The 71,553-nt window shown below is 45.0% G+C and overlaps 16 non-coding genes across 16 annotated transcripts; 14 read left to right on the forward strand and 2 right to left on the reverse strand.

Moving 5' to 3' along the window:
* Positions 1 to 188: 188 nt before the first annotated feature.
* On the forward strand, positions 189 to 260 carry trnap-agg (transfer RNA proline (anticodon AGG)). The gene has a single exon. It is a non-coding gene; the product is annotated as a tRNA-Pro (tRNA).
* Positions 261 to 348: 88 nt separating this feature from the next.
* trnai-aau (transfer RNA isoleucine (anticodon AAU)) lies at positions 349 to 422 on the forward strand. Its single transcript has one exon. It is a non-coding gene; the product is annotated as a tRNA-Ile (tRNA).
* A 93-nt stretch (positions 423 to 515) lies between these two features.
* trnaf-gaa (transfer RNA phenylalanine (anticodon GAA)) lies at positions 516 to 588 on the forward strand. Its single transcript has one exon. It is a non-coding gene; the product is annotated as a tRNA-Phe (tRNA).
* Positions 589 to 678: 90 nt separating this feature from the next.
* On the forward strand, positions 679 to 750 carry trnaq-uug (transfer RNA glutamine (anticodon UUG)). The gene has a single exon. It is a non-coding gene; the product is annotated as a tRNA-Gln (tRNA).
* A 205-nt stretch (positions 751 to 955) lies between these two features.
* Positions 956 to 1,027, forward strand: trnaq-cug (transfer RNA glutamine (anticodon CUG)). Its single transcript has one exon. It is a non-coding gene; the product is annotated as a tRNA-Gln (tRNA).
* Positions 1,028 to 3,424: 2,397 nt separating this feature from the next.
* On the forward strand, positions 3,425 to 3,496 carry trnaq-cug (transfer RNA glutamine (anticodon CUG)). The gene has a single exon. It is a non-coding gene; the product is annotated as a tRNA-Gln (tRNA).
* A 5,852-nt stretch (positions 3,497 to 9,348) lies between these two features.
* Positions 9,349 to 9,420, forward strand: trnaq-cug (transfer RNA glutamine (anticodon CUG)). The gene has a single exon. It is a non-coding gene; the product is annotated as a tRNA-Gln (tRNA).
* Positions 9,421 to 18,265: 8,845 nt separating this feature from the next.
* Positions 18,266 to 18,337, forward strand: trnap-agg (transfer RNA proline (anticodon AGG)). The gene has a single exon. It is a non-coding gene; the product is annotated as a tRNA-Pro (tRNA).
* An 88-nt stretch (positions 18,338 to 18,425) lies between these two features.
* Positions 18,426 to 18,499, forward strand: trnai-aau (transfer RNA isoleucine (anticodon AAU)). Its single transcript has one exon. It is a non-coding gene; the product is annotated as a tRNA-Ile (tRNA).
* Positions 18,500 to 30,819: 12,320 nt separating this feature from the next.
* Positions 30,820 to 30,891, forward strand: trnaq-uug (transfer RNA glutamine (anticodon UUG)). The gene has a single exon. It is a non-coding gene; the product is annotated as a tRNA-Gln (tRNA).
* A 16,374-nt stretch (positions 30,892 to 47,265) lies between these two features.
* On the forward strand, positions 47,266 to 47,337 carry trnap-agg (transfer RNA proline (anticodon AGG)). Its single transcript has one exon. It is a non-coding gene; the product is annotated as a tRNA-Pro (tRNA).
* Positions 47,338 to 47,425: 88 nt separating this feature from the next.
* trnai-aau (transfer RNA isoleucine (anticodon AAU)) lies at positions 47,426 to 47,499 on the forward strand. The gene has a single exon. It is a non-coding gene; the product is annotated as a tRNA-Ile (tRNA).
* Positions 47,500 to 48,115: 616 nt separating this feature from the next.
* trnaf-gaa (transfer RNA phenylalanine (anticodon GAA)) lies at positions 48,116 to 48,188 on the forward strand. Its single transcript has one exon. It is a non-coding gene; the product is annotated as a tRNA-Phe (tRNA).
* A 5,362-nt stretch (positions 48,189 to 53,550) lies between these two features.
* On the forward strand, positions 53,551 to 53,622 carry trnaq-cug (transfer RNA glutamine (anticodon CUG)). The gene has a single exon. It is a non-coding gene; the product is annotated as a tRNA-Gln (tRNA).
* Positions 53,623 to 62,919: 9,297 nt separating this feature from the next.
* On the reverse strand, positions 62,920 to 62,991 carry trnaq-cug (transfer RNA glutamine (anticodon CUG)). The gene has a single exon. It is a non-coding gene; the product is annotated as a tRNA-Gln (tRNA).
* Positions 62,992 to 63,196: 205 nt separating this feature from the next.
* trnaq-uug (transfer RNA glutamine (anticodon UUG)) lies at positions 63,197 to 63,268 on the reverse strand. Its single transcript has one exon. It is a non-coding gene; the product is annotated as a tRNA-Gln (tRNA).
* Positions 63,269 to 71,553: the final 8,285 nt, after the last annotated feature.

A 71,553-nucleotide genomic window follows, 5' to 3' on the forward strand; every position in this document is an offset into this window, starting at 1 on the left:
CTCATTATTTGTGTGCAGGTGCTGCAGCGTGATTTCCAATGACCACTAAAAAAGAGGCCGCATTTCCTCTGTGCTGGAAACTTTGCACTGGCTACCTTTTAATTGTAGATTTAATCAAAAAATTGCGCTTTAAGCCATGCAAGCTGAAATGTTGGCGGCCCGGCAGCAGCAGGGAGGATGTATGTTTCGGCTCGTTGGTCTAGGGGTATGATTCTCGCTTAGGGTGCGAGAGGTCCCGGGTTCAAATCCCAGACGAGCCCATTATTAGGCTTTGCTTTTAATCTCTTCAGCCTGATTAGGGCAACCAGGATATTTCTGAGAAATTGGGGATAAAATGTGCAAGAGAGAGGCCGGTTAGCTCAGTTGGTTAGAGCGTGGTGCTAATAACGCCAAGGTCGCGGGTTCGATCCCCGTACGGGCCACTCATTTTCTCTCTGGGGCCTTCGCTCTGCTCTTCTCGAAAATGACGGGCGGTCTCCCAGACATGCCTGCTGGCTAAACCACACTAGTACCTGGCCGAAATAGCTCAGTTGGGAGAGTGTTAGACTGAAGATCTAAAGGTCTCTGGTTCAATCCCGGGTTTCGGCAGAGGAACTACGTCCGCCTCTTTAAGTCTACCTGATTCCACCTAGCCTCATCGCTATCTTCATCTCAGATAGCCAGCTATCAGAGTGTGTTGGTTCCATGGTGTAATGGTTAGCACACTGGGCTTTGAATCCAGCGATCCGAGTTCAAATCTCGGTGGAACCTATTTAGGTTCTTTGCGGAAGGGAGGAAAAAAACAGAGGTGATGCGCAACTGCTGACATGGCAGTGAAATTGACACTCTCAAACCGAGTCGGAATTGGGGAAACATGGGCTTAAAAAGCAAAGGCTTCATTTGCTCCTTGCTATTGTGCTTCTGGACTCAATGACTTAAATCTCTGCTGCTCATGGGAAAAGTTGACACACGCCAAGGTTCCATGGTGTAATGGTTAGCACTCTGGGCTCTGAATCCAGCGATCCGAGTTCAAATCTCGGTGGGACCTGCTTTTGCCAGGAATGTGTGCAGTACCTCGTTCGAAAAAACTTTTTCGGCAGCACTGAGCCGCAAGAGCTCATCTAGGTAGTGCCCCTTGAAGGGGGGCGTAAAAAGGATGGACAGCACTGGAGAATGCAGGCATCGATCCAACTACCTCTCGCTTGCGCCTACTGCTTCCTACCGATTGAGCCAAAGTAAGCCCAAAGTAAGCCCACGTGAGCCAATCGTGTTTCTCTGCTGTGGCTTACTTTTGACCAATCGCGTTGTCTCCTGTGGCTTACTTTTGACCAATTTTGTTTCTCTCCTGTGGCTTACTTTTGACCAATCGCCTTTCTCTCCTGTGGCTTACTTTTGACCAATCGCGTTTCTCTCCTGGCTCTGCTAGTGTGGCTTACTTTTGACCAATCGGCGACCGCTATTATTATCGTCATCTTTGCAATCTTTGCAACAGGTAAGTCTATTCTTCACGACTGTATAATCGATCATTATTTATTCATAAACAGTGTTTGTTTTTAGACAATTAAACATGCCAATAAAGCTAGCTAGCGTGTAATAGCACACGTTTTCTTCTGTACATGTGAACCTGCAACTTTACCATGATATACAGTAAAAAACATGCCACTACTGTCAAGATTATTAGCCGACCGCTAATTAAGCTATATCCTCCTTAAACCATTTTTTTGTTGTTGTTAATTTAGTATTTTTTTGTGTCATTCATTACATTATTTTGAGCAAAAGAAGATTTTTACTAAAACCTTTAAAAAAAAAGTTTAATTCATATATGTTATACTATACTATGTTATACACCAGTATACATATTTATGTTATCTTTTTAAATACTATGTTATACATATTTAAAAAGACATGAATAGGCAAAAACAAGTGTTTTTTTGTTTCAACAAATGATTCTCAACTATGTTATAAAAGATATACCAAAACGATTTGATATACCATTTTAAGTTTTAGATCTGTTTGATGATCATATTATTATGAATTGTCATAAACGCCTTTATGTGATATTTGGTGTTTCTTAGTAATCTGTGCCACAAAAGCTAAACAAAACAAAACGATTTAAGCATGGCATGATACCAACAAGATTGTACCAAGAAGTGTTATTTATTTTCTTATTAATAAGATCATCACACTATTTACAATTTGTACACAAGGCAATTCAAAGTGATTCACAGTTGTATAAAAAACAATAATGCTTATGCTCATAATAATAATAATCATTAATTATTATAATATTATAATAATTAATTACATAAAAAACAAATGCTGTAGTAAAATACTTTCAGTTGGAATATGACAGCTATGTAACGTTCTGTTTATGCCTGTGTCCTTTCAGATTATGTATGCATACCCGGTTTTACGGAGAACCTCTGAGGGTCGACTCCTTATGGGGCCAACTGAGGAGGCCAATAGGAGGAAGATCGTGTTGGCAGGGAGGGCCAGGTGTAAGGAGAAGGTCCTGGCTGAGGCCACTGCCTTTGTGAGGCAGAATGGAGGCCATCCTGGAGACCAGTTCCTGGTTCTGGCTCACTGCAAGATCCAGTTTGGGAAACACCAGGGTCAGAGGTTCCTGTGGCTGCTGGAGAACTCACTGGGGTATGCCTGCTATCTGGTCAGCAGCATTTTGGGGGAGGAGGAGAGGGACAACCCGCTGTCGGACAACAAACACCTGTTCCTCAGATACACCTCGCAGATCAGGGAGGTAGGCGAGGCTGTAGAGGTGTATCAGAAAAAAACAGGCCATGCTGCAGGAGGCCCAGAGGACAGGAGACTCTGGATGTCTGATGGTGGAGTTTCGGGATTCTAAGGGTAGGTCAATGAAGGAAGTGTATGAGGACCCAAGCAAGGAGGCCCAGGCTCTCATCACCTACCTGAAGAAGGCAAAGGCCAGGCCTAACACCAATATGGCCCTTTTCAAAGCATACGTGCTGAAGAGGCAGGCTCTAGGCCACGTGCCCACAACCACTGTGCCCACTGCATCTGTCCTCACTGCTGCTGTGCCCACTGCCACTGTGTCTGTTCCTCCTCCACCTACTGCCACTAAGAACAGGCAACTGCTGGCGACCAATGTGAAGGCCCTGTTGGCGTGGGGGAAGCATTTATTTGCTTCACAGCTGGCACAAAAGATTTTGTCTCCAGCCAAACCCTCTAAGTGGGTAAGTTTTTTTCTTTTTTCTCCAGCCACTGCAGGCTCGAGAGGCCCTGCTCCTGCCCCGGCTCGTGCTACTGCCCCTGCTCCTATGAATTGGGGAAACATGGGCTTAAAAAGCAAAGGCTTCATTTGCCCTTGCTATCGTGCTTCTGGACTCAATGACTTAAATCCTTGCTATCGTGCTTATGGACTCAATGAGTTAAATCTCTGCTGCTCATGGGAAAAGTTGACACACGCCAAGGTTCCATGGTGTAATGGTTAGCACTCTGGGCTCTGAATCCAGCGATCTGAGTTCAAATCTCGGTGGGACCTGCTTTTGCCAGGAATGTGTGCAGTACCTCGTTCGAAAAAACTTTTTCGGCAGCACTGAGCCGCAAGAGCTCATCTAGGTAGTGCCCCTTGAAGGGGGGCGTAAAAAGATGGGCAGCACTGGAGAATGCAGGCATCGATCCCACTACCTCTCTCTTGCGCCTACTGCTTCCTACCGATTGAGCCAAAGTAAGCCCAAAGTAAGCCCACGTGAGCCAATCGTGTTTCTCTGCTGTGGCTTACTTTTGACCAATCGCGTTCTCTCCTGTGGCTTACTTTTGACCAATCGTGTTTCTCTCCTGTGGCTTACTTTTGACCAATCGCCTTTCTCTCCTGTGGCTTACTTTTGACCAATCGCGTTTCTCTCCTGGCTCTGCTCCTGTGGCTTACTTTTGACCAATCGGCGACCGCTATTATTAGGCAAGGCAAGGCAAGTTTATTTATATAGCACATTTCATACACAATGGTAATTCAAAGTACTTTACATAGAAGAAATTAAAATAATCAAAAGAAATCAGAATAATTAAAACAGTTTGGAATAAAAGATAAAATACAGAAATAATCAAATGAAATCAGAATAATTAAAACATAAAATAAAATACAGTGCAAACAGTCGGACGAACAGTGGCACAGTGCTCATTCAGTAAATGCACAGTTAAACAGATGTGTTTTGAGTCTGGATTTGAATGTGACTACTGTAGGAGCACATCTGATCTCTTCTGGAAGCTGGTTCCAGCTGTGGCTGGCATAGTAGCTAAAAGCAGACTCGCCATGCTTAGAGTGAACCCTTGGTATTTCTAGCCGATGTGATCCTAATGATCTGAGTGATCTGTTGGGTTTATATTCACTGAGCATATCTGCAATGTATTGAGGTCCTAGGCCATTGAATGATTTATATACCAGTAATAATACTTTAAAATCAATCCTAAATGTAACTGGCAGCCAGTGTAAAGACCTGAGGACTGGTGTGATGTGTTCATATTTTCTGGTTCTGCTCAGAATCCTAGCAGCAGCGTTCTGTATGAGCTGCAACTGTCTTATGGTCTTTTTGGGAAGGCCAGTGAGAAGTCCATTACAATAATCCACCCTACTGGTGATGAAAGCATGCACAAGTTTTTCTAAGTCTTGACTGGAAACAAAGCATCTAAATCTTGCAATATTTTTCAGGTGATAATATGCTGATTTAGTTATTGCTTTGACATGACTACTGAAACTAAGGTCTGACTCTAGAGACACACCCAGATTCCTGACTTGATTTTTAGTTGTTTGACCCCTATACTGAAGGTATGCGTTCACCTTGAGAACTTCATCTTTGTTTCCAAACGCAATGACTTCAGTTTTGTCTTTGTTTAACTGAAGAAAGTTTTGGCACATCCAATTGTTTACTTCATCAATGCATTGGCAAAGGGAGTCAATGGGGCTATAATCGTTAGGCGATAGGGATAAGTAGAGCTGTGTGTCGTCTGCATAGCTATGGTAAGCGATTTGGTTCTTTCTCATTATTTGGCTCATTGGGAGCATGTACAGGTTGAATAGGAGTGGCGCAAGAATTCAGCCTTGAGGGACTCCGCATGTCATGGATGTCCACTCAGACTTATGGTCTCCTATACTCACATAATAACCTCTGCCTCCTAAGTATGACCTGAACCATTTTAGGACTATCCCAGAAAGCCCGACCCAGTTTTCCAGCCTGTCAAGAAGTATTTTGTGATCGACAGTGTCAAATGCAGCACTGAGTTTGAGAAGTACCAGCACTGATAATTTGCCTGTATCAGTATTTAAGCGAATATCATTTATTATCTTTATGAGCGCGGTCTCTGTACTGTGGTGCGGTCGGAAACCAGATTGAAAATGGTCAAAGTATCCATTCGAGCTTAAGAATTTGTTCAGCTGATTGAAGACAACTTTTTCAATGATCTTGCCTATGAAAGGAAGATTTGATATCGGTCTATAGTTGTTTAATATGGTCTTATCCAGATTGCTCTTTTTCAGGAGGGGCTTGACGACAGCAGTTTTCAGGGAGGTCGGAAAACTCCCAGAGAGAAGTGAGGCATTTACCACTTCCAGGAGATCTGCTTCTAAGCTGTGTAACACATTTTTGAAAAAAGATGTGGGAAGTGCGTCAAGGGCGCAGGTTGATGTTTTTAGTTGCTGTACGGTTTCTTCCAAAATTTTGCCATCAATTTCTTCGAAATCAGACATAGTGGCTACTTTCTCGTGCTGTTGTCTGATCTGCCTGACCCCAGCGCAACTCAAGGATGAGCTGATCACCTTTCTGATATTATTGATTTTCTCAGAGAAGAAAGAAGTAAACTCACTGCACTTTCTCACTGAGAGCATTTCACTGGGAATCTGGCTTGGGGGGGTTGTCAGTCTCTCTACAGTAGCAAAAAGAGTGCGCGTGTTGTTTATATTGCTGTTTATAATATTCGAGAAAAAAGTCTGTCTAGCTTTGCTTAGTTCCTTATTGAAAGCATGGATGCTGTCTTTGTAGATGTTATAATGGACTACAAGTTTTGTCTTCCGCCACATGCGCTCTGCTTTTCTGCATTGTCTTTTCATATTTTGCACTGCTGTTGAGTTTCTCCAAGGTGCTTTTTGTCTGCCACTCTTCTTCCTGACTTTCACAGGAGCAATATCATCAATTACACTCTTAACTTTTGAGTTAAAAGAATCAAGGAGAAAATCAACAGAGTCAGCAGATATGCTTGGTGTTAAAGATATAGCCTTCATAAATAGTACACTAGTGTTCTCATTTAAGCATCTATTCTTGACAGACACAGATCTAGCTTCAATGGCAGGAGAGATCAATATATCAAAGAAAACACAAAAATGATCAGACAGTGCTACATCCTTAATAACAATTGATGAAATGTTTAGACCCTTACTGATAAGTAAATCTAGAGTGTGTCCACGATTATGTGTGGGTCCATGTACATGCTGAGTCAGATCAAAAGTTTTTAAAACAGTTTTGATTTCTTTTGCCATATTGTTTTCTGCATTATCTATGTGAATGTTAAAATCTCCAGCAATGGCAAAGCAGTCAAACTCTGAGGAAATTGTTGATAACAGTTCTGTTAAGTTCTCAGCAAAAGCTGGAGAGTATTTTGGAGGCCTGTAAACAATGATAAGTAAAATGCGTGGAGCACCTTTTAACACAATACCGAGATACTCGAAAGACGGGTAATTCCCAAATGATATTTGCTTACATTGATAGACATCTTTATAAAGAGCAGCTAAACCTCCGCCTCTTCTGACAGCTCTGCAGACACTCATAAAAGTAAAGTTAGGAGGGGCTGTTTCATTGAGGACTGTTGCACTGCAACTTTCTTCTAGCCAAGTTTCATTTAGCAACATAAAATCCAGGTTGTATGTGGTTATTAAGTCGTTGACTAAAAGTGATTTATTTTTAAGTGAGCGGATGTTTAAAAGTGCTAACTTTACAGTCTTACTTTTTGTCCCCACAGCAATCTTGGTATGTCGTGTAATAAGCACCATATTAGATGGGTTTGCTGTACGGCTTTTGAAGGCCTTAGACTTTCTATCATGTAATCGAACACCAATAGAAAAAGATACAGGCACACTGGGTTCCCGCTTGTTCTGTAAACATTTGAGAAAGTTATTGTTATCATAGCGGGGACCCGACACATATCACTGAGAGCTGGTATCAGTTGTTTTTGGTTCACCTCGAGCCGCTGGAGGAGGGTGTGGGCCCTGGCGCTGTGGCAGAGGCCGAAGAGCTCTCACAGGAGGAGGGGGAGGGCGAGCTGGGCCCGCAGGCTTTGGTTGTTGTGGGGCCTGGCGTTTTTTGGTTGGTATCTGGGGGCTCGCAGCAAAAGAGTGGGATAGTCTAGTTCCAGCATGCACCAGTTGTTCCATTTTCTCTGAGAACCACAGAAGTGGAGATGCTGGAGAGAGTGATAATGTTTCCGGTGAGAGGGATTTTTGCTCTGGTGTTATTGGAGGCTGTAATATGCTGTCCTGGTTTCCCTGGCTGTTTTCCAGAAAGTCGTCTATGGGTGCTGTATCTTGGAGCAGTGCTGGTATGTCACAGTCTGTCTGTGTTGAGCTCTGTGGGCAGGGCTCAGCTGAGATTGTGTCCGTGAGTAGAGGTTGTTGTGGCTGAGTGGTGTTATCACTGTCCTTGTGTGATGTGTCAACCGCATGTCCATTCAGGTGCTGAAGTGAAATCCTGTGGTCATTCATACTGTATCCAGGTGTGTGTGTGCCATTCAGGTTGAGTGGATTGGCACACATTGCAGAAGGATGACGGAGGGAGAAGTAGATATTGTCCTTTAGCACTCTTGAACCAAGTTTGTTTGGGTGGTGGCCATCCTGTTGAAACAGTTGCCTCTGACTCCAGAAAAGATTGAAGTTGTCAGTAAAGTTCACTCCTTTTATATTGCAGGTTTTTGCAGCCATGTATTAAGCCCAAGCAACCGTGAAAACCTGTTTGTTCCTCTTGCTGGGAGTGGTCCACTGATGAATGTTTGAACTTTCAGTCTTTTAAGTGTTTCAAAAAGTTCATTGAAATCCTTTTTAAGAAGTTCCGACTGCTCTTTATGAATATCATTCTTCCCCACACGAATGATGAGTCGATTTGCAGTCTTATGTTTCATCAGAATGTTCTGAAATTCCCTGTTTACATCAGAAGTTGTTGCTTGTGGAAGGCAGCACGTTGTTGTATCCCTGCTATTAATGTTTCTGATTACGGAGTCGCCCACTATCAGAGTCCTGGGCTCGGCTGCACTGTGAGCTGAGTGCCGCTGTCTGCTCGACCTTGAGCCCCAGTTAGCATCAGTGTTAGCTACTGGCTGATTCTGTCTGTGTGCGATCACATTCATCAAATTTGGGGATTCCTCATTCATTAATACTTCAAATCTGTTCTCAAGATGTATAGGCGGTGGTAGGAGACCAGTGTTTGCAGTCCTTGTCAGAGCCGTATCTGGGGTAGAGGATGCTACTGCAGTAATATGTGATGCTCGTGACAATCTGATGTCTCGAGTGCCTCTGGGTCTCGCACCCTGTTTGTGCCATCGATTAGTAAAACGATCGGCTTGTTTCTCTACACTCAGTATGGCCTGTCGAGAAGCACTAGATTCATGGGGCTCACCGGCTGTATGCTGAGGACGTCCATGACGGAGCTCTGTTGTGTGTTCCGTCTGGTTTGGTGGTCCCGCAATTAACTTTGTTTCAAGAGTTGCAATCCTTTGTAAAAGTCTGTGGCAGTTGGAGCAGCAAGTAGATTCCAGAGGAGGCATTTTCGTATCCTTATGAATGTAGGCAGTTGTGTTTTCTCTTCCCCGGAATGTAAGCTTTCAGTGGGAGGCTGGTCGAATAAAATAATTCTGCTTTTTTTTGTAGTAATCCAAGCGTTTGAGCACTGTGCTGAAGTTAAAATTAGGTGATAAAAGGAGATAAAATATAGAAATATAAAAGCGATAGAGCAAAGGGCGGAGCAGTAAGCGAGAGCGTCCGAACAGTAGCTGAGCAGGAAGTAGTCGTCATCAGTAGTAATTATCGTCATCTTTGCAACAGGTAAGTCTATTCTTCACGACTGTATAATCGATCATTATTTATTCATAAACAGTGTTTGTTTTTAGACAATTAAACATGCCAATAAAGCTAGCTAGCGTGTAATAGCACACGTTTTCTTCTGTACATGTGAACCTGCAACTTTACCATGATATACAGTAAAAAACATGCCACTACTGTCAAGATAATTAGCCGACCGCTAATTAAGCTATATCCTCCTTAAACCATTTTTTTGTTGTTGTTAATTTAGTATTTTTTGTGTCATTCATTACATTATTTTGACCACAAGAAGATTTTTACTAAAAGTTGACACACGCCAAGGTTCCATGGTGTAATGGTTAGCACTCTGGGCTCTGAATCCAGCGATCCGAGTTCAAATCTCGGTGGGACCTGCTTTTGCCAGGAATGTGTGCAGTACCTCGTTCGAAAAAACATTTTCGGCAGCACTGAGTCGCAAGAGCTCATCTAGGTAGTGCCCCTTGAAGGGGGGCGTAAAAAGGATGGACAGCACTGGAGAATGCAGGCATCGATCCCACTACCTCTCGCTTGAGCCTACTGCTTCCTACCGATTGAGCCAAAGTAAGCCCAAAGTAAGCCCACGTGAGCCAATCGTGTTTCTCTCCTGTGGCTTACTTTGACCAATTTTGTTTCTCTCCTGTGGCTTACTTTTGACCAATCGCCTTTCTCTCCTGTGGCTTACTTTTGACCAATCGCGTTTCTCTCCTGTCTCTGCTCCTGTGGCTTACTTTTGACCAATCGGCGACCGCTATTATTATCGTCATCTTTGCAATCTTTGCAATCTTTGCAACAGGTAAGTCTATTCTTCACGACTGTATAATCGATCATTATTTATTCATAAACAGTGTTTGTTTTTAGACAATTAAACATGCCAATAAAGCTAGCTAGCGTGTAAAAGCACACGTTTTCTTCTGTACATGTGAACCTGCAACTTTACCATGATATACAGTAAAAAACATGCCACTACTGTCAAGATTATTAGCCGACCGCTAATTAAGCTATATCCTCCTTAAACCATTTTTTTGTTGTTGTTAATTTAGTATTTTTTTGTGTCATTCATTACATTATTTTGAGCAAAAGAAGATTTTGTCACGGTTTATAAATTCACTGTTTCCTTTTTGTCTCGTGTTTCTGTTGTTATATGTGTGGGTGTGTGGGAATGGGCGTTGCCACTCCATTCACTGATCAGCGATCCAGCTGAGCGTACTCAACTCACCAGCTGCAGCCCATTCACTCGCCTACTTAATCTCACCACATTCTCCTCTCATTGTCAGATCGTTGTGTGATGTCTCTCGTGCGTGTTGGTCCTGGTCTTGTCGGAGTTTCAGTTCGTGTCCTGTTCCTGTCTTCGTGTTCCTTGGATTACTTCACCACTCGGCACTCATCACCTCACCACTCAACAACCGGACCCCTGATCATCACCACTCAACAACCGGACGCCTGATCCTCTAGTCCCTGCGTCACCAGTGTTCTTGTGTTTTCTGACCTTTCATTAAATATATATAGAGTTACTTGCATCCTTGCTTCCTCATTTTTGATCGTGATAGAACGATCTGACCAACTATGGAAGCAGCAGGTGAATCTACACCACCTGAGGAGTTCGTGCATTCCAGCATTCAACGGATGGATCATCAAGAGAAGAACTTGAATGAGACGGCTCGCGCCGTTCAAGCGCTGGTGACGCAGGTGTCCGAGCTCACCCAGCAAGTACAACTGCTACGAGTTCCCACTGCGCCACCCACACCAGCCATTCCTCACATCCCACCTGAAGATGCACCCCAGTCAGAGCCCCGCCTACCAGTTCCTCAGACATATGATGGTGAGCCTAACTTTTGTAGAGCATTTCTCACTCGTTGCTCAATGCACTTTTCTCTACAGCCCCGGACTTTTCTTCAGGAGAGAACCAAAGTGGCTTTTGTGCTAACGCTTCTGACTGGGAGAGCGGCACTCTGGGGAACGGCGGTGTGGGAGAACCAAGATCCATGCTGCGCCTCGTTCCAAACACTCGCCGCCGAAATGAGAAGAGTGTTCGATAGAGCGGTCGCCGGGAGAGAAGCGGCTCGGATGCTTGCGGAACTCAAACAAGGCGAGAAGTCGGTATCGGATTACTCTATTGAGTTCAGAACCCTGGCGGCAGAGTGTCACTGGAACGAGGAGGCGCAGTGGGACATGTTCCTGCATGGGCTGGCTGACCGCGTTCAAAGGGAGATCTACGCCCTGGACCTACCCACCTCTCTAAATGAGCTGATAGATCTAGCCCTTCGAGTGGATGCGAGACTGACCAGGGTGGAACGCAGAACACTGTCTAGCCGGAGCTTGGGAGGGACCGAGAGTCAGCGGTCCAGCAGCGGGGACGCGGTCAGCCCCGTCTACGATCACGAGCCCATGCAGGTCGGGCGAGCTCGGCTTTCCCGGGAGGAGAAGGAAAGGCGGAGATCCCAAGGACTCTGCCTTTACTGCGGGGCAGCAGGACATTTCGCCTACAACTGCCCAGTAAAAGGCCAAGCCCGACAGTAAGTATGAGGCTACTGTCGGGTGGGATCTCCGCTGAAAAGACCTCATCTACATCTACGCTCCTCCCGGTAAGACTAAGATGGTCAGGCCACAATCACGACTGTCATGCACTGGTGGACTCTGGGGCAGAAGGTAACTTCATGGACCATTCATTTTCTCAAAGATTTCATATCCCCCTTTTACCCCTCACCAGTAGGATAGCTGTGCACGCACTCAACGGCCAAGATCTTCCCACCATCGCTCTCATCACCGAACCAGTCACACTCATCACGTCTGGCAACCACGCTGAGACTCTTTCATTTTACATACTGGACTCTCCACTCACATCCATTGTTCTTGGACACCCCTGGCTCATCACACACAACCCCAAAATTGACTGGCAGCAGAGATCAGTGGTGGAGTGGAGTAATAAATAAGTCTTGTCTTGTCTCTGCCTGTTCGTCTGTTGCTGTCTCTAAGTTTCAGGAGGAGGCAGTGGACTTATCTAACGTGCCAGCGGAGTACCTAGACCTGAAGGAAGTGTTCAGTAAGTCTCGTGCTGCTTCTCTTCCTCCGCATCGTCCCTATGACTGTGCCATAGATTTACTGTCAGGTAAGTCTCCGCCTAAAGGCAAGTTATATTCACTTTCTGTTCCAGAGAGGGAGGCTATGGAGAAATATATTTCTGATTCTCTAGCATCAGGGTTCATCCGCCATTCCTCTTCTCCAGCGGGGGCGGGGTTCTTTTTCGTGGGGAAGAAAGACGGGTCTCTGCGACCTTGTATTGACTACCGAGGGTTGAACAGCATCACGGTAAAGAATACTTATCCTTTGCCGTTGATGTCTTCAGCTTTCGAGAGGTTGCAGGGAGCGTCTATCTTCACTAAATTGGAATTGCGTAACGCTTATCATTTGGTTCGCATTAGGAAGGGGGATGAATGGAAGGCTGCGTTTAACACCCCCAGGGGGCACTTTGAATACTTGGTCATGCCTTTCGGGCTGTCCAACTCCCCAGCAGTCTTCCAGGCACTTGTCAACGACGTGCTGCGAGATATGGTTGACCAGTTCATATATGTTTACCTGGATGACATATTGATATTTTCATCTTCTCTCCAGGAACACGTTCAGCACGTCCGACGAGTGCTTCAAAGGTTGCTAGAGAATGGGCTTTTTGTCAAGGCGGAGAAATATGTTTTTCATGCACAGTCTGTTCCGTTCCTAGGATACATCGTGTCATCTGAGGGAATTCGCATGGATCCTGAGAAGGTTAAGGCTGTGGTGGATTGGCCAAGTCCAGATTCTCGTAAGGCCCTACAGAGGTTTCTGGGATTTGCCAATTTTTCCCGGCGTTTTATTCGCAATTTCAGCCAACTAGCCACACCTCTGACCGCCTTGACCTCCCCCAGAACTACGTTCAGGTGGTCAGACGCTGCTGAAGCAGCGTTTGCCAAACTGAAGGCCCGCTTTGTTTCGGCCCCCATCCTCATTACCCCTGATACATCACGTCAGTTCGTGGTGGAGGTCGACGCGTCAGAGGTGGGGGTAGGTGCAGTGATATCCCAGCGTTCTCCCACAGACGACAGGGTTCATCCGTGCGCGTTTTTGTCTCATCGATTATCCCCTGCCGAACGCAATTATGACATTGGTAACAGAGAGTTGTTGGCAGTCAAGTTAGCGTTGGAGGAATGGCGTCACTGGTTAGAAGGGTCGGGGGTACCTTTTATCGTCTGGACCGACCATAAGAATTTGGAATATATTAGAACCGCTAAAAGATTGAACTCCAGGCAGGCTCGATGGGCACTTTTTTTCGGACGTTTTGATTTTACTCTCTCGTACCGCCCGGGTTCTAAGAACATCAAACCCGATTCTTTGTCACGCATTTTTGACCGTTCCGAACGCCCGTCTACTCCCGAGTGTATTTTGCCTGAGACTCTAGTTGTCTCCACACTTGTATGGGAGGTCGAATCGAAGGTCATAACGGCCTTAGAAGGGGTAACGCCTCCGCCCGGGTGCCCACCGAATCGTTTATTTGTGCCGGAGGGATTACGGTCTGACGTTATTCAGTGGGGTCATTGTTCCAACGTGGCTTGTCATCCAGGAGTTAACCGCACTAGTTTTTTAGTCAAGCAACGGTTCTGGTGGCCTCTTATGGCTCGTGACATTCACAGTTTTGTTTTGGCTTGCTCGGTTTGTGCCACTGGTAAGACCTCCAATCGACCCCCAGATGGGTTACTTCAACCGCTGCCTGTCCCTTCGAGACCCTGGTCCCATATCGCTCTAGATTTTATTACCGCCCTCCCACCCTCCCAGGGTAACACGGTTGTTTTAACTGTGGTGGACCGGTTCTCGAAGGCGGCTCACTTTATTCCCTTACCCAAATTACCCTCAGCTAAGGAGACAGCGTTGACAGTCGTAGATCACGTCTTTCGTATACATGGCCTCCCGACAGACGTGGTCTCCGACAGGGGACCCCAGTTTGTGTCCAAATTTTGGCGAGAGTTTTGTAGGTTACTGGGAGCGACTGTTAGTCTGTCCTCAGGGTTCCATCCCCAGAGCAATGGTCAAACCGAGAGAGCCAACCAGGATTTGGAAAGGGTGTTGCGATGTTTGGTTCCCAAGAATCCTTCCTCATGGAGCCAACAACTGTCCATGGTGGAGTACGCCCACAACACGCTACCAGTGTCATCCACGGGTCTGTCTCCGTTTGAGTGTAGCGTAGGGTACCAGCCACCAATTTTTGCCAGTCTGGAATCCGAGGTCGCGGTTCCCTCCGCTCACGCTTTCGTCCAGAGGTGTCACCGCACTTGGACTAGAGCCCGGGAGACTCTACTCCAGGTGGGGGCGCGCACCAAGGCTAAGGCCGATCGCCACCGGTCAAAGCCTCCCGTATACGTCGTTGGCCAAAAGGTGTGGCTTTCTACCAGGAACATTCCTCTCCGCTCCGTTTCTAATAAACTAGCTCCCAAATTCATTGGCCCGTTTACTGTCGCCAAAATCATTAGTCCGGTGGCAGTCCGCCTCAACTTGCCTCCAGTGTACAGGAGGATTCATTCCGTCTTTCATGTATCCAAAATTAAGCCCGTATTTCATTCTCGCATTAACCCGCCAGTCCCGGTTCCTCCTCCGCCGCGACTCGTAGAAGGGGAACCAACTTATTCGGTAAATCGTATTCTGGACTCTAGGCGAAGGGGACGCGGATTCCAGTACTTGGTGGACTGGGAAGGTTACGGTCCAGAGTAGAGAAGTTGGGTACCTGCTAGAGACATCCTGGATCACTCCCTTATTGATGATTACAATCGACAGGTAAGGGAGTCTGGGAACGCCAAGAGGCGTTCCTAGGAGGAGGGGTACTGTCACTGTTTATAAATTCACTGTTTCCTTTTTGTCTCGTGTTTCTGTTGTTATGTGTGTGGGTGTGTGGGAATGGGCGTTGCCACTCCATTCACTGATCAGCGATCCAGCTGAGCGTACTCAACTCACCAGCTGCAGCCCATACACTCGCCTACTTAATCTCACCACATTCTCCTCTCATTGTCAGATCGTTGTGTGATGTCTCTCGTGCGTGTTGGTCCTGGTCTTGTCGGAGTTTCAGTTCGTGTCCTGTTCCTGTCTTCGTGTTCCTTGGATTACTTCACCACTTGGCACTCATCACCTCACCACTCAACAACCGGACACCTGATCATCACCACTCAACAACCGGACGCCTGATCATCTAGTCCCTGCGTCACCAGTGTTCTTGTGTTTTCTGACCTTTCATTAAATATATATAGAGTTACTTGCATCCTTGCTTCCTCGTTTTTGATCGTGATAGATTTTTACTAAAACCTTTAAAAAAAAAGTTTAATTCATATATGTTATACTATACTATGTTATACACCAGTATACATATTTATGTTATCTTTTTAAATACTGTGTTATACATATTTAAAAAGACATGAATAGGCAAAAACGAGTGTTTTTTTATTTCAACAAATGATTCTCAACTATGTTATAAAAGATATACCAAAACGATTTGATATACCATTTTAAGTTTTAGATCTGTTTGATGATCATATTATTATGAATTGTCATAAACGCCTTTATGTTATATTTGGTGTTTCTTAGTAATCTCTGCCACAAAAACTAAACAAAACAAAACGATTTAAGCATGGCATGATACCAGCAAGATTGTACCAAGAAGTGTTATTTATTTTCTTATTAATAAGATCATCACACTATTTACAATTTGTACACAAGGCAATTCAAAGTGATTCACAGTTGTATAAAAAACAATAATGCTTATGCTCATAATAATAATAACCATTAATTATTATAATATTATAATAATTAATTACATAAAAACAAATGCTGTAGTAAAATACTTTCAGTTGGAATATGACAGCTATGTAACGTTCTGTTTATGCCTGTGTCCTTTCAGATTATGTATGCATACCCGGTTTTACGGAGAACCTCTGAGGGTCGACTCCTTATGGGGCCAACTGAGGAGGCCAATAGGAGGAAGATCGTGTTGGCAGGGAGGGCCAGGTGTAAGGAGGAGGTCCTGGCTGAGGCCACTGCCTTTGTGAGGCAGAATGGAGGGAATCCTGAAAACCAGTTCCTGGTTCTGGCTCACTGCAAGATCCAGTTTGGGAAACACCAGGGTCAGAGGTTCCTGTGGCTGCTGGAGAACTCACTGGGGTATGCCTGCTATCTGGTCAGCAGCATTTTGGGGGAGGAGGAGAGGGACAACCCGCTGTCGGCCAACAAACACCTGTTCCTCAGATACACCTCGCAGATCAGGGAGGTAGGCGAGGCTGTGGAGGTGTATCAGAAAAAACAGACCATGCTGCAGGAGGCCCAGAGGACAGGAGACTCTGGATGTCTGATGGTGGAGTTTGGGGATTTTAAGGGTAGGTCAATGAAGGAGGTGTATGAGGACCCAAGCAAGGAGGCCCAGGCTCTCATCACCTACCTGAAGAAGGCAAAGGCCAGGCCTAACACCAATATGGCCTTTTCAAAGCCTACGTGCTGAAGAGGCAGGCTCCATTCCACGTGCCCACCACCACTGTGCCCACTGCATTTGTCCTCACTGCTGCTGTGCCCACTGCCACTGTGTCTGTTCCTCCTCCACCTACTGCCACTAAGAACAGGCCACTGCTGGCGACCAATGTGAAGGCCCTGTTGGCGCGGGGGAAGCATTTATTTGCTTCACAGCTGGCACAAAAGATTTTGGCTCCAGCCAAACCCTGTAAGTGATTTGCAAGCTTTAAAATCATTACAGTATATATTAGGCAGTATATATGTCTAACGAAAATACGTGTTCAACAGCTACAGGACCACGTGTACATCCTGCGTCTGAGTCCGCAGCCCGGAGACAGCTCTTTACATGTGGTGAGTATCACTTAACGCATACAAGTGTGTTGGTGACATGTGCTTAGTGTTTTATGTTATTTTACAGACTCTGCTGCTACGGATTTTATTGTGGAGGAAGATGACCTGGAGATGGCAACTGTAGCCTCGCAAGCTGAGGAACAACTTCCTCAAGGTATGTAAATCTTAAACAATATTTTACAAACAATTACAAATAAAACAAAACAGTATTTTTTAAATGACATATTATTTTATTTCACAACACAGAGGAATGGCACTTCTCAGGTGTCAATCTACATTCACTCTTTGAGTGAACATCCTCAAAGGAAAAAAGATTATTTAAAGGTGTATGTAAAAGGTTTTATTTCATTTTTTATCGTAATCACTGACTAAAGCTCATTCTTGTCATCTCACACTTCCCCACTCCCCTTGGAATAAGTGGCTGTTGTAGTGTTTGGTCTGCTTCGCTTCACACTTGGCTGATCCCATCTTTTTTTCTCTTGTATTTCTTCTAATGGTGCTTGGATGAAAAACAGGATGATTTTCACTGCTTCTTTCCATCTTTTCATCATCATCTCATCTCTCTACTAATCATACATGCTTTGCAGTAAGCCTTGTAATCGCAGTAGCTGTCCAGCAGAGCTGAGAAAGTCATGCAGCGAAAGTCTAAAACAATAAGATAATTTTGTTGTGTTTTTTTACGCTCCAGCCACTGCAGGCTCGAGAGGCCCTGCTCCGTGCTACTGCCCCTGCTCCTGCCCCTTATCCTGCTCCTCCAGCATTGTGGACCCCTGGCCAGGTGTCCCAGTCGCCTGCAGAGCTTCCTGTCCACTGGAAAGAGCAACTCCCATCTTTCCAGCAAGGCCTTCAACCCCTGTCCCTCTGCACCAGGACCATCCTCACTACAGCCACCCAGAGGATTGCAGCGCCCTGCCCAGCCTCCTCTGCAGTCTCCTCCTCTGCGCCCTGCCCAGCCTCCTCTGCAGTCTCCTCCTCTGCGCCCTGCCCAGCCTCCTCTGCAGTCTCCTCCTCTGCGCTCTGCCCAGCCTCCTCTGCAGTCTCCTCCTCTGCGCCCTGCTCAGCCTCCTCTGCAGTCTCCTCCACAGCCTTCTGTCCAGCCAAGTGCTGCCTCTGCTCCTGCAACATCAACTGGGTCCAGTGTTGCAGACCAGGCTCCTGTAAGTAAGCTTCTTATTATTCGTGTGCAGGCGCTGCAGCGTGATTTCCAATGACCACAAAAAAGAGGCCACATTTCCTCTGTGCTGGAAACTTTGCACTGGCTACCTTTTAAATGTAGATTTAATAAAAAAATTGCGCTTTAAGCCATGCAAGCTGAACTGTTTGCGGCCCGGCAGCAGCAGGGAGGATGTATGTTTCGGCTCGTTGGTCTAGCGGTATGATTCTCGCTTAGGGTGCGAGAGGTCTCGGGTTCAAATCCCGGACGAGCCCATTATTAGGCTTTGCTTTTAATCTCTTCAGCCTGATTAGGGCAACCAGGATATTTCTGAGAAATTGGGGATAAAATGTGCCAGAGAGAGGCCGGTAAGCTCAGTTGGTTAGAGCGTGGTGCTAATAACGCCAAGGTCGCGGGTTCGATCCCCGTACGGGCCACTCATTTTCTCTCTGGGACCTTCGCTCTGCTCTTCTCGAAAATGACGGGCGGTCTCCCAGACATCCCTGCTGGCTAAACCATACAAGTACCTGGCCGAAATGGCGGTACCTGACAGCCGTGCGTCTGTAAAATCTATCCAATACAATGTCGAGCTCCATCTTTTACAAAACCAATTACGTTACGAGCTCCATTTTTGGCCGTCCAATGAAATGTCAAGGTCATTTTTTCATAGACAAATCACCGCACATAGTCCATTTTTGTCCATCTTTGAGTTTGAGCAGATTCCATCCAATCTCCGCTCATATTCTCTTTTTTGGCCGTCCAATGAAATGTCCATTTTTCATACACCGATCACCACACATTGAGCATAAACACATCACCGCTGTAATTTATATTCCGCTCAGGTAACGTTATGTTATTTATAGTTATTGTATTTATTTTTAATAAACGTTTTCTGTATTTTAGGAATAGCAAGATTGCTCCGTAAAACGATCAGGTAAGTTAACGTTAGCTGTAATTGTAAGTAATAGGGTATAATTGTCGCAGCTCAATTTGTAATGTAAATAGTTTTATTCGATTTTGTCTGACTTTGTGTAACTTCAGTCAGCAAGCAAACCTTATTTTTTTTGTATAGGTAACGTTAGCTAACGTTACGTTAACTATAGCTAACGTTATCATCGAGCTTGGCAATTGTACATTTTTGTCAGTAACGAAACTTATTTTGTTTTCTGACAGGATTAACTAGTAAAATAGCATATCTGATAGTGATTGTTACTTTATAGGAAATGGATAAATCAATGTACAATAAATCTCATTGTACTAGTCTACTGTAACACTGGCATAAAATGTAACAAAATAAATTTGGATAATGTCTCTACCTGTTGGGTGTTATTTTAACTTTTATACACTTGTGGTAAAAAATGACCAGTCATAAGTGAATGGATGAGAATACAATAAGTATATAAAATAAAATTCAGGCACATGTTCATTTTAACACATGGGCACAGATGAAATAACACAATGTTTAATCTGAGTATTTGTTATAGTCAAAATAATCCATAACAGTTACATTATACGTTTTACTACAAAACAATTTGTATGAGCCCAGGTCAATGAGGCATACAGGACATAAATAGCAAATAGAAGTTCAAAATTTGTAATGTTTACAAAAACTCTATCACAAGATCTATCACAACATTAGGTGATGATATATACAGTATGCATTATTTTGGATTTATAAACTGCTATAATGTGGCGGTCATTTTGGACCAGGAAAAATGACCACGTAGTCAATTTTTGTCCATCTTTGAGCACAAACACCGCTTAATTATTTATATCCCGCTGTTATTTATATTCCGCTCAGGTATGTTATTTATAGTTATTGTATTTATTGTTAATGAAATGGCTTACGTTTTCTGTTTTTTAGGAATAGTAAGATTGCCTCCGTAAAACATCTCTGTAATCCCTCATTTTGGGCCCTTGCCATGATGACTTAATGTAATTACACTATAACATGAATAAAACTGCGTATCTGTCATTACAGAAAATGTCCAAACAACAATCCAAAAGCCACAAGGATATGGATGATACTGAGTGGGTCTAGCGCTTTAGGTCTTTTGCCTCCACTGGTGTCTGGCCATCAGATGCAGGTAACCGACCTGCTCCAAGGCAAAAGAAGTGGTACAGTCTGTATCAGAAGGTATGTAGAAAAAGTATCAAAAGGAATATATATATATATATATATATATATATATATATATATATATATATATATATATATATATATATATATATATATATATATATATATTAATTTTGAGTAGTAGACATATATTTTCAGTATGTACAGTATGAGCATAAAACAAGAACTTGTACAAATAAATATAAGTGCCATCTTTTGTTTTGTTTACAGATAGAGAAGTATCCTCTGCAGCTGAAAGGACAGCTAACGCTTTTCTCCCAGCCACAGATGTGTTTGTGTGGATTTCATCCTCATAAGGTAGGCTAATTTGGGCTCTTACAGTTTAACTACAGTTGATGCAGTGTGCACACAAAATAAAGATGTGGTATTTCTTAACATTAATGTATTCTTGGACAATTTCTGTTGTTTCTATCTGGGTTGGTTTGGCAACAGGTCTGTTCCACAGCAGAGGAAATTGAGTAGTAGGTAAAAGAAGGTCATAAGGTTGAAACTAACTACATCACTAATAACTGAATAAAAAACCCACATCTAAATTTGTCACGTCATTTGCATGAAAGGGTTTCTTATACATTATTGTTTATACTATTAACATGGAATAGAACAGTAGTGTTGTGCTTTCTTTAAATCACTGGTGATTTTGTCCATCATCTTTCTAAGTCTTTCATACTGTATTTCATACTGTATATATGCACTGTTTTATACATTTTTGTTATGCAGCAGCAAGTGCCTACAGCCTCATCTAGACCCACAAGCAGTGCAGACCAATCAACTAGTGGGCAATGTAGCTCCTTAATGGTAGGTAGATTTTATAGCTTTATGTGAGAGAGAATTCATAACGGAAATATTTTATATTCTTGTCATATTTCAGCTCCCAACCACTGCTCCAGTAGAACGTCCCACAGCTGACACTACACCCGCATGTTTGGTGAAAAGGCCCAAGCTCATTCTTTCCTCGGTACATATGATGGCATGTGTTTTAAAATGGTTCACAGTTGTCATATTAATACTTCTCTCTTTAAAGTTTAATAAGTCCAGATTTGGTGGAAAGCATGTGGAGAGTGCAAAGCCAAATTTACATGTTGGACGGAAAGCTCATGTAAGTAATGAATAATTATTATTTCTTTGCTACAAAAAAAATTCCAATGATACAATATTTTTATACCTTGTATTTTTAGAGTCATTCAACCACTGCTACAAATGCAGCTGCCCGTGTGTGTGAGGCTCCAGTGCTAGCAGGTGGTCCTCCTCAAACCATCTCTGTCACGACACGCACACACGGGGAATAGAGATCCAAAAGCAGTTTATTTAAAATGGTAATTCGTACTCACAACCAGTCCAAGCAAAGGTCAAATTCCAAAAAGGCAATCCAAAAACATAAAAGACAAACACTGGAAACAGGCTCGAAATGATCACGGAAGTGTGGGGACAATATACAAGGACTCCGTGACAAACACTGAAACAGACAGGGTATATATACACAAGTGCAAACAAGGTGACGAGAAACAGCTGTAATGCAATGAACAATCAGTGACAGACAGGATCATGGGAAGTGTAGTGAGAATGCATAGACACCGTGAAAACTGAGGACCTCTAGTGTTTAACCCAGGGAATAACCAGACACTGTGACATTACCCCCTCCCTACGGAGCGGCTACCAGACGCTCCATCCGACCCGGGTGGTACAGGAGGGACAGGCCAGGGGGGAAACAGGAGAGACAGACCAGGGCAAAACACACAACACGAGAGTTCAGGAGGGAGGTGGAATGGTGGAGGATCAGGGGGAGGGATGGGGGGCCAGGTCCATGAAAGGGAACAGAAACATGGGGTGATGGTTTAGCCGGGGGCCAGGGCGAAGCAGACAGTCCATCGGGCGGCCAGGGCGAAGCAGACAGTCCATCGGGCGGCCAGGGCGAAGCAGGCGACCCATCGGGCGGCCACGGTGAAGCAGGCGACCCATGGGGCGGCCAGGGCGAAGCAGGCGACCCATCGGGCGGCCAGGGTGAAGCAGACGTCCCATCGGGCGGCCAGGGCGAAGCAGACGTCCCATCGGGCGGCCAGTGCGAAGCAGACGTCCCATCGGGCGGCCAGGGCGGTGAAGACCCCTCGGGCGGCCAGGGCGGTGAAGACCCCTCGGGCGGCCAGGGCGGTGAAGACCCCTCGGGCGGCCAGGGCGGTGAAGACCCCTCGGGCGGCCAGGGCGGTGAAGACCCCTCGGGCGGCCAGGGCGGTGACGACCCCTCGGGCGGCCAGGGCGGTGACGACCCCTCGGGCGGCCAGGGCGGTGACGACCCCTCGGGCGGCCAGGGCGGTGACGACCCCTCGGGCGGCCAGGGCGGTGACGACCCCTCGGGCGGCCAGGGCGGTGACGACCCCTCGGGCGGCCAGGGCGGTGACGACCAGGGCGAGGGCGGCCATGGTACAGGAACAGCAACAGACACCGGCTCATGAACAGACCCCGGCTCATGCACTGGAACAGGCACTGGCTTTGGAACAGACATTGGCTCCGGCTCTGGAACAGACACCGGCTCAGGAACAGACACCGGCTCAGGAACAGACACCGGCTCAGGAACAGACACCGGCTCAGGAACAGACACCGGCTCAGGAACAGACACCAAAACTGTAACAGCCACAAGAACAGACACAAACATAGAAACAAACACTGGCACTGGCTCTGGAACAGACATTGGCTCCAGCTCTGGAACGGGCACTGGCTCTGCCTCCGGCTCTGGAACGGGCACTGGCTCTGCCTCCGGCTCTGGAACGGGCACTGGCTTTGGAACAGACATTGGCTCCAGCTCTGGAACAGGCACTGGCTCTGCCTCCGGCTCTGGAACAGCAGACACTGGCTCCGACTCTGGAACAGCAGACACCGGCTCCGGCTCAGGGACAGCAGACATGGGCATGTCCAGGATCCGAACCAGGCGCTCCAGATAGCCCAGGTCCAAAAAGGCGGACGGAACGTGAACAGTCTCTCGCTGGGCAGACGTGACGTGAACAGTCTCTCGCTGGGCAGACGGGACGTGAACAGTCTCTGACTGGGCAGACGGGACGTGAACAGTCTCTGACTGGGCAGACGGTACGTGAACAGTCTCTGACTGGGCAGACGGTACGTGAACAGTCTCTGACTGGGCAGACGGAACGTGAACAGTCTCTGACTGGGCAGACGGAACGTGAACAGTCTCTGACTGGGCAGACGGAACGTGAACAGTCTCTGACTGGGCAGACGGGACGTGAACAGTCTCTGACTGGGCAGACGTGACATGAACATTCTCTGACTGGGCAGATATGACATGAACATTCTCTGACTGGGCAGACGGGACGTGAACATTCTCTGACTGGGTAGACGGGACGTGAACATTCTCTGACTGGGCAGACGGAACGTGAACAGTCTCTGACTGGGCAGACGGAACGTGAACAGTCTCTGACTGGGCAGACGGAACGTGTCTCTTCCTCCTCCTCCGTCCATGAGAGCGGGAGGGTGCTGGGTTGGCCGGCGCCAGCGGTGAGAGCTCTGGGCTGGACGGAACCATCGATGAAGGCCTCATGCTGGACGAAACCGGTGGTGGATGGAAGTCTAGGCTGGATTGCACCACCTCAGGTTCCATGAAGGATAGAGGAGGAGAGTGATACCTGGACTCCCCTCTAGTACCTCCTCTCCTATGACCTCCGCGGTTCCCACAATATTTTGCCAGCCGGGTTCCCTCGAATGACTCTCTGGGATGATCTGAAGGGGGTGTGGAAGCTTCCTTCAAATCAGCTTCCTCAGTCAATCGGGCCCACAGTGCAAAACACTCAAAGATGTTCATGCGAGGAGGAATCTCTTTAGGTTATGAATTCCCCCTCTGCTGTTTCTTCCCCCTCTCAGTGGCTGGACACTTAGGAGACCCCATACCGCTGGATCTCTGCATGACGGAGTCCTTCTGTCACGACACGCACACACGGGGAATAGAGATCCAAAAGCAGTTTATTTAAAATGGTAATCCGTACTCACAACCAGTCCAAGCAAAGGTCAAATTCCAAAAAGGCAATCCAAAAACATAAAAGACAAACACTGGAAACAGGCTCGAAATGATCACGGAAATGTGGGGACAATATACAAGGACTCCGTGACAAACACTGAAACAGACAGGGTATATATACACAAGTGCAAACAAGGTGACGAGAAACAGCTGTAATGCAATGAACAATCAGTGACAGACAGGATCATGGGAAGTGTAGTGAGAATGCATAGACACCGTGAAAACTGAGGACCTCTAGTGTTTAACCCAGGGAATAACCAGACACTGTGACAATCTCTCCACCACAGCCTCCAAGTGCAGAATCATTTTTTCTTGCTCCTCCATTACCGCCTCCAAAACAACGGCATCGGCCAGTGGAGGGGCAGAGTTTAGGAGTGGATGTGGTAAAACATTGCACTTGTTACTATGTTTGGTTAGTATTTTTTTGTCTTTATTTGACCTGTCCTTTTCTGTCTACAGAGCGCATTCCAGCCTGAGCACTCTGCTGCAGTTCCTCTCCTGTGGCCTAAAACCATGCCCCAGGAGGATCACCAATGGGTCTCCACAGGATTCTTCAGAGTTGGTGCTCTTGGGAATTTGGAGCTCCAGGACCATCTCCAGTTGTGGTATTTCCCTCCACAGCCATCCCTTATTTACCACCAGGCACCAACATCAGCCAGATTTTTTGCCCATCCCTTACTGCTGTGGATGCCGTATAGACTGTGGAAAGTCAGGCTGCTGTGCGCGGACCAAGCCTGTAAAAGCCCTCTGACTAGTGGAGGTCTTCACAGACGGGTGCGTCAGGTCCTTGACATTGACCGCTTTTACAACCTGGTCACAGAGACTCTGATTTGCTCCAAGTGCCGCCGCAGCTACCTGTCTTGGAATAGGGAAATACTTGAGCAGCTGGACATGGCCCATCGTTCTGAGTTTAGGGTCATTCTTACCCGCCGGTATGTTACATTATTGTGTGATTTTTGTCAGTTGCTTATCCATGTATATTTAATTTATTTCTTATTACAGATATGCCTGTGACATCAGGGTGATACGCCTCCTACGGGAACGTGGTCTGGGGAATGGCCCTGTCCGACTGATTGGCCAATTGAAAGAGAACCACAGTGAAGAGTGGCTGAAAAGGGTTGCGCGGTATACCAGCGAGAGTGCTTCTTTTACCAGCAAAAGTTGTCTGATGCCACCAACATTTGAAGAGCCTCCCCAACCTGTGGCAATTCCCAGCTATAAGTGGCTTTCAGTGGTGTACAGCCAAGACATTCTGTTCAGGCTGGAGTATATCAAGGCTAGTATCACCTCCACTTATGGATCCATCTTAAAACTGGATGCCACCAGAAAGTTACATCTTTAATTATTATTGTATTGAGGTTATGCAAATTCTATTTATATTTAAATCTAAATAGAAATGGAACCTCAAATGAATGAACAACTTAAACAATAACATAAGATGGAATGTCAAATTGAGGGACAATTCAAAGATTAAAACAAGAATAACATTGCAGAGATAACCACTAAATTTTGTTTATGACATTACACGCATAAGCTCTATATTAATGCAATAGAACCATTGAAGGTGTTGCTACTATTGGTTTAATATATATGTTTGTTTTAGATCACCAAAAAGCTCTCAGGACCGGCAAAAGGCACTGCACAGTGGCTGGCATCCGTTGGTAACGAGATGGGTCAAGTGCTCATCAGTGTCTTGACTGCGGGTGAGGGACCAGGTTTGGATCTTATGGCAGCTGGCTTGGTAGACAGGTATGTTACCTGTAATACATTTTCACTTACATGTAATTTAACTTGTCCTTAGTTTAGAATTTGCTATTTACAATTTGCATTTGTAATTTACTGTTGTTTGATGATGAAATTCTTTAAATATTTTTGATAATTATTTCTCGCAGGTATAAAGCTGCAGGTGTAGACCCTCCTGTTGCTCTCTATGTGGACTGTGGCTGCTGCAAGGATGTGGGTGAGACCAAGCTGAAGGCCAGATTTGCTGGATGGCCTAACTTGATTGTTCGCCTCGACATCTGGCACTATATGCGACGCCTGGCTTTGGGATGCACCACTGATGCACACCAGCTCTATCCCACTTTCATGGCTCGCATATCAGCATGTATTTTAGAGTGGGATGCTGCTGATGTCAACAAGTTGAGAGAGGCAAAAAGAGCACAGCTAAAAAAGCAAGGCCTGATGGCTCTGACGGAGAAGCAGCTAGATCGGCACATAAAAAAAGAAGAGCTAGAGCTGCACTGCAGGAGGAGGACTCGTGGAGAATACCAAACCATCCGGCTGTTGGATCAGCTCATCAGTGAGCTCATCAGTGACAAGGGTAAGGATGCCCTTGGTGTTCCTCTTCTGGACCCCATCAGAATGCAGCACATCTGGCGTGTTCAAAAGAGACATGTTAAGTGCATTCAGGACCCACCTGGTGTGGCGCTGTACACACAGACTGGCACCATCACCAAGGGAGGAGTGCAACTGCAGACACTGCGCTGTGCCAGAGGTCCTACATCTTTGGAGTCATTCCACTGTCACTTAAACCAGTTCATTCCAGGTACGTGCAACTCAATAATGTTTATGTTTAACAGAAATACTTGACCTTATTCCTTTTGCCGTTTTTTTGTATTTACTTTAGGAAACAGTGCAAACTCGCTCAACTTCCAGATCTACCTACTAGACGGGCTACATCGCTGGAACCACAACAGGGCAGCAGCTGCTCTGGAGGCAGAGACCTCGGGCCTGCGCACATACTCGGGCGAGCTGGTTCACAGCGTTAATAAAGATTATGAGAAGGTTTTTGGCAGGAAGCTGATTCCTTCTTTTACACCACCCGCGAAGTACACAGGTATTCATATTTAATATTGTATGTTTATGCTCATAGTTCTTTCTCTGTTTCTATGTAGTATTTTTTATTTTATTTTATTTTTTTAGCATTTTCAGGTGAACTGATTGGAGTGCAGTACCTGTTGAGGCAGAACAATGAATCTCTACAGTGTATGGCGCCAGACTCCGAGGAGGCAAATACATTGCTGGAGCAGTTGGAAGAGCCAGTAGAGACTGATGAGGGCTTTGAAGAACTTGAACATATTGAGGTCACTCTTGCGGATTTACTTTTGGACACATCTGATATGATCTCAGTGCTACCTGCTTCTTGTGCTCCTGAGCTTTCTGGTCAGTCCGCTCCTCCTGTCCAGTCCACTCACCTACTGGGGGTCCAACATGCGTCTGCTGCTCCTGTCCAGTCCACTCACCTGCTGGGGGTCCAACATGCGTCTGCTCCTCCTGCCAAGTCCACTCACCTGCTGGGGGTCCAACATGCGTCTGCTCCTCCTGTCCAGTCCACTCACCTGCTGGGGGTCCAACATGCGTCTGCTCCTCCTGTCCAGTCCACTCACCTGCTGGGGGTCCAACATGCGTCTGCTCCTCCTTCCCAGTCCACTCACCTGCTGGGGGTCCAACATGCGTCTGCTCCTCCTGTCCAGTCCACTCACCTGCTGGGGGTCCAACATGCGTCTGCTCCTCCTGTCCAGTCCACTCACCTGCTGGGGGTCCAACATGCATCTGCTCCTCCTGTCCAGTCCACTCACCTGCTGGGGGTCCAACATGCGTCTGCTCCTCCTGTCCAGTCCACTCACCTGCTGGGGGTCCAACATGCATCTGCTCCTCCTGTCCAGTCTACTCACCTACTGGGGGTCCAAAATGCGTCTGCTCCTCCTGTCCAGTCCACTCACCTGCTGGGGGTCCAACATGCGTCTGCTCCTCCTGTCCAGTCCACTCACCTGCTGGGGGTCCAACATGCGTCTGCTCCTCCTGTCCAGTCCACTCACCTGCTGGGGGTCCAACATGCGTCTGCTCCTCCTTCCCAGTCCACTCACCTGCTGGGGGTCCAACATGCGTGTGCTCCTCCTGTCCAGTCCACTCACCTGCTGGGGGTCCAACATGCGTCTGCTCCTCCTGTCCAGTCCACTCACCTGCTGGGGGTCCCATCTGCACCCGCTCCTCCTGTCCAGTCCACTCACCTGCTGGGGGTCCAACATGCGTCTGCTCCTCCTGTCCAGTCCACTCACCTGCTGGGGGTCCCATCTGCACCCGCTCCTCCTGTCCAGTCCACTCACCTGCTGGGGGTCCCGTCTGCACCCGCTCCTCCTGTCCAGTCCACTCACCTGCTGGGGGTCCAACATGCGTCTGCTCCTCCTGTCCAGTTCGCTCACCTGCTGGGGGTCCAACATGCGTCTGCTCCTCCTGTCCAGTCCACTCACCTGCTCGGGGTCCCGTCTGGGTTACCTGGACAATCTACATCTTCAGAGCAAGTTGTAAGAGAAATACCAGTATGCTTTATATTTATTGATGTTTGACCTTCTTGAAATACTTCAAATCTAATGTAATACTTCCTCCTAGGCCGTGGATGAACAGAGTTTGGCAGGAATGGATCGTGTTGATGAGCTTGCGGAATACTTGGTGGAGCTAAGAAATGAAAAAGGCCTCACTCTTACCAATCAGCAGGCCAGTACCATTGTGGGTCTTTGGCAGAACTTGGAGCAACACGATAAGGACCGGATTTCTTACGCTGCTCGACATCAGGAGAGACTGCTCACTGGTCGGTTTAGGTCTCCGAAAAAGAAGGCTGTATTTGCAGGAGTTGAAAGCACAAAAAGGTGTATACTTGGTTCTACTGGTTCAGCTGCTCAGTGGCCAAACTGCAGCCGTCTTGTAGAAACAATATTTATCAGATTGTGCAACATTCATAATAGCCCCAAGAAAATTGGACACCAAACCCTTTCAAGATGGTCACTAATTCTAAATGATTATAAAAAGATTCGACAGCTCATTTTAATCAACGGCATTATTATGAAAGATACAACTCTGCAACTTGTTACTGTAAATCAGACCACGTTGATACAGTGGCATAACAAAAGATTCAAGGCACAAGAAGTTGCAATTCTGATGCAAGGGTTGGTACTGCCTGATGAACGCCCTGTTGCCAGTGAACCACTACTCCCAGTAAACACTAGGCCCACTCAAGTCACACCACACATGCATGAACACACTTACAACATGCCACCTGACACGGCTGGGTTGGCAAAAACCAAGCTAGTTGTCAAAGATATAGCTGAGCTGAGAACCATACAGCCAAAACAACATACAGCTCGGCCAGTAGTTTTTTACATGCCACTAATAGTGCCACCAACCACCACAGCAAGTAGCATTCTGCTTCTGCCGCCACCCCAGACCACTGCACCCAGTAGAGTTTGCACACCACATTCTGAGAGCACAACTGGCCCTTGTCAAATGCAAGACACTCCACAAAAAGAAAAGCGTAAATACACTAGAACAGTCACATCCAACAGATGCACTAAATGTGGAGAGCCACGCACCACAGACACTGGCCATAGCCAGTTCAAAGGCAGAATTTACTGCCCAAACAGGGAGACCCTAACCAAAGAGCAGTGGCTTAGAATGATGAGAAAATAGTACATCATTGTATTTTATGTTGTGAAGATTTTGTTTTTATTATAGTAAAATATTTAGTTGTTTTGCAAAACTAATACCGAAATAATTGCACTATTTTTTATTTGATTTTTTTATTTTTTATAATTTTTTTTTATTCAATTTGATTGTGATTCATTGTGCTGCCCACAACATATACACAAACTGTTGTATTTGTTCTAGGTTAATGAGTTGTATATAGTTCAGTTCTGTTTGTTTGTTTTCTTTTTACTTGTAAATAGTGATTTATTTTAAATACTATACCAAACGTGATTTGTTTGTACATATTTTGTTGAATGTTGTATATTTGTATGTATATTATAATTTGTACATTATATGTTTTATATTTCGACGTGAAAAGAATAAAAAACATTTTTTAAATATTTTATTGATCTGTTTTATGTTTATTGTTTTGTTAATGGCTGATAGTGACAGTGATGTGATATAGCAGGCTTAGGTGGAGTGTTCGAAGTCAAATTACATAAAAGAAGAGATACATGCAGAATGCCCATACTGTTTATTTATTTTTTAAATCAAGGTTACAGTAATAGGTGGTAGTTTACTATTAATCATTATTAGATACTCCTGCAATATATCAGTACACTAAATGTTCTTCCATTCTACCATTTGATAATACTGGGTCATCAATGCAGAGTGTTTATAAAGTTAGATCATTGGGAAGTCCCTAAAAATGTGGTTCAGTACCTCCTTTTGATCAAAAGAAGAAAAATTTTAAATGTAATGTGTTAATAATTAAATACATTGTTAATTGCCTGCAAGCTGAACTGCATCCCTTATATTGCACTAAATAAATCTTGAAATGAATAAAAAAGACATTAGACCCAGCAAGAAAATTCATGTTCTCATGTTCATGTTCAAAAATCTCTGTGATTTTTCTCCTCCCCTCGCGCCCCTCCCCCTCAATTCTTCCCCATCTTATACAGACTATTGTTCCCCAGCTTTAGCTCAGTTGGGAGAGCGTTAGACTGAAGATCTAAAGGTCCCTGGTTCAATCCCGGGTTTCGGCAGAGGAACAACCTCTGCCTCTTTTAGTCTACCTGATTCCACCTAGCCTCATCGCTATCTGCGTCTCAGACAGCCAGCTAGCAGAGTGTGTTGGTTCCATGGTGTAATGGTTAGCACTCTGGGCTTTGAATCCAGTGATCCGAGTTCAAATCTCGGTGCGATCTGCATTTGCCAGGAATGTGTGCAGTACCTCGTTCGAGAAAACATTTTCGGCAGCACTGAGCCGCAAGAGCTCATCTAGGTAGTGCCCCTTGAAGGGGGGCGTAAAAAGGATGGACAGCACTGGAGAATGCAGGCATCGATCCCGCTACCTCTCAATTGCGCTTGCTGCTTCCTACCGATTGAGCTAAAGTAAGCCCAAAGTAAGCCAACGTGAGCCAATCGCGTTTCTCTGCTGTGGCTTACTTTGAACCAATCGCGTTTCTCTCCTGTGGCTTACTTTTGACCAATCGCGTTTCTCTCCTGTGGCTTACTTTTGACCAATCGCGTTTCTCTCCCATGGCTTACTTTTGACCAATCGTGTTTCTCTTCTGTGACGTACTTTTGACCAATCAGCGGCTCCTATTATTGTCATCTTTGCAACAGGTAAGGCTATTCTTCATTACTGTATAATCGTTTAATATTTATTCATATACATTGTGTATTTTTGGAAAATTAGACATGCCAATATAGCTAGCTAGCGTGTATATTACAGGTTTACTTCAGTACCTGTGAACCTGTAACTTTTCCCATGATAAAATACAGAAAAGAAAACATGTAGCTACTCTTAAGTTAATTAGCCGGCCGCTAATTAAGCTATACACTGGAAAAAAGGCCACTCCAAAAATAAGCAAAAAAAAATTAATACAAGATATTTTTGCTTGTAATAAGCAAAAAAATCTGCCAATGGAACAAGTGAAAATTCTCTTGGTAAGATTTCTTAAAATAAGACATTATATTTAAGCCTTAAAAGATATGAGTGATCTTGAAATTAGCTGGGAAAACTCATTTTTAGCTATATTTTACTAGTCTTGTGATGTTTTGTGTCTCATAATAAGCTTGTCATGCTCAAAAATAGTATTTTCCCCTCAAAAGTAGCATTTTCTTTTGTCATCCTGTTTGTTTCAAGTGTATTTAACTAATTTTTAGTTCTATAATGGTTATACTGTTCTAGATTTAAGTCACCACCAACTTGAAATAAGATTGGAAACGGGCATTTTGAGACAAAATGCCTTGAAGTTAGCATTCCTGACTCATATTAGGCAGTGCTCTTTTGCCATAATTTACCATCCTGTCATCATCTCAAGTGTATTTACCTTATTGTAAGCTCAACAAAAGTAATACTGTTCTAGATTCAAGACATTTTACCTACTAGATTCAAGACATTAACTACTGTTTACTAGACAGAAAAAGTGAAAAATAGACTTGCATTTAACCATTTTTTGTTTTGTTTTTTTAAACAGCAAAAAGTCCCAGAGGACTGCATAAAAGGGAAACAGCTTCATTTTTTTTCTCAACATTTTGGCTCACAGTATTTATGGAACTGCAATATGAAAACATAGGAGAACATTTTATAGATTATAAATGTAAGATCCCTTTACCCTACTCCCACACCTAAACATACCCATTTTATAGACAATATTAAAAGGATAAAACGTAATGAACAATGTGTAGGGAAATGGCAGTTTTATTAACAATAAAGCATTAAAATATAGTTTGAGCCACTAATCCTACCCCTAACCATTTCTTAAAACTATGTAACTAATGTTACAATTATAAAGAAAAACAACAGACATAACGTACACTTTAATCGCAATAATTTATTTAGTGAGAAAATGTCAAAACCGGTACCAAAAGTCGTTCACAGGACGATGTGTCGCAGTCCTCTCTGGCAGTAGGCTATATAATATTTGTATGAGGTAACGTTACAGAGCAGAATTTAAGTTATTAATCCATGAAAACGCTAATCCGGTTTGCTCTTTGAAGGCGCACGCGATTCTCCATTTCAAATGTAGTACACCAATTAAACACGGCATGTCGCAATCTGTGACGAAGCATGTGAGAGCCAATGAGCGTCTAATATCACTGCCGTAAAACATGTCGTAACGCTTCGGGCGCAATTTTTGAATTTGAATTCACCACGAGCACGGGATGCCGGGATTTGGCGTTTACGGTCTCTGCTGAGAGAAATTATCAAGATCACTGGATGAAGAGCTGAATTTGGATCTGTTTCTTGCAAACAACGCATGGATTCTAAAGATTTGGATTACACCAAGCTAATAAAATTTATGTCTTTTGTGAATTTATGTTGTGTTTTAGTGTATTATGGGTCTATAGGAGAAAACGCCTTTTGTGTTTCACGATAAATAAACCAAATATTACAAAATGGTTAAACAATTAAAGAAGGTATTTTTAACCCATATGAAAAAAACCTGCATGGTTCATATACAGCAACCATAGGTTCATATATTATCTTCCTTACTTAAATCGGCCAGAATTACCTTCTGTGTTTCATATAAGGCCAATACATGTCCTATACAAAATCAGACCGATTATGGCCCATTTCATACTAAATAACACACATACAACTTGTAGGGGATTTTTGCGTTATATATGAATACTGTTAAAAGACTTGTATGAGTTTTACATGACAAAAGTATGCAAATGTGTATGGTATTACTCGAAATATATAAAACTCATATAAAATTCATATATAAATCATTTAAAGTTCTTATATTGAATTATATGCTAGTCAAATTAAAGTCATTAAGAATTTATACACATTTTGTGTCATTTGTTTATGCGTTTCGTACAGATTTCATGTTTTGATGACCAACATCTGATTCACTTATATGCAGTTGGCAGATTCTTAAAGGGATACTCCACTTTAAAAAGAAAATTCTTTCATTATATACTCACCCTCATGTTGTTTTAATCCTTAATGAATTTCTTTCTTCTGCTGAACAGAAAGGAAGATATTTAGAAGAATATCAGTAACCAGACAGTTTCTGGTCTCATTGACTTTCATAGTAGGAAAAAAAATATACTATGGAAGTCAATGAGACCAGAAACTGTCTGGTTACTGATATTCTTCTAAATATCTTCCTTTCTGTTCAGCAGAAGAAAGAAATTCATTAAGAATTAAAACAACATGAGGGTGAGTATATGATGAAAATTTTCATTTTAAAGTGGAGTATCCCTTTAAATTGTACAGTGCAGATGCCGGTTAGAGGATTACTGTCAGAATATCACTGATCTTTATGAAGACTGTTAATTTTTCTACAGGATTTGAAAGAGCAGTTGAAAATCAATGATATTGTAAGATCGTGTATTAATTGTGAACTGTCTGGGCCTGTTGTTTGTGAACAAAATCATAACATATTATTGCAAATGAACAAAGCGGAGTCAAATATGTTTCTAGAACAGATATTAAAATTGGCTGGAATATGTTTTTGTATATGTGACATGAACTCTGGTGGTGATGCACTCTAAAAACATTTAATATGATTTACTCAATTTTTTTGGTGAAACATTTTTAAACTTAGAATATTGATTAGATTTTTAAGCAGTGAAAGCAATTACTTACACTGTATTAACTGAGTAAATGTTAGTAAAACAAATTAAATAGATCTCAGTAACTGCATTTGGTACATTAACAAATAAACTTGAGTAGAAATAATTAGGGGGAAACATTTAAAAACAAATATTTATGAGTAATATAAACTGTGTTTATATGGCAGTAATATTAACTTTTTTATTTCCTCTAAACCTTTGTAAAAATATTCCATACAACCACCGGTATAACTACATGACATTGGCCTTTATTGTCGATTAGTAGCCTAACATTACAGCAAAACAGCATATATTTTATACTATTTTTAACACGTATACAATATTGCCTACATCTAAACTAATGTAAGAAACATTTTCGAAGTAAAAATTAAACATTTAGGCCTAAACATTAAAGTAATTCAAGTGTAATCAACCGGTCTGTTATCCAGTATCCACCGGATCAGCGCTGGTTCGCGTGCCGGAGATGGACTCGCCTCTGCGGGGGAACCTCTAACTTTACACCGCCGTCCTGCGTCACTCACAGCCAAAAGATGCTGCGACGCGACTGACTCCATAACCTGCCAATAAACAAACAGTGCACAGTTCTGAGGACATTTTATCATCCAAATTAGTTATATTCATTATCTTTAAGAATATAGTCGTGTGTTTTATATGCAAGGCCTTACAATCACGCGAAAAGGCAGGCGCGAGTCGACACTCGTTTAAGGTGAGTAACATTGCGTCTCTGTATGTTCCTTCGCATTAAATAGAATTATTTAAAGCACATTAATGATTATACAGATAAAATAAAACATACACACCTGAATTTCACAGAGGAAATGCACCAATTCTGCGAGGCAGAGGAGAGGAGAGGAGAACTGTTCTGCACTGGAGAGAGAGTTCAAACAGCGCGCGCTCACTCAACCGTCGAGTTGTCGTCACGTCAGAGGGTGGGGGAGGGGTGCGTTGTTGTAATCATAGACAGTAAAATACATTTTAATTGAGTAAACTTAATCAATTTCTTATGCTTGTTAAATATTAATAATATTTATTTTATTTAAGTAATATTTGTGGTTCTTGAAACAGATTAGTTTAATTATCCATTCTCAAATATTGTGATGGAAATTTCACAAATAATTATTAGCTCAGTGTATTTTAAATAAATAATTGGTTAGTCAAATACTAAATTATTTTAGTGAAAAACTTCAAACTTAAATATAACTGTAAATTTCAGACAAAATTTATTGTTGGAGTTTTAGTCAATTATTTCGGTAGGCTATGTTCAACTCAAACTATCAAGTAAATGATATTCAGAGATTTTAGTTAATAAAGTTAATTATTACTGTGATATTTACTAAGCCACTGAATTATTTTTTAGAGTGATATGCATAAGAATCACTTGAACATTTAGGAAAGTTTTATGTTTGTAGGTTAAGAATAGAACTGTTGTATACCATAGTAGCCTAGTACTGTGATAAAGTTTAGAAAAATTGTCACAAATTAAAATGAAATCTGGTGATGCAGGATTTAAAATGAAAACTATTGATATGTGAAATATGCAACTGTATATTGCAGAACACATTCTAATAAAATATTTTTGTAATTAAAATGTGTGCTTGTGTGTAGTTTAAATGTTTAAAACATATGTGGTTTTTGCAGCATATATGTCCCTTACAATATTCTGTTGGAACATATAAGAATCACAGGAGTTTTTAGCAAACCTTTTCCATATAACATTAAACTATTAATAAATGCGACTGAACATTTAATTGATAAGACAATTGAATGCAATAGAGTCAAAACCACGATTTTAATATGCATAAGTTAAATAGGAATACATACAAATTTGTACGTCGGTAAAGTTGTTTATACGTAAATAAATTACGTTTTTTTTGCTGTCAATATATGTTGTTGTGAGTTGGGCATGTTGACCTGCAGTTTTCAATAAAGCAGATTTGTTGTCTCAATTCAAGTCAAGTCTGTTTCTTGAAACAAGACGATTCATCTTTTACAAATAACACAGCAGCTTAAAAACCTTATGACATGTCAAAAAAGCTTGTTTCATCTGAGATATGACTCAAAACAAGATATTTTTAAGACAGTTTCACTTAACAAGATATCCAAGATGCACTGTCTAAAAACAAGTTCCTTTATCTCACTTAAATCTTGGTCTTTAGGTGATTTTGTCTTATATTAAGTGTGATGAGATATTTTGACTAGAAATTAGAAAAATATACTTGGCAAGATTTTGAGTTTTTGCAGTGTATCCTCCTGAGACCAAAAAAAGCTTAGTTAATAATTTAGTATTTTGTGTGTCATTACATTGTTTAGAGCATAAGAAAGTTTTTTGCAAAAACGTTTTTTTTTTTTTTATAATGTTCATATAGGTTATACTATGTCTTCTGTATAGGACACTACTAGGACTCATTTTTTATTATTATTTTATTTAAAAAGATGTGATCTAAAAAAAAAACATTGTTTTTGCCTATTCATGTCTTTAAATAAAATAATAATAAAAAATGAGTCCTAGTGTCCTCTACAGAAGACATAGTATAACCTATATGAACATTATTTAAAAAAAAAACGTTTTTGCAAAAAACTTTCTTATGCTCTAAACAATGTAATGACACACATAATACTAAATTAACTAAACTTTTTTTGGTCTCAGGAGGATATAGCTTAATTATATCAGTGTTTAATATCCTGAAATTGTTTAGGTTTCAGGATTTTATATACCAAACTTTGTATGAAGATGATTCCCAACTATGTTATAAAAGATAACAGAATGATTTGATGTAGACTTCCATTTTGCTTTATGCAATATGTGTGTAAAATGGCCATAAGCGGGTTTTTCCATTTTATACAATGTATCTATGTATCTAATTTGCATATTAATGTATTCTTGGGGCAACATGTAATGAAAAAAGAAGTGTAAGTTAGTCCGAACCGTGGGTTCGTGGACAAAGGCCCATGTTAATAAGCTGCCATTGGTCGCATAATCACTTCGAGGGATCGTAGGAGTTCGTGGGATGCCCACTCCCCTATAAACTTGGTAGAGAGTGGGCCTTTTAGGTCTACCCTCGATTTTTCGGGTCGTGACTTACTCCGCACGGGATAGGGGTTATTTGGACGCCTCTAGTTGGCGCCGAAGAGTCGAACCCCCCCCGCCCCCCCATCCCATGAACCCACTATTTGTCCAATTGCCCACTATATTGGGCAAACGTACCGGGACCACCCCCCCCCCCCTCCCAGGCCACGCCCCCATCCCACGAACCCACTATTTGTCCAATAACCCACTATATTTACCAAATGACCCGTTGACCCACGCCCCCACTCCCAGGCCACGCCCCCATCCCACGAACCCACTATTTGTCCAATAACCCACTATATTGGGCAAATGTCTCGGGACCACCCCCCGCCCACTCCCAGGCCACGCCCCCGTCCCACGAACCCACTATTTGTCCAATAACCCACTATGTTTACCAAATGACCCGTTGACCCACGCCCCCACTCCCAGGCCACGCCCCCGTCCCACGGACCCACTATTTGTCCAATAACCCACTATATTGGGCAAATGTCCCGTTGACCCACGCCCCCACTCCCAGGCCACGCCCCCGTCCCACGGACCCACTATTTGTCCAATAACCCACTATATTGGGCAAATGTCCCGTTGACCCACGCCCCCACTCCCAGGCCACGCCCCCGTCCCACGGAACCACTATTTGTCCAATAACCCACTATGTTTACCAAAATTGCCGCCCGTCCGCCAAACCACTATGTGTTTTTGTAGGCCCGTGGGACGGCCCCCGTACGGGGACGCAGAGTCGTGGTACATTGACATTTGAGATTCTGGCCCTCCAGGGGCCCCTGACGTGGGGCCCCGAAGCGCAGATCTCAAGGGCCCTTAGAAAAATTTCACTTTGCTCTAGCGCCCCCTGCTTTTGGTATGTCGTTCAGGGAGGGCCAAGGGGTCAGCGTGCCGAATTTGGGGCCCCGGGGACATTTCGAAAAAAAACCCACTCGCCCATTAAATGAATGTCTTTTGCCACAGTGGTTTCGTGGACGCCGCTTCGCAGTGGCCTATCGACTAGGGGGCGCCGTTTTCCGACTCACCACGGCCCCCCGGTGCGGGCGGAAAAGTTTGGGGCCCCTCGGACCTCGTTCAGGGGCCGAAAGGCCGAAAAAGACACCGTCGTCCGCAAAACCACTACGCGATAAGTGGTCCGTGGGACGCTGTCGTGTTTCCGCCCTCCCGTCGTTTGTGGCGTCGGCCCCCGTCGACCAAACCACCTCTACTGTACTAAGCACACTCGGCTGAACACGTGGCACTGTTTTTCCAAGTCGTTTCAGTGTTTAATTGCCACGAAAACGAGTGTCCTCGAAGACATGTTTTGGCGGGAAACAATTTTTTAAGCTCGTCTGTGGGAATATCTTGATGAAAACTTTTTTTAAATGTGATATTCTGACTCTAGGGGCCCTTGTGATTGTGAAACCAAGCTGTTTTGTGAAATTAGTCATGCAACAGGCTTTGTAATTAGGCCAAACGTATAGTTTGGCCGTCTGAAAACAGTGGGTTCGTGGACACGGTGGCGTTTAAGCTTTGTCTTTCGAAATTTTTCCGACGAAACGAGTTTATAAAGACTCGGAGGGATCCTTTGGTGCGGGCGGAAAAGTTTGGGGCCCCTCGGGCCCCGTTCAGGGGCCGCAAGGTCCAAAAAGGGGCCGTGAGTTAGGGTTAGCGCGACGGGTAGGGTTAGAGGCTGGCAGCGTCTTGCCTTGGCTCAAGAGCCCGGCGCTTTGGATGTGCCGCTCGGGGAGGCCCCAAGAGTCGGCATGCTGAATTTGGGGCCCCGGGGATATTTAGAAAAAAATCCCACTCGCCCATTAAATGAATGTATTTTGCCACAGTGGTTTCGTGGACGCCGCTTCGCAGTGGCCTATCGACTAGGGGGCGCCGTTTTCCGACTCGCCACGGCCCCCCGGTGCGGGCGGAAAAGTTTGGGGCCCCTCGGACCCCGTTCAGCGGTCGAAAGGCCGAAAAAGGGACCGCCCGTCCGCAAAACCACTACGCGATAAGTGGTCCGTGGGACGGCCCCCGTACGGGGACGCAGGGTCGTGGCACCTTGAGATTTGAGATCTGGGCCCCCCAGGGGCCCCCGACACACGGCCCCGAAGGGTGAAAACCTAGGACCTTCCTGTAGCAATTGTGCCACTTTTAACCAACTTTCACTCAAAAGCCTCTTAGGGTACATGAGTGAAAGAGCCTGTAGGCCCGAGCAGAGGGTTAAAGGGGTCAAATGTGTTGCCTTTGCTCTAGAGATCAGTGGTGTCGGTACGTCGCTCGGGTGGGGCCCAAGGGCCAGCGTGCTGAATTTGGGGCCCCTGGGAGCTTTCTGTCAAAATCCCACTCGCCCATTAAATGAATGTATTCGCCATAGCGGTTTCGCGGACGCCGCTTCCAAAGGGCCGATCGACTAGGGGGCGCCGTTTTCCGACTCGCCACGGGCCCCTGGTGCGGGCGGAAAAGTTTGGGGCCCCTGGGACCTCGTTCAGGGGCCGAACGGTCAAAAAAGGGACCGGGCGTCCGCCGTGAGACAGAGATTAGTGTCGGGGCCTGAAATTTTTTCCCTTCGCTCAAGAGCCCCGCGGCTTCGGTATGTCGCTCGGGTGGGGCCAAAGGGTCAGCGTGCCGAATTTGGGGCCCCGGGGACATTTCGGAAAAAATCCCACTCGCCCATTAAATGAATGCGTTTTGCCACAGTGGTTTCGCGGACGCCGCTTCGCAATGGCCGATCGACTAGGGGGCGCCGTTTTCCGACTCGCCATGGGCCCCCGGTGCGGGCGGAAAAGTTTGGGGCCCCTCGGACCCCGTTCAGGGGCCGAAAGGTCGAAAAAAGGTGAAAAACACGTCGCAGGGGTCAAAAAGGTCAAGCTGACGAAACGCGCTGCCGTGAGGATACGGAAAGTCGCAGGACCCCGAAACTCGGCGAGTTCCGTCGTCTCACGTCCCCGAGTCGGGGCCCCGAGTTTGAGGGCCCTAGACGCTTTCCAAGCGTTTCCTAACCCCCGTTCGTGATGAGGCCATTGATTGTGGATGGTGACTGACAAAGGAGCAGCAACGTATTCATTTTTTATGATGGCCCACTGGGTCCTATGGACACCAACATTGTATCTCGTTTAGAACGGGACGAGACCTTTACAATGAGCCCACCCACGGCCCCGTGGGCCCCCGGGGGCCACAGATACGGATGAAAAAACAAATTTATCAAGGTTAAAAACTCGACGGATCCGGCCGTGCGTGGGCTCTTTGGAAGCGTCTATTTGAGCTGAAAAGAATGGTAAAAATTTCGTGAATTTTGGCCGTGTTTTCGCGGATATATTGGCCGAAAACCACCGGGCGCGTTCTAAAATGGCGGCCGAATTCCAAAATGGCGGCGCCCACGTTCTCGGGACAAAATCGGCCGTATCTCGGTAACGCGAGGACCCAGAGAGCTCAAATTCGGGTGGGGAGGTCCCAGGGGGGCCTTGACTCGAACTAGGGAGGTGACGGGCCTCGGGGAGGCCCCCTAGCGGATCGCCGTTCGCTGGGGCCCCCGACTTTGAACGGCTGTAACTCGGGGACCCGGGCGAGTTGGACCTCGGGGGTGGGCTCGTTCGAAAGGGCCCCTCCAGCACTACGATCTATTAGAGTTTGGGGAATATTGAGCAAGGGGTTCCCGAGATATACCCGGTCAAAGCTGGACAGGAAGTGGCCGTATCTCGGAAACGGAAGGGCCCAGGAGCTGGGGACGGTGGGGTCTGAAGGGACCCAATGGGCCCTCCTCACACCCGGAGTTTGGAGCTCCAACTCGGTTTGGTTCCCGAGATACACCCGGTTATACATAAGGGACTTTTGGACAAAACGGTCAATATCTCGGAAACGACGAGTCCCAGCGGGTCGTCCTCACAGAAACTGTCTGATCCCACGTAGCATTTATCCCATTATAAAAATAGTGGGTTCATGGACAGTGGAATTTTGGGATGGGACTTGGTTCTATGGACTCTGGGGGGGGGCCCTGAGTGCAGTAAAATAGTTTTCATCCCAATATTCTGAAAGCTAAGCTTAAAAACAATGTGTCCACAAACCCACTTTTTGTCCAATAACCCACTATATTTTTCAAGTTTTTCCGCAGTTCATTCAAATGTGCTGCAATTGGACACGATCCCGCCTGCAATCTACTGAATGGGGTTTCGGGTAGTATAATTGATAGACTTTTGAACTAAAGTTCCTGTCATGATAAAAACTATTTTACTGCACTCAGGAGGCCCCCAGGAGTCCGTGGCACCAAGCGCCGTCCCAGAATTCCACCGTCCGCGAACCCACTATTTTTTACAATGGAAATAATGCTCTGTGGGATGGGACATTTTCTGTGATAAGCATTATAATTAAAGTTCCAAATCATGATAAAAACTATTTTACTGCACTCAGGGGGCCCCCCAGAGTCCATAGAACCAAGTCCCATCCCAAAATTCCACCGTCCGCGAACCCACTATTTTTTTCCATTGAATAAATGCTACGTGGGATGTCCATAGCTCAGGTCAGGAAGGTCCCAGAGCCTCCATTTTTGCACTCAGGTCTAAGTCTCATCACCCTCTCTCAGAATCCAGAGTTTGGAGAAGATCGGAGAAACTCAAAATTCCGACCGGAATTTTGAGTTTCTCTGATCTTCTTGAAACTCTGCATTCTGATAGGGGCCCTTGAGACTTAGACCTGAGTGCAAAAATGGAGGCTCTAGACCCTTCCAGAGCTGAGATATTGAGATCCACGTAGCATTTATTCAATGGAAAAAAATAGTGGGTTCGTGGACGGTGGAATTTTGGGATGGGACTTGGTTCTATGGACTCTGGGGGGCCCCCTGAGTGCAGTAAAATAGTTTTTATCAAGAATGGAACTTTTAAAAAATTGCCTATCACAGAAACTGTCTGATCCCACGTAGCATTTATCCCATTATAAAAATAGTGGGTTCGTGGACAGTGGAATTATGGGATGGTGCTTGGTGCTATGGACTCAGGGGGGCCCCCTGAGTGCAGTAAAATAGTTTTCATCATGACAGGAACTTTAATTAAAATGTCCAATAAACACACAACCCAAATCCCCATTCAATAGATTGCAGGCGGGATTGTGTCCACTTGCAGCTTATTGCATGAAGGCCGGGGTTAGTACTTTTCAAATATAGTGGGTTATTGGACAAATAGTGGGTTTGTGGACAAATAGTGGGTCCGTGGGACAAATATAGTGGGTTATTGGACAAATAGTGGCTTCGTGGGATGGGGACGTACAGTGGGGAATTGGACAAATAGTGGGTTCGTGGGACGAATATAGTGGGTTATTGGACAAATAGTGGCTTCGTGGGACATTTGCCCAAAACAGCGGGTTATTGGACAAATAGTGGGTCCGTGGGACGGGGGGTGGGTGGGGGTGGTCGGGGGGGGTCTACGGGACATTTTCCCAAAATAGTGGGTTATTGGACAAATAGTGGGTTCGTTCGTTTTGGTTTTTTCCAACCAAAGCATTTGCATGATTATACTGTTGTTTCTTTAGATACTCATGTGACAACCGGGTGGTGAGGATGATGAGGGAGTGGACACTGGGCAACAGAGTGACTCAGCTCTACAAGAAGCTGATGGAACAACACAGTGAGGCATGGACACAGCGTGTCCTGCAGTACCTGACTGCCTGTGAACCATTCACAAGGTCCTCCCTTGTGCAGCCTCCTGTGTTTGCTGAGCCTCCCCTTTTACCTGCCCTTCCTAAACCTAAGTGGCTGTTAGCTGTGTACGCCAGGGATGTTCTGGGGCGACTGGACGAGGTCAAGGCCAAAATAACTTCTGTATTTGGCTGTGTTCTCAAGATGGACTCCACAAAAAAGGTATCACAGCCCTGTTTATATCCAGAAATTGTCCAGATATGGATATATGTGTGTGTACATAATGAACAGTTATGAGTTTTTATTTTGTTTTGTTTTTAAAAATCTTTTTTTTCTTCAATAGGTCACAAAAAAACTTGCCGGTGCTGCTTCAGGAACAGCTGCCTGGTGCACAAATGTTGGTAACGAACACGGCCAAGTCCTTGTCTCTGTCCTAACAGCCGCCGAGGGACATGCACTGGACCCCATGGCAGCTGGCCTAATGAAACGCTACCGAGAGGCAGGAGAGGCATCCCCAAAGGTGATGTACGTGGACAGAGATTGCTGCAGTCAGCACGGCCAGTCTCAGGTGAAGGCCATGTTTTCGGAGTGGGATGAGCTTGAAGTGCGCCTGGACATCTGGCATTTCATGCGGCGATTTGCTGCAGGTGTCACGACAGAGGCTCATCCGCTCTATGAGATCTTCATGGCACGTCTATCCATGTCCATATTCCAGTGGGATTCAGAGGATGTGGCTGCTCTTCGCCGTGCAAAGGAGGGTGAGCTGGCAGCAAAGAAGACTGGCTACATCTCAGAAAAGGCGGTCAGTGCTCGCATTAACCGGAGGGAGTTGGCACTGCACTGCCGGAGGAGGACCAGGGGGGAGGAGGAGACCACCATATTGATTGGGTCACTGATTGATCAGTTTGACAGTCCGGACGGGAAGGATACTCTGGGAGTTCCACTTCTGAACCATGAACGGATCCAGCAGATATGGAAAGAACAGCGGAAGCATGTACAGTGTATCCAAGACCCAGAGCACTTTCCGCTCTACATAAAGAAGGGGACACTGAAGAAAGGCGGTGTGGAGCTGTGCTGCTACAGGTGTGCTCGAGGCTCTACCTCCTTGGAGTCATTCCACTTCCACCTGAACCGTTTTATTCCAGGTATTACATACATATGGATTAGTAATTTTTCTGTAAAAAAATATAAGCACTGTAACTGCTTCCATTACGTTAAATTAATGTCACATTAATAAATGTCACACTTTTACAGTTCTTTTCTGATGTCATAAAAGCATTGACAAAGCTGTCTTGCCTCACAAATCACTAATAACTCTGGTTATAATGACAATAATTTTTTTATGTAATTACATAACTCTATTACATGTAACCAGCTACTTCATAGCACCTCATGTGTAGTAAATATATTGTACATATGTGACATATAAAACCCTTTTTTTTTTTTTTTTTTTTTACTTTTAGGAACCAGTGCCAGTGATGCGCATTTTCAAGCCTATCTCCTTGAGGGCTTGATGCGTTGGAATGATGACCGGATGGAAGATGCCATAAAAGGAGCGTCCTCCATCCGGTCATATGGCAGTGCCATGAGAGAGGTTGTGGACCAGCTTAGCCAGACAGTCTTTGGGAAGCCCTGGGATGAGCGCTATCTCCCTCCTGGAGCATATACAGGCAAGACATTCATTAATTTGTTATTTTGTAATACTCTACTAAGTATCAATTTAGCCTTAAATGTACTAGACAAAATATTAAGACATTTTTTTTCCCCTTTTATTCTCGTAGGTGAATTGCTAGGAATAGAGTACCTTTACAGCCAGACTGGCAAAACACTGACTCCAGTGCTCCAGAACCCAGAGGACGAAGACAGGCTGGTGGAGGAAATTGATGACCAAGACCTGCAAGATGAGGGGTTTTAGGAAGAGATCACGGAGGACATCACAGTTCCAGTGCTGTACGAGAATGACCCCTGCCATGATCTCGCAAACAGCCCCTCATCTTTGCCTCAGCCTCAGTCCCCAGCATCACTGGCTGATGTATCAATGGCTGACGTGTCACTGGCTGAGCCATCCACATCAACTAGAGAAGGACACCAACTTGCCCCTGCCCCTTCAGTGTTGTCACAGCCATCTGACACTGGAAGCAGTTTCTCCGACGAGGCTCAGGTAAAACACTTTAAGGGCTTTATTTAATTTCAATCTCGTTTTATTCCACATATATTAACATTAATCTGAATTTACTAGGGAGCAGTCATTGGGCCCGATGGCATTGCTGGGTGGGACAAGGTCCAGGATATGGCTGGTTACCTGGTTGGTCTTTGTGAGGCTCCTTACCTCACTGACCTGCAGGTGACAGAGGCCATTCAGCTGTGGACAGCTCTCCATGACATAGACAAACAGCGGGTCAACTATCAGCCTCGACATCAGCCTCAGCTGACACATGGACGCTTTAAGGCACCAAAGCGGTCCGGAGTCACACCGGGTGTGGAGAGTGTAAAACGGTGTCTGATTGGACATCCCGGGGGACCAGCACAGTGGCCCAGCACCAGCCGCTTGGTTGAGGCCATTTGTACAAAGCTGTGTGCTTTACACAAGTCGCCGACCAAGAAGGCTGGAGTTTGCCGCCCCAGGTGGTCTAAAATCCTCTCGGATTACCACCACATCCGAGAGCTGGTGCTTAACAATCGCAGGCTGATGGATGAAACAATGATCCAGCTGTTTGAGCTAAACCAGAAGACACTCATTCAGTGGTAAGCAAGGCACATTATTTTCTTCAAATTAACTGAATACTTTTTTAAACATATATATAATACATGTAATTTATTTTCAGGTTTCAACGGCAGCAGAAAAAACAGGAAATGAGTGTCCTCGCTCAGGGACTGACTCCACCTGACCCAATTGCTGTGGCTGATACGCAGCTTCCTCCACCGAGGGAAAAATTGGATGAAGCGGCATCGACCTCACGCCCAAAACATACATTTACCCTTCCGCCAAAATGAGAAGGACAGGCTCCTCTTCTGCGACCAGGTCGACGGCCTGCTGCTGCCACCACCATGGTGTGCCCCATTGCACCTGCCCCCACAGCATCAGGAGTTGTGCAGCTCATTTCAGCACCTGGGTCATTGTCACTAGTCCTTAACCCAAACATGACCGTGTCAATGGTGATTCCACCTTCTGGTGCTTCAACATCCGGTGCAGGCCCAGCTCCACCTGCTCCTGTGTCTGCTGCTCCTGTTTCCCGTTACACCCAGAGGAACAGGCGCCGGCGGGCCCAGGAGACGGAAAGCGGAGTCCATAAGAGGAAGTATGTGCGAGGGGTAACCTTTAACATGTGCAGCAAATGTGGGCAGCCCAAAACCAAAGAGTTTGGCCATAGCCGATATGGTAATGCCACATTTTGCTTGCGTGCCTCAAATGGAAAATCTTTAGATGACTGGTTGGCAGAACAGCGCCAGCAAAATACAAGCCAAACTCCACCTCCTCAATAAACAATTTGCTTTTTTCCTGTCTATATTTTGTATATATATTTTGTGTATATGACTGTACATGGTTCCACCCAGTCTTTCATATTGCCCTATATATATATATATATATATATATATATATATATATATATATATATATATATATATATATATATATATATATGTATATATCTGTGTTTGTGTCTGTGTACTCATTTCATTATTTGTGTGTATTCATTTTAATATTCATTTTTTTACATTTAAAGTGTCATTTAAATATTTGTGTATTCATTTTAATAAAACATTTTAAGTGTCATTGAAATATTTGTGTGTATTCATTTTAATAAAACATTTAAAGTGTCTTAAAGTAATCTAATAAATCATATCAATCAAATCATATCCCTCACAAAAAACACACATATTTGAAGAAACATTTTTATTCATTTTATTCAATCATAAACAACATGTAATATGCACATTTTTTTAAATAATATACACAAAAAAACATTTAATAAAACATTTGAAGTGTCTTAAAACAAATCTGATAAATCATGTCAATCAAATCATATTGGGCCCCTTCTTTTGCGCAGTGAGCGCTCTACCATTTGAGCTAATTCCCCTCGATGATGGAGAGAAGGTGTCCATCGCTCTCAAAGACAAAGATGAGGCGCGATCCCTAGCACGTGTGCAGGTGCTGCAGCGTGATTTCCAATGACCACAAAAAAAGAGGCCGCATTTCTTCTGTGCTGGCAACTTTGCACTGGCTACCTTTTAATTGTAGATTTAATTAAAATATTGCGCTTTAAGCCATGCGACCTGAAATGTTTGCGGCCCGGCAGCAGCAGGGAGTACGTATGTTTCGGCTCGTTGGTCTAGGGGTATGATTCTCGCTTAGGGTGCGAGAGGTCCCGGGTTCAAATCCTGGACGAGCCCATTATTAGGCTTTGCTTTTAATCTCTTCAGCCTGATTAGGGCAACCAGGACATTTCTGAGAAATTGGGGATAAAATGTGCCAGAGAGAGGCCGGTTAGCTCAGTTGGTTAGAGCGTGGTGCTAATAACGCCAAGGTCGTGGATTCGATCCCCGTACGGGCCACTCATTTTCTCTCTGGGACCTTCGCTCTGCTCTTCTCGAAAATGACGGGCGGTCTCCCAGACATCGCTGCTGGCTAAACCACACAAGTGCCTGACCGAAATAGCTCAGTTTGGAGAGCGTTAGACTGAAGATCTAAAGGTCCCTGGTTCAATCCCGGGTTACGGCAGAGGAACCATGTCCGCCTCTTTTAGTCTACCTGATTCCACCTAGCCTCATCACTATCTGACTCTCAGACAGCCAGCTAGCAGGCTGTTTGGGTTCCATGGTGTAATGGTTAGCACTCTGGGCTTTGAATCCAGCGGTCCAAGTTCAAATCTCAGTGGAACCTTTTTAGGTTCTTTGCGGAAGGGAGGGAAAAAACAGAGGTGATGCGCAACTGCTGACGTGGCGGTGAAATTGGCGCTCTCAAACCGAGTCGGAATTGGGGAAACATGGGCTTAAAAAGCAAAGGCATCATTTGCTCCTTGCTATCGTGCTTCTGGACTCAATGACTTAAATCTCTGCTGCTCATGGGAAAGTTGACACACGCCAAGGTTCCATGGTGTAATGGTTAGCAATCTGGGCTCTGAATCCAGCGATCCGAGTTCAAATGCTGGCTAAACTGCACAATTATCCGGCTGAAATAGCTCAGTTGGGAGAGCGTTAGACTGAAGATCTAAAGGTCCCTGGTTCAATCCTGGGTTTCGGCAGAGGACCGGGTCTGCCTCTTTTAGTCTATCTGATTCCGCCTAGCCTCATCGCTATCTTCCTCTCAATAGCTAGCCTATCATATAGATTACCTCGTACCGCTATATGGCTGAATTATGCATAACGTTATCGTTAATTAGCCTACAGTTTTGGGCGCCAGTTTTTACCAGAGGTAAAATAATTTGTGTCTGTTCATTTCAGCTGTAATTCAATACATAGGCTAACCATAAAACTGCCCCTTTATTAACATTAACATTACGTTGTATGACGTAATATGGGCCTTGTGTTGTTTAAGTGGGCTATAATCGATAATAATCATAATGTGGGCTAATTGTAAGTCTATGTAATCGAAATGGTATGTAATAATCTGATTTTTATGGAGTTATGGGTAACACTTTACTTGAAGGGGTGTGCATAAGACTAACATGACACCTTCATAATCATGACATGACACATGTTATGAATATGAAGGAAGTTTCATGCATGTTTATGACAACTGTCATTAAGTGTCATTCGCTCAATTATGACATTTTTAATGCAAATATGACATTGTTTGAGATGTCTTTGTTATGACACCTTGACATAAACCAATACATCATAACCTGTCAGTGTCTTTGTCATGACAACTTGACATTACTAAGACAACACAACCTGTCATAAACATGACATAGCAGATTAATTACCAAACTTAAGAAACCACTTAGCTTTATTGGTTAACATTACATTAAACTGTCAGGTGGTTGGTTTTGACATTGGCTGTCATGAGGCCATTATAACTGTTTAATAACAAATTCAATTTGTACCACTGTAGTTGAGGTCACGAAAAATATTCATGACACAGTTATAATGGCCTCATGACAGCCAATGTCAAAACCAACCACATGCCAATTTAACTTAATTTAATGTCAAGTTGTCATGACAAAGACACTGACAGGTTATGATGTTATGGTTTATGTCAAGGTGTCATAACAAAGACATCTTAAACAATGTCATATTTGCATTCAAAATGTCATTATTGAGCGAAAGACATTAATGACAGTTGTCATAAACATGCATAAACCCTACTTCATATTCATGACATATGTTATGTCATGGTTATGAAGGTGTCATGTCAGTCTTATGTACACCCCTTCAAGTAAAGTGTTACCCACTGAGATGAAATATGTGCTATGTGAAATAAATGTATGAAATTGTTTAACTACTCTACTGAATAGTCATAAACTTTGTATTTTGCCACACGCTTTATTTTATTGGAAGATGGCTTCCAAGCACAAGAAGCACAGGGCTATGAGTGAGGGTGAATGGATGACCCGCCTGCGCAGATTTGCCACACTGGGGGTCTGGCCTTCTGAGGAAGGAAACAGACCGGCACCACGCCAGAAGAAATGGCATGACCTGTATCAGAAGGTAAACTTGGGCATGTATATAAACACAGGGAAGCTATGTCATATATAGAGGGAGCAGATAGTTATGATTCACTGTCATATGTTACAGATTGAGAAGTGTCCACTGCAACACAGGGGGCAAATGTCTCTGTTAGGGGGGACACAGCCATGTGACTGTGGTTTCCATACAAAAAAGGTATAAGTGTTTCATAAAACTGTAATGTGTTGATGGTGTATTGTGTATTTTTTAATTTAATTTCCTTTTCTGTGAAACTGTAGCCCTCCAGTTTGGCCCCTGTGGCCCCTGTGTCATCCACACCATCCACGTCACCACCTGTAACACCAGGGCAGTCAGGAACAACATCTGGAAAGGCACCTTTAAAGCCTACTTTAACTTTGGCATCGGTAAATGCATGTCTTTGCAGATATTTATGTTATCATATGTTATAGCATTTTAAAATGCTTCACATAATGTTACTAATTTCTTTTTGTCAGTTTACAAAGCCTAGGTATGGTGGGGCCCATGGTGCAGCTTTAAACCTTAGACCAAAACTGGGTTTCCTCTTTCGTTTAAAGAAATGTTTTCCTTTTGAAGCAAGAAAGAGAATTATTCAAAGCTGTTTCCTCTCAGTATTGGATTACGGTGATGTGATTTATATGCATGCAGGTTCATCGTCGCTAAAAAGATTGGATTGTGTTTACCATGCTGCCTTACGCTTTGTGACGAGTGCCTCCTCACGCACTCATCATTGTACTTTATATGAATTGGTGGGTTGGACTTCTTTGTTTCAAAGGAGAAAAATACACATGTTGATGTTTACTGCTAAGGCATTGTTAGGCAAATTACCAATTTATATCTGTCGTCTATTATCTTATTGTATCTGTAATTATAGCACTAGATCTAGTGCAAAACTGCTTTTAAAGGTTCCTAGAGTACGTTCAGAGCTTGGTAAAATTGCCTTTTCTTCCTATGCTCCCTGGTTATGGAATGAGCTGCAGAGTATAATAAGGATACAAACTCTCCCCTCTTTAAACGTTTTTAAAAATCTCTTATTGACCAATTTGAAGGAAACGTGTGCATGTTTTGTAAAGTAACTTTTGTTGCCATTTTATGAGTGCTGGGTTACATTTTATGTACGATTTTTGAATTTTATGTTTGTATTGTATATGTGAAACTTTTTGTGCTGCCATTTTGGCCAGGACTCCCTGGAAGAAAAGATTTTAATCTCAATGGGACTATCCTGGTAAAATAAAGGATAAATAAATAAAGCCAAACCTAGGTGTGGCAAGGACTCATGCAACCAAGGTATATAGTAAAAAAAATGAAATTTCATTCCATAAAGATATTCTGAGTTTATCTAATCATTGTTACTGCAATACCTGATAATGATATATTATTTCATTCAATATTGTAAACTGTGTTCTCTTAATCTTGCAGCCTATTAGCACTTCTGCATTGTCCAGCCCTGCATCTAGGACACCATCTCCTGCTCGCAGTCCCAGGCTGTATATTCAGACCGTCTCCCCCCTGTCTCTTCCTCCTTCTTCTGTGTCTGAAGCCACCTCTGCTTCCTGTGCTCCAGGAGCTGCTTCTAGAGTTGTAAGAAACTCTTTCATTTAATCGTTTTCTTCACACTAATATTGTTGGATCACATAAATATGCTACATTTTGAACAAACATTCCTCATTAGTGGCTTGTAATCATATCTACTGTATGTGTTTGCCTTTTTTAATACATTAGGAAGTGTCAGCCGCTGCCTCCTCTGGGACGTCCTCTGCTCCTCTCACCCCTGTGATCAGCTCCACCTGTGTTCCCTCTGCTGCTCCATCTGTGGCTGGATCCTCTGTTCAACCTGCCGGGGATAGAGTGATCGCTCCAGGTTCAGAGTCTGGATGGCTTCCCGCAAAGTTGATGAAAACCATACCACCCCAGGATCAGATATGGATTTCAGCAGCTTTGTGGAAGCAACATCGGCTTCGTACTGACCTGAAGCTGTGGTATGATCCACCAGAGCCAGCTCTGATCTATCACCAAGGCCCCGCTCCAGAGCGCTTCTTTACACACCGGCTTCTACTGTGGATGCCATACCACCTCTGGAAGGTCAGGCTGAGAGGTGATGCGCAACTGCTGACGTGGCAGTGAAATTGGCACTCTCAAACCGAGTTGGAATTGGGGAAACATGGGCTTAAAAAGCAAACACTTAATTTGCTCCTTGCTATCGCAAGGAGGCACACTGAGCCGCAAGAGCTCATCTAGGCAGTACCTGGCCGAAATAGCTCAGTTGGGTGAGCGTTAGACTGAAGATCCAAAAGGTCCCTGGTTCAATCCCGGGTTTTGGCAGAGGAACCACGTCTGCCTCTTTTAGTCTACCTGATTCCACCTAGCCTCATCGCTATCTGCCTCTCAGACAGCCAGCTAGCATGGTCTGTTGGTTCCATGGTGTAATGGTTAGCACTCTGGGCTTTGAATCCAGCTATCCGAGTTCAAATCTCGTTGGAACCTTTTTAGGTTCTTTGCGGAAGGGAGGGAAAAAGCAGAGGTGGTGCGCATCTGCCGACGTGGCGGTGAAATTGGCACTCTCAAACCGAGTCGGAATTGGGAAAACATGGGCTTAAAAACCAAAGGCTTCATTTGCTCCTTGCTATCGTGCTGCTGGACTCAATGACTTAAATCTCTGCTGCTCATGGGAAAAGTTGACACACGCCAAGGTTCCATGGTGTAATGGTTAGCACTCAGGGCTCTGAATCCAGCGATCCGAGTTCAAATCTCGGTTGGACCTAATTTTGCCAGGAATGTGTGTAGTACCTTGTTCGAAAAAACTTTTTCGGCAGCACTGAGCCGCAAGAGCTCATCTAGGGAGGGCCCCTTGAAGGGGGGCGTAAAAAGGATGGACAGCACTGGAGAATGCAGGCATCGATCCCACTACATCTCGCATGCTAAGCAAGCGCTCTACCATTTGAGCTAATTCCCCTCGATGATGGAGAGAAGGTGTCTATCGCTCTCAAAGACAAAGACAAGGTGCGATCCCTAGCACGTGTGCAGGTGCTGCAGCGTGATTTCCAGTGACCACAAAAAAAGAGGCCGTATTTCCTCTATGCTGGCAACTTTGCACTGGCTACCTTTTATTTGTAGATTTAATCAAAAAATTGCGCTTTAAGCCATGCAAGCTGAAATGTTTGCGGCCCTGCAGCAGCAGGGAGGACGTATGTTTCGGCTCGTTGGTCAAGGGGTATGATTCTCGCTTAGGATGCGAGAGGTCCCGGGTTCAAATCACGGACAAGCCCATTATTAGCCTTTTCTTTTAATCTCTTCAGCCTGATTAGGGCAACCAGGATATTTCTGAGAAATTGGGGATAAAATGTGCCAAAGAGAGCCCGGTTAGCTCAGTTGGTTAGAGTGTGGTGCAAATAACGCCAAGGTTGCGGGTTTGATCCCCGTACGTGCCACTCATTTTCTCTCTGGGACCTTCGCTCTGCTCTTCTCGAAAATGACGGGCGGTCTCCCAGACATCGCTGCTGGCTAAACCACACAAGTGCCTGACCGAAATAGCTCAGTTTGGAGAGCGTTAGACTGAAGATCTAAAGGTCCCTGGTTCAATCCCGGGTTACGGCAGAGGAACCATGTCCGCCTCTTTTAGTCTACCTGATTCCACCTAGCCTCATCACTATCTGACTCTCAGACAGCCAGCTAGCAGGCTGTTTGGGTTCCATGGTGTAATGGTTAGCACTCTGGGCTTTGAATCCAGCGGTCCAAGTTCAAATCTCAGTGGAACCTTTTTAGGTTCTTTGCGGAAGGGAGGGAAAAAACAGAGGTGATGCGCAACTGCTGACGTGGCGGTGAAATTGGCGCTCTCAAACCGAGTCGGAATTGGGGAAACATGGGCTTAAAAAGCAAAGGCATCATTTGCTCCTTGCTATCGTGCTTCTGGACTCAATGACTTAAATCTCTGCTGCTCATGGGAAAGTTGACACACGCCAAGGTTCCATGGTGTAATGGTTAGCAATCTGGGCTCTGAATCCAGCGATCCGAGTTCAAATCTCGGTGGGACCTGCTTTTGCCAGGAATGTGTGCAGTACCTCGTTCGAAAAAACTTTTTCGGCAGCACTAAGCCGCAAGAGCTCATCTAGGTAGTGCCCTTTGAAGGGGGGCGTAAAAAGGATAGACAGCACTGGAGAATGCAGGCATCGATCCCGCTACCTCTCGCATGCTAAGCGAGCGCTTTACCATTTGAGCTAATTGCCCTCGATGAAGGAGAGAAGGTGTCCATCGCTCTCAAAGACAAAGACGAGGCGCGATCCCTAGCACGTGTGCAGGTGCTGCAGCGTGATTTCCAATGACCACAAAAAAAGAGGCGGCATTTCCTCTGTGCTGGCAACTTTGCACTGGCTACCTTTTAATTGTAGATTTAATCAAAAAATTGCGCTTTAAGCCATGCAAGCTGAAATGTTTGCGGCCCTGCAGCAGCAGGGAGGAGGTATGTTTCGGCTCGTTTGTCTAGGGGTATGATTCTCGCTTAGGGTGCGAGAGGTCTTGGGTTCAAATCCCGGATGAGCCCATTATTAGGCTTTGCTTTTAATCTCTTCAGCCTGATTAGGGCAACCAGGATATTTCTGAGAAATTGGGGATAAAATGTTTGGGGATAAATTTGGGGATAAAATTCTCCAGTGCTGTCCATCCTTTTTACGCCCCCCTTCAAGGGGCACTACCTAGATGAGCTCTTGCGGCTCAGTGCTGCCGAAAAAGTTTTTTCGAACGAGGTCCTGCACACACCAGCTTGCATGGCTTAAAGCGCAATATTTTAATTAAATCTACTATTAAAAGGTAGCCAGTGCAAAGTTGCCAGCACAGAGGAAATGCGGCCTCTCTTTTTTTTGTGGTCATTGGAAATCACGCTGCAGCACCTGCACACTTGATAGGGATCGCGCCTCGTCTTTGTCTTTGAGAGCGATGGACAACTTCTCTCCATCATCGATGGGAATTAGCTCAAATGGTAGAGCGCTCGCTCTGCAAAAGAAGGGGTCCAATCTTTGCACCCCACACGCAAGCGAAAAGGACGCAGAAAACGTGAAAAAAAGCAAAAATTTGCCCTGCAACAATATTCGGGCTATATTCCTGTACGTTATGGAAGAGTTTTAGTTATATGTGAAACAAGTCACACTCCGCGGGTTGGGCTCGAACCCGTGTTCTTCGCCACTAGTGTGTGATCAACTGCGCATGCGCCTTCACTTGGTTATCAATGTGACATATCATTATATTGATTGATATTAATTGTGTATATTATTTTTAAAAAAGCATATTACATGTTTATGGTTTAATAAAACTAATACAAATGTTTATTCAAATATGTGTTTTTTGTGTGTGGGATTGATTGATGTGAGTTATCTGATTTATTTTAGGACACTTCAAATGTTTTATACACACAAATCCACACAAATATCGAAATGTAATTTTTTTTTATTAAAATGAATACACACAAATATTGAAAAAAGTACACACACACATAAATATATGGACATACACACAATATATGTGTTATATACAATGGATACTCTATGAAAGAGTGGGTGGGCCCATGTACAGTTTGCACATTCCAGTCCCAAGGAAATTAAAAGCAGCACAATGAATAATAGTGTGAACAGTATTTATTTACTAAAACTACAAGACATTAATGAACAACAATAAACAACTAACAATGTAGAAATAGAATAGAACATTCTGTAATATAAATTAAACAAACAAGACATTACAGAAAGATTGAGAGAGAAAAAAGAACATAACTGTATTTACACATAGATATTTATTTACAGGTATTTACAAACAATCTTTTTTCTGTGTTGGAAGATTTTTATTATGGAGGTGGCTGTCCAGGTTTTTTCTGCTGGCGCTGTTTTACCAGCCACTCCTCTAAAGATTTGCCACCAGAGACACTGGGGCAAAACGTGGCACTGCCGAAGCGGCTGTGGCCGAACTCCTTGGTTTTGGAATTGCCACACATAGAGCATTTGTTATATGCCACTTCACGGACATATTTCCTTTTGTGGGCTCCACTGGCCTCCTCTTCTGCCCTGCGTCGTCTGTTCCTCTGAGTGAAGCGGGACACAGACACCGGGGCAGTGGGAGCAGGGGCCTCTCGCACGTCAGGAAACACTGGAGTTGGAGCCAGGAGAGGAGCAGCTGAAGCGCCACCTGCACCAGCTGCCAGCAGCGTGGGCGCAGTGTTCAATAAAATGAACTGGGGCAGTGGGACAGGAACTGGGGGAGGAGTAGGAGCTGCTGGGGTAATTGGCCTCACAATTGCAGCACTGGCAGGTCGTCTGCCCGGCCGTAGCTTAGGAGCCTGTCCCGCTCTGTTAGGAGGAAGGACAAACTCCTGCCGGGCCCCTGATGTGGAGGGAGCCTCATCCAGCTCTTCCCGGGGAGCAGGAAGCTGTGAGCTGGCCACAGCGATGCGGTCTTCTGCAGCAAGGCCCTGGGTAAGGACAGTCACGTCCTGGGTGTTCTCCCTTCGATTAAACCTGCAATCAAAAAATGTATTCATAATAAATAACTGCTATCCCTTTCTTTCAAATGTCAATGTAAAACCATGCTTACCACTGAGTGAAAGTCCTCTGATTCAGCATAAACAGCTGAAGTGACTTGGCCTCCATCAGAGTTTGGCAGTTCAGCACCAGGTCTCGGATGTGGGGGTAATCCGTGAGCACCTTAGTCCAACGAGGAAGACGGACTCCATCCTTCTTAGTTGGGGACTTGTGAAGTGCCCACAGTTTGATACACATGGCCTCAACTAAGCGACTGGTGCTGGGCCACTGAGATGGCCCCCCAGGATGACCAATCAGGCACCTCTTCACACTGTCCACACCCGGTGTCACTCCTGTGTTTTTCGGAGCCTTGAAGCGTCCGTGGGTCAGTTTGGGCTGGTGACTGGGCTGATAGTGGATCTTCCTCTTGTCCCCATCAGGAAGAGCAGTCCACAGACGGATGACCTCTGTGACCTGCTGCTCGTCCAGGTAGAGTGCCTGACGGAGGGACACCAGGTACTCAGCCAGATCCTGCACCTTATCCCAGCCTGCAACGCCATCGGGTCCAAGAACAGGAGCCTGCAGGAAAGTATTACAATAACAATACACAGCATGTTAAATGTCAGATTGTAAAAGCAAATTGAAACTAATAATGAGAAGCTTACTTACAGGAGCCTGGTCTGCAACACTGGACCCAGTTGATGTTGCAGGAGCAGAGGCAGCACTTGGCTTGACAGAAGGCTGTGGAGGAGACTGCAGAGGAGGCTGAGCAGGGCGCAGAGGAGGAGACTGCAGAGGAGGCTGGGTAGGGCGCAGAGGAGGAGACTGCAGAGGAGGCTGGGCAGGGCGCAGAGGAGGAGACTGCAGAGGAGGCTGGCTAGGGTTGCAGAGTAGGAGACTGCAGAGGAGGCTGGGCAGGGCGCTGCAGTCCTGTGGGTGGCTGTAGTGAGGATGGTCCTGGTGCAGAGGGACAGGGGTTGAAGGCCTGGGGGCCGCTGCTGTGGACTGGGACAGGCTTAATGGGGTCATAGAGGACTGGCACTGTGAGGTCCTCAGGTTCCTCCTCAACAAAGCCTTCGTCCTGCACCACCTCGTCAGTCATCTGCTCCACCAGCCGATCCTCCTCTTCTGGGTTATCCATAACAGTCAGGGATTTCCCAGACTGACTTTACAGATACTCCATACCCAGCAGCTCCCCTGCAAAAGAACACACATACAAAGCACATTCACATTATTATAGCTGTAGTGGCTATTTGTCCATAACAAACTGAAACAAAAAAAAAACAATCAAACTTTTCAAAGTTTGATCGTTTGTAGGCTTGACGCAGTTTAACAGATCAAAAAATTAAAATACTAAACAAGAAGATAATAAGCATAAATGCAAAATAAAGCAAATTAACTTTAGCAAAAGAAAGCAAAGAAATAAGGCTATAAAGGGTCAAATTAAGCCTAAATTAAACAAAGTACAAATAACTCCAACAATAGTTGAATTATTTGAAATACAATATAAAAAATGTACACTCAAACACTCATACACCTGTATATTGTATAATCTTTTGTTTGAGATAACATGAATAATTCTCACCTGTGTAAGCCCCTGGAGGCTGGTAGCGATCATCCAGGGACATCTTCAGCACTTTGCGGCTGAGCCGGTCCATTGCCTCCCTCTCAACGCTACTGTAGGTCCTCAGGTCAGTCTTTCCCCTCACTGCTTCATCCATCCGGTCCTGGTTCCAGCGCATCAGGCCTTCCAGGAGATAGGCCTGGAAATGCGCATCACTGGCACTGGTCCCTACAGGTCAAATAAAGTCAAATATTAGTTATCTATGTATTCAGTATGGCAGAATAAGTTATAAAAGTTTAAAGTTTTTTGCAGGTTATAAAAGTTATAACCTACCTGGGATGAAGCGATTTAAATGGAGGTGGAAAGACTCCAAGGAGGTGGAGCCACGAGCACAGCGATAGCAGCTGAGCTCCACACCACCCTTCTTCAGTGTGTCTGTCTTCTGGTATAGAGGGAAGCCCTTGGGGTCCTGAATACAGGCGATGTGCCTATGCTGGTCTATCCAGACCTGTTGGATTCGCTCGTGGTCCAGCAGTGGTACACCCAGAGTGTCCCTCCCCTTCTCACTGTCAATCTCATCAATGAGCGCCTTGATCCTCCAGGTGGTCTCCTCCACTCCTCTGGTCCGCTTGCGACAGTGCAGTGCCAACTCCTTCCTGGTGATCAGCTTATCCAGAGCCTTCTCTGAGACTGGACCAACTTCTCTGGCCTGTAACTCCCCCTGTTTGGCCAACCGTAGAGCAGCGACATCATCTGGATCCAGCTCAAAGATGCACCTGGAAAGCCGAGCCATGAAGGTGCCGTAGAGCTGATGAGCCTCCGTGATGACACCTGCGGCAAAGCGCCGCATGAAGTGCCAAATGTCTAGGCGCACTTGGAGCTCATCCCACTCTATGAACATGGCTCTGACCTGCGACTGTCTGTGCGCGTGTGGGCTGCAGCAGTCTCTGTCCACATACATGACGGCGGGTGGTGCCACTCCCCCCTCCCTGTACCTCTTCATGAGACCCACCGCCATGGGCCACAATCCATGCCCCTCTGCCGCTGTGAGGACTGACACCAACACCTGGCCGTGCTCATTGCCTACATTAGTGCACCAACCAGCAGTGTTGGCAGCAGCGCCGGCCAGTTTTTTGGTGACCTATGTAAAAAAAAAAAACAGTAGAATAAACAAATGTCAGAAAAATTTAAGATAATAACAATTATTATTACTCAAACTTGACTTTTTATACCTTTTTGGTGGAGTCCATCTTGAGGACAGAGCCAAAGACTGAGGTTATTTAGGCCTTGACCTCAGGTAGCCGCGAGAGGACGTCCCTGGCATACACAGACAACAGCCACTTGGGTTTGGGGATGGGTGGGAGGGGCGGGGGCGGGGGCGCAGAAAAGAGTGGAGGCTCAACGATGGAGGAGTCTGTGAAGGGCTCACAGACAGTGAGGTACTCCAGCGTCCGCTGTGACCACGCTGAGGTGTGTTGCTCCTGCAGCTTTTTGTGAAGCTGTGTGACACTGTTGCCCCGGGTCCTCTCCCGCATCATTATGACTACACGGTAGTCACACGAGTACCGACAGACAGTCAAATAATTCTGTTCAGTGCCACATCTTAGTATTTCAATGTTAATATCAGTAAATCAACGTATTTGATTTTATACAATACAACAAATTACAGTGCATTGCTCTAAATATGAATGTGTTCTACCTGTATGTCAGAATGGCGGGGAATTTTCTGCGGTGTCCCATGTCGAGCTGTCCCAGGATGTCTTCAGACCAGGCTGGATACTTCTTCTTGCACCCTTTGCACTCCAGATACTCTGTGGCCATGTCATACAACCCGTCTATGTCCAGGACCTTGCGCACAGTGCGATAAAGGCCAGCAGCTGTCAGCTTGTGGTTATTGCAGGCTGGCTGGACACAGACAAGTGGAATGGACCCCATCTTCAGCGCCATCCAGAGGAACAGAGGGCGGCAGAAGAAGATATCAGGAGAAGTAGGGGGCTGGGTGAAGACGGTCGGGGGCTGGGGAGGATACCACCAGAAGTTGGGATGTGGCGTCAGCTCAGGCTTCCCTGTTTTTATGTTGGCCCTGAACAGAGTCTTCCTGATCCAGTCCTGCTGGAAAGACGGGAGTTGCTCTTTCCAGTGGACAGGAAGCTCTGCAGGCGACTGGGACACCTGGCCAGGGGTCCACAATGCTGGAGGAGCAGGATAAGGGGCAGGAGCAGGGGCAGTAGCACGAGCCGGGGCAGGAGCAGGGCCTCTCGAGCCTGCAGTGGCTGGAGCGTAAAAAAACACAACAAAATTATCTTATTGTTTTAGACTTTCACTGCATGACTTTCTCAGATCTGCTGGACAGCTACTGCGATTACAAGGTTTACTGCAAAGCATGTATGATTAGTAGAGAGACGACATGATGATGAAAAGATGGAAGGAAGCAGTGAATATCATCCTGTTTTTCATCCAAGCACCATTAGAAGAAATACAAGAAGAAAAAAAGATGGGATCAGCCAAGTGTGAAGCGAAGCAGACCAAACACTACAACAGCCACTTATTCCAAGGGGAGTGGGGGAAGTGTGAGATGACAAGAATGAGCTTTAGTCAGTGATTACGATAAAAAATGAAATAAAACCTTTTACATACACCTTTAAATTCTCTTTTTTTCCTTTGAGGATGTTCACTCAAAGAGTGAATGTAGATTGACACCTGAGAAGTGCCATTCCTCTGTGTTGTGAAATAAAATAATATGTCATTTAAAAAAGACTGTTTTGTTTTATTTGTAATTGTTTGTAAAATATTGTTTAAGATTTACATACCTTGAGGAAGTTGTTCCTCAGCTTGCGAGGCTACAGTTGCCATCTCCAGGTCATCTTCCTCCTCAAAAAAATCCGTAGCAGCAGAGTCTGTAAAATAACATAAAACACTAAGCACATGTCACCAACACACTTGTATGCGTTAAGTGATAATCACCACATGTAAAGAGCTGTCTCCGGGCTGCGGACTCAGACGCAGGAGGTACACGTGGTCCTGCAGCTGTTGAACACGTATTTTCGTTAGACATATATACTGTATAATATATACTGTAATGATTTTAAAGCTTGCAAATCACTTACAGGGTTTGGCTGGAGACAAAATCTTTTGTGCCAGCTGTGAAGCAGATAAATGCTTCCCCTGCGCCAACAGGGCCTTCACATTGGTCGCCAGCAGTGGCCTGTTCTTAGTGGCAGTAGGTGGAGGAGGAACACACACAGTGGCAGTGGGCACAGCAGCAGTGAGGACAGATGCAGTGGGCACAGTGGTGGTGGGCACGTGGGCTGGAGCCTGCCTCTTCAGCACGTATGCTTTGAAAAGGGCCATATTGGTGTTAGGCCTGGCCTTTGCCTTCTTCAGGTAGGTGATGAGAGCCTGGGCCTCCTTGCTTGGGTCCTCATACACCTCCTTCATTGACCTACCCTTAAAATCCCCAAACTCCACCATCAGACATCCAGAGTCTCCTGTCCTCTGGGCCTCCTGCAGCATGGCCTGTTTTTTCTGATACACCTCCACAGCCTCGCCTACCTCCCTAATCTGCGAGGTGTATCTGAGGAACAGGTGTTTGTTGGCCGACAGCGGGTTGTCCCTCTCCTCCTCCCCCAAAATGCTGCTGACCAGATAGCAGGCATACCCCAGTGAGTTCTCCAGCAGCCACAGGAACCTCTGACCCTGGTGTTTCCCAAACTGGATCTTGCAGTGAGCCAGAACCAGGAACTGGTCTCCAGGATTCCCTCCATTCTGCCTCACAAAGGCAGTGCCCTCAGCCAGGACCTCCTCATTACACCTGGCCCTCCCTGCTAACACGATCTCCCTCCTATTGGCCTCCTCAGTTGGCCCCATAAGGAGTCGACTCGACCCTCAGAGGTTCTTCGTAAAACCGGGTATGCATACATAATCTGAAAGGACACAGGCATAAACAGAATGTTACATAGCTGTCATATTCCAACTCAAAGTATTTTACTACAGCATTTGTTTTTTATGTAATTAATTATTATAATATTATAATAATTAATGATTATTATTATTATGAGCATAAGCATTATTGTTTTTTATACAACTGTGAATCACTTTGAATTGCCTTGTGTACAAATTGTAAATAGTGTGATGAACTTATTAATAAGAAAATAAATAACACTTCTTGGTACAATCTTGCTGGTATTATGCCATGCTTAAATCATTTTTTTTTTGTTTAGCTTTTGTGGCAGAGATTACTAAGAAACACCAAATATAACATAAAGGCGTTTATGACAATTCATAATAATATGATCATCAAACAGATCTAAAACTTAAAATGGTATATCAAATCGTTTTGGTATATCTTTTATAACATAGTTGAGAATCATTTGTTGAAACAAAAAAACACCTGTTTTTGCCTATTCATGTCTTTTTAAATATGTATAACATAGTATTTAAAAAGATAACATAAATATGTATACTGGTGTATAACATAGTATAGTATAACATATATGAATTAAACTTTTTTTTTAAAGGTTTTAGTAAAAATCTTCTTGTGCTCAAAATAATGTAATGAATGACACAAAAAAATACTAAATTAACAACAACAAAAAAATGGTTTAAGGAGGATATAGCTTAATTAGCGGTCGGCTAATTATATTGACAGTAGTGACATGTTTTTTACTGTATATCATGGTAAAGTTGCAGGTTCACATGTACAGAAGAAAACGTGTGCTATTACACGCTAGCTAGCTTTATTGGCATGTTTAATTGTCTAAAAACAAACACTGTTTATGAATAAATAATGATCGATTATACAGTGGTGAAGAATAGACTTACCTGTTGCAAAGATTGCAAAGATGACGATAATAATAGCGGTTGCCGATTGGTCAAATGTAAGCCACAGGAGCAGAGCCAGGAGAGAAACGCGATTGGTAAAAAGTAAGCCACAGGAGAGAAAGGCGATTGGTCAAAAGTAAGCCACAGGAGGGAAACACGATTGGTCAAAAGTAAGTCACAGGAGAGAACGCGATTGGTCAAAAGTAAGCCACAGCAGAGAAACACGATTGGCTCACGTGGGCTTACTTTGGGCTTACTTTGGCTCAATCGGTAGGAAGCAGTAGGCGCAAGCGAGAGGTAGCGGGATCGATGCCTGCATTCTCCAGTGCTGTCCATCCTTTTTACGCCCCCCTTCAAGGGGCACTACCTAGATGAGCTCTTGCGGCTCAGTGCTGCCGAAAAAGTTTTTTCGAACGAGGTACTGCACACATTCCTGGCAAAAGCAGGTCCCACCGAGATTTGAACTCGGATTGCTGGATTCAGAGCCCAGAGTGCTAACCATTACACCATGGAACCTTGGCATGTGCCAACTTTTCCCATGAGCAGCAAAGATTTAAGTCATGGAGTCAGGAAGCAAGATAGCAAGGAGCAAATGAAGCCTTTGCTTTTTAAGCCCATGTTTCCCCAATTCCGACTCGGTTTGAGAGTGCCAATTTCACCGCCACGTCAGCAGTTGCGCATCACCTCTGTTTTTTCCCTCCCTTCCTCAAAGAACCTAAAAAGGTTCCACCGAGATTTGAACTTGGATCGCTGGATTCAAAGCCCAAAGTGCTGACCATTACACCATGGAACCAACACACCCTGCTAACTGGCTGTCTGAGAGGCAGATAGCGATGAGGCTAGGTGGAATCAGGTAGATAGGAGCTGGCGTTTGGTCAATGGACCGCCTCGACTAAGAGAGGCAGACGTGGTTCCTCTGCCAAAACCCGGGATTGAACCAGAGACCTTTAGATCTTCAGTCTAACGCTCTCCCAAGTCCGCTAAAGCTTGGGAACAATACCATTCTGTCCCTTTCTTGTAATTTTAATGCTTTGTTGCAATAAGAATAATAAAATTAAGAATGTGATACTACTACTACTACTGCTTATAATAATAATAAACCTTTATATCAAAGAAATGTTTCTGACAATCACTTCTCAGATCCTGTGGACCTGTCTGTTATACAATTCTGTCCCTTTCTTGTAATTGTAATGCTTTGTTGCAATACAAATAATTAAAATAAGAACATGATACTACTACTGCTTATAATAAATAATAATAAACCTTTATATCAAAGAAATGTTTCTGACATTCACTTCTCACACCCTGTTTGATCTGTCTGGAATACCATTATGTCCCTTTCTTGTAATTTTAATATCTGTGTGAGTTTGTAAAAAGTTTTCCAGATAGGTTTGATAGAAAAAAGCCAAAGGATACTGTTGTTGAAATAAAGTTATTTTTATTTTTTATTTACAAACACCTTCTCCTTCTCTCTCACATAAACACACCCTCACGAGCATACACACACACATACACAGACGCATGCACACACACTCACACACACGCACGCGCACGCACGCACACACACACACACACACACACACACACACACACACACACACACACACACACACACACACACACACACACACACAGTATATAACAGGTTGTGGACTATTTACAAACAAAAATGCTTTACGTAAGCTTACATAGTCTCATATGGGGTAAATGAACTAATTTAAAAAGCAAATGAACAAATTAGCTTCATGGAGGGTGAACAAATGACCCTAACGGATGCGCACACGCACACACACACATGTAGAATTTTGAAATAAACAAATTATTTTTTTTTATCTGCCCTCTTCTTCTTCATTTCCTCCATCCATTGGTCAAGTGGCATAACAGCAGTCTGGGCACAGTAAATGTGGCCATAATACTGGCTGTGGCCAGTATCTTTGTTGCGGGGCTGGTGGAACAGACTGCACTTGTTTTTGTCCACAGTGCGGACCTAGGGCCTCCGAGCAGGTGGTGGGGAGGGAATGGGGCCAGCAGGAGCAATCTGCCGGACGGCAGGAACTGGAGCTGGACAAAAAAACACAAACGGGCCAAAGGCAGGACTGGGGTTGGGGATGACAGGTGAAGGAGCAGAAACAGGTGTTTGGACAATGGGGGCAAATGCAGGACTGGGGTTGGGGACAACAGATAAAGGGGCAGAATCAGCAGGGAACAACTGCCTTGGCCGGAAAACTTTTGGAGGAGGGGGGTGCGGAGCTGGAACTGCAGACTTTCGCTTGTCCACTGCCTTTCCCACTGTGCTTTCAGGCAAGTGGTAGCGGTGTTGGGGACCCGGCTGTAGGGGTGCTGCAGTGGGGCGAATCTGTCCAGGGGGGAGAGGCCTAGCAGCAATAGGAATGGGGGCTGGCAAGTTCACACCCTGAAGCAGGATGGCACATTCTTGCCTCTTCAGCCGCTTGTTGTGCCACTGAATTAAGGTTGTTTGATTCACCTCAAACAATTGCAGGGTGGTATTCTCCATCACAGTCCCATTGCACAGGACCAGCTTCCGAATCTTGCTGTAGTCCCTCAGAATTAGAGTCCATCTTGTTACGCATGATTTCCCAATTTTTTTGGGCTCCTGTGAATATCACACAGTTTAACAAAGATAGACTCTACCAGGCGGCAAAAGTCTGGCCACTGAGCAGGGGATCCTGTTGACCCAAGGACGCAACGGGTCATGCTGTCCACACCAGGCGTGAATTCAGGCTTGGTTTTTGAGCACTTGAAGCGTCCTGTTGTAAGACGCACCTGGTGCCGGGCAGCGTACGCCACTCTCTGCTGGTCATACGGAAGCAGGCTTTGCCATAGGGCAATGATGGTACTGGCCTGCTGGTGGCTCAGAGTTTGCCCAGTTTCCACCCTAAGCCCCACCAAGTAGCCTGCCAGGTTGTCCACTCTCTCTATCCCTGGTACACTGCGCTCATCCACAGCCTGGTAAAATATAAGAGTAAATCAATGTTAAAAAGATACAATATCACAAGCAGAAGAACAACACAACCATCACAATGTACTTGTCACAAAAAGTCTTACCAGCCGTTGCTCAGGTACTGGTTGCACTGCTGGAGGAGCAGTGGCTGCAGCAACAGAGACAGTGAGAGTGGTCGGGAGAGGAAGAATGGAGGGGTAGGTGGTCATGTTGGATGGACCAGAGGCGGTGTGGGTGGTCATGGCAGATGGACCAGAGGCGGCGTGGGTGCTCATGTTGGATGGACCAGAGGCGGTGTGGGTGGTTGTGGCGGATGGACCAGAGGCGCTGTGGGTGGTCATGGTGGATGGACCAGAGGCGCTGTGGGTGGTCATGCTGGATGGACCAGAGGCGGCATGGGTGGTCATGGTGGATGGACCAGAGGCGGCGTGGGTGGTCAAGGTGGATGGACCAGAGGCGGCGTGGGTGGTCGTGGAGGATGGACCAGTCATGGCAGATGGACCAGAGGTGGCGTAGGTGGTCGTGGAGGATGGACCAGAGGCGCTGTGAGTGGTCATGGTGGATGGACCAGAGGCGCTGTGGGTGGTCATGGTGGATGGACCAGAGGCGGCGTAGGTGGTCGTGGAGGATGGACCAGAGGCGCTGTGAGTGGTCATGGTGGATGGACAAGAGGCGGCGTGGGTGGTCATGGTGGATGGACCAGAGGCGGCGTGGGTGGTCATGGTGGATGGACCAGAGGCGGCGTGGCTGGTCATGGTGGATGGACCAGAGGCGGCGAGGGTGGTCGTGGAGGATGGACCAGTCATGGAAGATGGACCAGAGGCGGCGTAGGTGGTTGTGGCAGAGGATGGACCAGAGGGCACCCTGGTCATCCAGTTGTAAGACTTTTTATAAGGTTTTTATTAATCTATTAATAAATAATTTTTGTAAGGTTTTTATTAATCTATTTACTCTTTAGATTGTATTAATGGTATTTAGTCTGTTTCTATTTTTCTTTTCATTGCGCTATACAAATAAAGTTAATAGTGCTATACAAATAATACTACTTGTACTTTTATTATTAAGATGGTTACTAGTTGTTGATTAGGTGCTGCTGTGGTGGTGTTGGCAGACCCAGTCTGGACAGAGGCAGGAGTGCTGGCTACGCTGATTGTGGTGGGTGATGAGCCAGGGGACAGGTCCAGCACCTCAATAGTGGGATCCAGGTTAAGGTCCAAACTGACATCTCCGAATCCCTCATCCTCCAACTCCTCCTCCGTGCCCACATCCTCCAACATCTGTTCTGTCACCTCAGAGTCAGGATCCACGTCCTGCTTGGCCTGCCCTGTTTGACGGTACAGGTAATCTATACCTATGAGTTCACCTGGGACAGACAGGAGAACACAGTAGAGGGAAATCAGTTTTCAGAAAAATAATATAAATATTCTATTTTTACGCAATATAAAAAGCAATTTAAAGCTGAAACTCACCAGTATAGACAGATGGTGGCTGAAAAGACGGTACAAGCTGTCTTCCAAGTACCTTAACACTGTGGGTGTTGACACAGTGCACCAGGTCCCCGGAGTAGCTTAACAGGGACGGAGGTGTGCCTGCCAGAGATGCCATTTTACGGTCCTGATTCCACCTGTACAAGCCTTCCAGGAGGTACAGCTGGAAATTTAAGCTGTTGGCGCTTGTTCCTTTAGATAAGATCAATAAGGTTACATTACTTTTTTTGTGCTATGCTATTTGAAAGACATTCATTGTGTCACCCTTAATATTTCTGATGAATAATGATTTATACTGACCTGGAATGAACCTGTAAAGGTGTAGATGAAAGGACTCCAGTGATGTGGAGCCCCTTGCGCATCTGTATTTTGGCAGCACAATACCATGTTTGGTGGTGGTGCCAGTCTGTGTGTAGAGCAGCACACCTGGTTCATCCTGAATGCACTTTACGTGCCTCATCTGGACTTGCCAGATGTGCTGCATCCTCTCCTGGTCCAAGAGAGGGACACCAAGAAGGTCTCGACCCTTTACCCCCATCAGCTCGCTGAGGAGGTGCTCGATCATCAGAATGGTCTGCTGCTCTCCTCTTGTCCGCCTTCGGCAGTGCAGGGCCAATTCATCCTTGGTGATCCGTTGGTCCACCATAGTGCCGGTGATACCAGGGATACCTTCATGTTTCAGCTGCTCCCTCTTGGCCTGCCTCAGCAGAGACACATCCCCACTGTCCCATTCAAAAATGCAGCAAGACATGCGTGCCATGAAAATGGGGTAAAGAGGATGTGCATCTTTAGTGCACCCAGCTGCCAGTCGCCGCATGAAATGGTAGATGTCCAGCTTCACCACCAAGTCTGGCCATCCTCCAAATCGCTGCTTGAGCTTGGTCTGCCCAGTGCCCTCCCGACAGCAGTCGCAGTCCACATAGAGGAGCTGAGGGGGAGCCACACCCGCATCAGTGTACCTCCGGATGAGGTCAGCTGCCATTCGGTCCAGGGCTGGATCCTCCTGAGCTGTCAGAACACTAATGAGGATCTGGCCCACCTCATTGCTGACAGATGTTAGCCACATAGCTGTCCCATTTGCAAACCCCGACAGCTTCTTTGTGATCTGTAATCACACAGAAAAGACAGTGAGTGATGCTAAATTGAAATGTAAAAATAGTTACCTTTTTGGTTGAGTCCATCTTCAGAATGCAGCCATATGTGGATGTTATGCTGGCTTTAATGTGGTCAATCCTGCACAAGATATCTCGCCCATAAACAGCCAGCATCCACCTGTGGGAGGGGATAGTTTCGGGCTCAGGTGGCTCCTGAAACCTCACAGGGAGCAGGCTTGGCTGGGAGATGAAGTCTGAGCAGGCACCAAGGTATCGGCAAAGACGCTTCAGCCACTCCTCGCTGTGGTTCTCCCGCAGCTGCCTCACTAAGCGAGAGGGGCTGTTGCCCAGGGCCCTCTCCCTCAGGAACCTTATGACCCGCATGTCACAGGCATACCTGAATAAAACAAAGGGAAAGAGAGACAGAAAGACACAAACATTAAAACCAGCTCATCTCAATTGTGTTTTAAATGACAAACATTTGTTACACAAGCTAAGTAATCCCAGTATACTCACTTTCGAGTTAGGATCAGCCTAAATTCCAGTCTGTGGGCTAAGTCCAGCTGGTCCAAGATGGCCTTGCTGGTGGAAATTAAGGCCGTTTTGCACCCAGTGCACCAGAGAGTCTCCGTGATCATAAGGTAGTACTGGTCCACATCCAGAACCTGACAGGCTCTCTTGTGTGCCCCATAGCCTGTGAGCTGTCTCCCACACACAGGACAGGACAGCCTGACCTTCCAGAGGTTGTATGGCATCCACAGTAGAAGCAGGTGTGTAAAGAAGCGCTCTGGAGCGGGGCCTTGGTGATAGATCAGAGCTGGCTCTGGTGGATCATACCACAGCTTCAGGTCAGTACGAAGCCGATGTTGCTTCCACAAAGCTGCTGAAATCCATTTCTGATCCTGTGGTGGTATGGTTTTCATCAACTTTGCGGGAAGCCATCCAGACTCTGAACCTGGAGCGATCACCCTATCCTCGGCAGGTTGAACAGAGGATCCAGCAACAGATGGAGCAGCAGAGGGAACACAGGTGGAGCTGATCACAGGGGTGAGAGGAGCAGAGGACGTCCCAGAGGAGGCAGCGGCTGACACTTCGTAATGTATTAAAAAAGGCAAACACATACAGTAGATATGATTACAAGCCACTTATGAGGAACGTTTGTTCAAAATGTAGCATATTTATGTGATCCAACAATATTAGTGTGAAGAAAACGATTAAATGAAAGAGTTTCTCTCAACTCTAGAAGCAGCTCCTGGAGCACAGGAAGCAGAGGTGGCTTCAGACACAGAAGAAGGAGGAAGAGACAGGGGGGAGACGGTCTGAATATACAGCCTGGGACTGCGAGCAGGAGATGGTGTCCTAGATGCAGGGCTGGACAATGCAGAAGTGCTAATAGGCTGCAAGATTAAGAGAACACAGTTTACAATATTGAATGAAATAATATATCATTATCAGGTATTGCAGTAACAATGATTAGATAAACTCAGCATATCTTTATGGAATGAAATTTCATTTTTTTGACTATATACCTTGGTTGCATGCGTCCTTGCCACACCTAGGTTTGGCTTTAAAGCTGCACCATGGGCCCCACTATACCGTGGCTTTGTAAACTGACAAAAAGAAATTAGTAACATTATGTGAAGCATTTTAAAATGCTTTAACATATGATAACACAAATATCTGCAAAGACATACATTTACCGATGCCAAAGTTAAAGTAGGCTTTAAAGGTGCCTTTCCAGATGTTGTTCCTGACTGCCCTGGTGTTACAGGTGGTGACGTGGATGGTGTGGATGACACAGGGGCCACAGGGGCCAAACTGGAAGGCTACAGTTTCACAGAAAAGGAAATTAAATTCAAAAATACACAATACACCATCAACACATTACAGTTTTATGAAACACTTATACCTTTTTTGTATGGAAACCACAGTCACATGTCTGTGTCCCCCCAAACAGAGACATTTGCCCCTTGTGTTGCAGTGGACACTTCTCAATCTGTAACATATGACAGAGAATCATAACTATCTGCTCCCTCTATATATGACATAGCTTCCCTGTGTTAATATATATGCCCAAGTTTACCTTCTGATACAGGTCATGCCATTTCTTCTGGCGTGGTGCCAGTCTGTTTCCTTCCTCAGAAGGCCAGACCCCCTGTGTGGCAAATCTGCGCAGGCGGGTCATCCATTCACCCTCACTCATAGCCCTGTGCTTCTTGTGCTTGGAAGCCATCTTCCAATAAAAGATAGCGTGTGGCAAAATACAAAGTTTATGACTATTCTGTAGAGTAGTTAATCAATTTCATACATTTATTTCACATAGCACATATTTCATCTCAGTGTTTTTGGACAAGGTTATAGTTTGATATTTTGGGAGGAAGGGATATTGTGGTGTGTGGGTATATGCCATAACATAACTCGGTAACACTTTACTTGAAGGGGTGTACATAAGACTGACATGACACCTTCATAACCATGACATAACATATGTCATGAATATGAAGTAGGGTTTATGCATGTTTATGACAACTGTCATTAAGTGTCTTTTGCTCAATAATGACATTTTGAATGCAAATATGACATTGTTTAAGATGTCTTTGCTATGACACCTTGACATAAACCATAACATCATAACCTGTCAGTGTCTTTGTCATGACAACTTGACATTAAATTAAGTTAAACTGGCATGTGGTTGGTTTTGACATTGGCTGTCATGAGGCCATTATAACTGTGTCATGAATATTTTTCGTGACCTCAACTACAGTGGTACAAATTGAATTTGTTATTAAACAGTTATAATGGCCTCATGACAGCCAATGTCAAAACCAACCACCTGACAGTTTAATGTAATGTTAACCAATAAAGCTAAGTGGTTTCTTAAGTTTGATAATTAATCTGCTATGTCATGTTTATGACAGGTTGTGTTGTCTTAGTAATGTCAAGTTGTCATGACAAAGACACTGACAGGTTATGATGTATTGGTTTATGTCAAGGTGTCATAACAAAGACATCTCAAACAATGTCATATTTGCATTAAAAATGTCATAATTGAGCGAATGACACTTAATGACAGTTGTCATAAACATGCATGAAACTTCCTTCATATTCATAACTTGTGTCATGTCATGATTATGAAGGTGTCATGTTAGTCTTATGCACACCCCTTCAAGTAAAGTGTTACCCATAACTCCATAAAAATCAGATTATTACATACCATTTCGATTACATAGACTTACAATTAGCCCACATTATGATTATTATCGATTATAGCCCACTTAAACAACACAAGGCCCATATTACGTCATACAACGTAATGTTAATGTTAATAAAGGCGCAGTTTTATGGTTAGCCTATGTATTGAATTACAGCTGAAATGAACAGACACAAATTATTTTACATCTGGTAAAAACTGGCGCCCAAAACTGTAGGCTAATTAACGTTAACGTTATGCATAATTCAGCCATATAGCGGTACGAGTCAATCTATATGATAGGCTAGCTATTTTTTGCCAACTTAATGTAAGCATAACAATGTA

The sequence above is a fragment of the Siphateles boraxobius genome, unplaced genomic scaffold (assembly GCF_051911475.1).
Source record: "Siphateles boraxobius isolate OS27281-9 unplaced genomic scaffold, OSU_SipBor_1 269, whole genome shotgun sequence".
In the NCBI taxonomy this organism is placed as follows: Eukaryota; Metazoa; Chordata; class Actinopteri; order Cypriniformes; family Leuciscidae; genus Siphateles; species Siphateles boraxobius.